This window comes from Cannabis sativa, chromosome X (assembly GCF_029168945.1).
Source record: "Cannabis sativa cultivar Pink pepper isolate KNU-18-1 chromosome X, ASM2916894v1, whole genome shotgun sequence".
NCBI classification, from domain to species: Eukaryota; Viridiplantae; Streptophyta; class Magnoliopsida; order Rosales; family Cannabaceae; genus Cannabis; species Cannabis sativa.
This window is the reverse complement of record NC_083610.1, coordinates 48,236,084-48,308,172: the sequence shown is the minus strand read 5'-3', so window position 1 is coordinate 48,308,172 and position 72,089 is coordinate 48,236,084. Positions and strand designations below refer to the sequence as shown.

General features: G+C 36.4%; 5 protein-coding genes and 2 long non-coding RNA genes across 16 annotated transcripts; 3 read left to right on the top strand and 4 right to left on the bottom strand.

Moving 5' to 3' along the window:
• Positions 1-26,336: 26,336 nt before the first annotated feature.
• Positions 26,337-26,588, top strand: LOC133032619 (uncharacterized). The gene is made up of 2 exons (XR_009685208.1): positions 26,337-26,419; positions 26,493-26,588. It is a non-coding gene; the product is annotated as an uncharacterized LOC133032619 (long non-coding RNA).
• A 1,874-nt stretch (positions 26,589-28,462) lies between these two features.
• Positions 28,463-29,322, bottom strand: LOC133031808 (uncharacterized). Its single transcript, XM_061105501.1, has 2 exons — positions 29,056-29,322; positions 28,463-28,958 (listed from the first exon to the last, which is right to left on the bottom strand). The coding sequence occupies exons 1-2, from the start codon at positions 29,221-29,223 to the stop codon at positions 28,755-28,757; spliced, it is 372 nt and encodes a 123-aa protein (XP_060961484.1). The 5' UTR covers positions 29,224-29,322; the 3' UTR covers positions 28,463-28,754.
• Positions 29,323-34,189: 4,867 nt separating this feature from the next.
• LOC133031894 (uncharacterized) lies at positions 34,190-35,250 on the top strand. The gene is made up of 2 exons (XR_009684941.1): positions 34,190-34,722; positions 34,818-35,250. It is a non-coding gene; the product is annotated as an uncharacterized LOC133031894 (long non-coding RNA).
• Positions 35,251-40,501: 5,251 nt separating this feature from the next.
• On the top strand, positions 40,502-42,820 carry LOC115718019 (protein FAR1-RELATED SEQUENCE 5-like). Its single transcript, XM_030646986.2, has one exon. The coding sequence runs from the start codon at positions 40,502-40,504 to the stop codon at positions 42,818-42,820; it is 2,319 nt and encodes a 772-aa protein (XP_030502846.2).
• A 2,840-nt stretch (positions 42,821-45,660) lies between these two features.
• On the bottom strand, positions 45,661-48,061 carry LOC115719141 (uncharacterized protein At1g76660). Its single transcript, XM_030648074.2, has 3 exons — positions 47,555-48,061; positions 46,330-47,329; positions 45,661-46,207 (listed from the first exon to the last, which is right to left on the bottom strand). The coding sequence occupies exons 1-3, from the start codon at positions 47,600-47,602 to the stop codon at positions 45,999-46,001; spliced, it is 1,257 nt and encodes a 418-aa protein (XP_030503934.1). The 5' UTR covers positions 47,603-48,061; the 3' UTR covers positions 45,661-45,998.
• Positions 48,062-50,383: 2,322 nt separating this feature from the next.
• Positions 50,384-60,975, bottom strand: LOC115719082 (histone-lysine N-methyltransferase ATXR7). Of its 10 annotated transcripts, XM_061105497.1 has the most exons (23): positions 60,288-60,974; positions 60,087-60,194; positions 59,694-59,990; positions 59,260-59,604; positions 58,869-59,186; positions 58,311-58,784; positions 57,799-58,204; positions 57,615-57,707; positions 57,432-57,524; positions 57,249-57,341; positions 57,079-57,171; positions 56,857-56,991; positions 56,265-56,680; positions 56,053-56,175; positions 55,836-55,916; positions 54,763-54,816; positions 54,528-54,679; positions 54,261-54,303; positions 54,118-54,169; positions 53,107-53,166; positions 52,302-52,344; positions 51,713-51,779; positions 50,384-51,601 (listed from the first exon to the last, which is right to left on the bottom strand). In XM_061105497.1, exons 1-18 carry the CDS (start codon positions 60,774-60,776, stop codon positions 54,282-54,284), a joined length of 3,792 nt encoding a protein of 1,263 aa, XP_060961480.1. In that variant the 5' UTR covers positions 60,777-60,974; the 3' UTR covers positions 50,384-51,601; positions 51,713-51,779; positions 52,302-52,344; positions 53,107-53,166; positions 54,118-54,169; positions 54,261-54,281. The 10 variants fall into 10 exon arrangements, with proteins under 10 accessions (XP_060961480.1, XP_030503869.1, XP_030503874.1 ...); XM_030648009.2 differs by having other exon boundaries at positions 51,713-52,344; XM_030648014.2 differs by having other exon boundaries at positions 50,384-51,779.
• Positions 60,976-64,339: 3,364 nt separating this feature from the next.
• LOC115725063 (beta-carotene hydroxylase 2, chloroplastic-like) lies at positions 64,340-66,039 on the bottom strand (the record flags this gene model as incomplete). Its single annotated transcript, XM_061106128.1, has 1 exon — positions 64,340-66,039. A coding segment is annotated over one exon (708 nt), but the record flags the coding sequence as incomplete, so codon positions are not given.
• Between the last annotated feature and the right edge of the window lie 6,050 nt (positions 66,040-72,089).

The window sequence follows — 72,089 nt, the reverse complement described above, 5'->3', positions numbered from 1 at the left end:
CTTTCCTATCTTAGGAAAGAATCATTTTTCAGTTGGACTTTTTCTTGTATGGAAACTTCTCTTATGGAAAGTTTGTTTTTAAAGGAAACTTTGACTATTATTATTTTCCTTAATGAGTTTGATTGTGTCTTGATAAGATCAGATCAAACACACTGTTTATGGGAGGTGTTATCCCAATTTTTGCACCCTGACGTGGCATCACACGATGGTGACACATGGAATCAACTTTATATACATGCTCGCAAGAGATATGCCGAACAGAGCACCATGTATATTCGCACGGACGAAGCCTTCTTAATCGGGCAGTGAGCAGTCTGAACAACACGCCAACACTTAGCAGTTTCAAAACTCGCATCATGAATCACTAAAGAAATCCCTATAACTTTGGGATCATATCACCGAGATATGGCAAGTTGTCCAAATCCCTTGATCAATGTATTCTGTATTTAATGTGTAATCTTGCCAATTATATCTATTGTAATCAGAAGGGAAACTTCTTCTCCACAGTTTATAGCTCTATAAATAGTTACCCATTCTCACTGGGCAGGGGGTCGAAAGATTTATCTAAGAATTCATATTCAGAGATATTATTGTAAGATCTCTAAGAAGAGGAATCATTGTATTCTTTGTTCTTAAGTTAATACAAACTAAAGGGAGTAGGCTATTACCGAACTGCTCAGGGCCGAACCTCTGTAAAAACTCTTGTGTCTCTATTTATTTCATTATATCGTATCTATAGTATACTACTTGTCGCTTACAATTTAGACTCACTGTCGTTGGCTAAAAGCGAGGTCAACATTTTGCTGCTTTCATTGAGAGCACAATCACAATATCGCTCTTTATTTCAAATCCAATCATAAGCATGATGGTGGTACAAACTCGTAGAGGCGTGGTTGATCCAGCGAATCCACAGGCAGTGGATCCTGCACTGCAGAATCCAGGGAATGCAAGGGTTCCACAAGCCACGAATCCTGAATAACCATCAACTGTAGGTCAAGGTGTGACAACTCCTTTGAGTGGAATTGCGCCTGGTGTGCAAGAGACTGGAAATACCAATTCGGCAGTCAATCAGGGCATTCCCAACATTGAAGTTCCGCCCCCAACAAATGCTCCAACAACCATTGGAGATGACACCGAGATCCAAAATCTCTGTGCTGCTCTTGGAATCATGCAAGGTCATACCAACACCCTGCATCATGATCAGGAGGAACTCCGTGCCGTGGTGAATCTCGCGTTCGAAGAGCAAAGGCATATGTTCGCTGAATGGATGGATAAAGAAATGGAAACGTTGAGGGCTCAGCAGGCAGCCATTGACGACCGAACAAGGTAGGCCACTGTGCTGATACGAAAATCCTATCAGGCTACCAATCAGCAACCTGCAACTGTCATTCCCCTGGGCAAGACAGACGAAGATCCAGCCGTGAACACTTCTCAAACCCTGAATGGTCAGCCGTCCAATCCCCGATCACAGGTTCCGCTTGTGGGCCAAGCGGTAGGCGGACAGACCTTTTCTAGTAATTCGTCAGGAGAAGTCATACCCAACAACTCCGCCCAAGTTAATGGTTCCGACCAGCTGATCGGCCAAACCAACCAGTCATTGAGACAGCCCGGTGTATCTATATTTGATAGATTGGGAACGACTCATGATCTCAGAAATGATGTGAACAGAAGGAGAGGGCTAGACGAGCAACATGTCACGCTAGTCGCTCAGCCCGGAGCCCGTGCTCAAAATCTTGCTCAAAGAGATGTTGATGTGACTCTGGTTAGCCAAGAGGCTGAACAAGTTAATCCAGCCGTGCAGGCACAGTTGGATGAACTAAAAAACATGTTCCAAGGCTTGGCCGGTCAGAAGAACAATGACCTCGTGTTGGACCGAGCACGTGGATCCCTTTTCTCCCCAGAGATCAATATCCTAGAGCTGCCTCATAAGTTTAAGATGTCAATTTGGAAGATGTATACTGGAAAGGAAGATCCCCTATCCCATCTCAAATACTTTGAAATGCAAATAGACTTGCTAGGAGTACAAGGAGATGTATGTTGTAGAGTTTTTCCTGCCACCCTCTCAGAAGCCGCCCAGCAGTGGTACTTTAAGTTAACACCCGGAAGGTTCAACTCATGGAAAGCTTTCTCCTCAGAATTTCATGCACAATTCTCTTCTTCACGCCAACTCCCCTTGCACTTGGAAGATCTGGTCGAAGTGAAGCAAAGACCAGGAGAACCTCTCCGAGCTTACATCAGCAGATTCATGACGGAGGCAACAAAAGTTGCACGGTTGACTGAAGATGGGAAATTGTCCGCGATACTGGGGGCATCGAAGTTCTTGGAGAACTTTGGAAGGATATCAGAAAAAACGGACCAATAGATTCTATGAGCGACTTCCTTGACCGTGCAGATGGCTTCATTAAGCTTGAAGAAGGCATCCAGCGAGCAAAAGTCGAGCATAAACCTGGCCAGCCAAAGGCTCCCTCCGTTGGAACATCTGTCCAGCTCCCTTAGTACCCAAGCAGTTCAAGCTCGAGTGGTAAATAGTCCAACAATAACAATAGGCAAGGCAATGGGAAAAAGGGAAAGTTCGCTGGCAAAACCGAACAGGCTCCTAGGGAAAATCCTACCAAGCTTACTGCTTTTTCTGTCCTGACGGAAGATAAAGAAACTATCTACATGGCTACTCAGTCATTAGCTCCATACAAGAAGCCCGCACCCATAAAAAAAGATGCAAGCAAGAGAGACATGACAAAGTTTTGCCGTTTTTATGGGGATTACGGCCATGACACCAATGAATGCAACAATCTGAAGCGTGAAATTGAATTTCTGATAAGAAAGAATAATCCGCACGTACAAAAATATGTCAAGGCCGACCAAATTCAAAGGGCTGATAACAATCAAGATTTACTACCACCACCAGTAGATGGACATTTGCAAGTCATCATTGGAGGTCTGCACATAGCTAGAGATTCAGGCAAAGCCCAGGAAAGGTATTCCCGAACATTACAGCACGAGCAAGAAGAAGTGATTTTGGCCGTTGAGGAGAGGAAGCCAAAGATACCATAGGTAGGAGAGCCCACCATAACATTTAGTGATGAAGATGCTGTCAAGATTAATTTCCCTCACAACGACCCTTTGGTTGTGGAAGTCCAGATAGCCAACAAGATGGTGGCGCGAACCATGATAGATAATGGAGCCTCTACAAATATTTTATTCAAGACACCGTATGAAAATATGGGGCTCCAACTCAAAGACTCGACTCCATACCTCCAGCCCGTGTATGGTTTCTCCGGCCAGAGTGTTGCACCTTTAGGGCAAATTTGCCTACCCCTCACTGTTGGGCAAGCTCCGAAGAGCATAACTATAATGGCACAATTTTTAATATTGGACGTTCTATCATCATTTAATGTCATGTTAGGCCAACTAGCTTTAAATGACTTAAAGGCTGTTACGTCAATATTCCACTCATGCCTTAAGTTTCCAACAAAGAATGGGGTAGGGTGCCTGAGAGGAAATTAGCAAGTTGCTCAGGAATGTTACAACCTTGCTCTAACCAAGGCTAAAAAGGAAGTATCCTCTAGCCAGAGTTTGGACAAGGGAAAAAACATTGCCAAATAGGAAACCGCCCAAGAGGGGGATGAAGATGTGGATCCCCGACTTGGGGAGCCAAACACCAATGTTGGTCCAGTGGAAGAACTAGAAGAAATCGACATCGATCCAAATATTCCGACTAGAAAGCTTAAGATTGGAAAAGGTTTGTTGCTCGAAATAAAATCATCACTGATAAAATTTCTAAGAGCAGACCTAGACATTTTTGCATGGTCCCATGAGGATATGGTCGGAATTGATCCTTCTATAATTTCACATGTTCTGAATATTGATCCAAATTTCTGACCTGTTCAACAAAAACGAAGAGTGTTGGACAAGGAGCGGGCCCTAGCGCTGAAAGAAGAGGTAGAGAAGCTACGCAACAATAATTGCATAATTGAAGCTTTCTACCCAGCTTGGGTTGCTAATCCCGTACTAGTACCCGAGCCGAACAAGAAATGGCGAGTATGTATCGATTTCACCGACCTCAACAAGGCGTGCCCAAAAGACTCTTTTCCACTTTCAAGAATAGATCAGCTTGTGGATGCAACAACAGGGCACGAAATATTAAGCTTCATGGATGCCTATTCGGGGTACAATCAAATCAAAATGCATCCACCAGACCAAGAACATACAAGTTTCCGAGCAGATATGGGTCTGTACTGCTATAAGGTCATGCTATTTGGTTTCAAGAACGGAGGAGCTACATACCAAAGATTGGTAAACAAGATGATCAAAGACCAAATCGGATGAAACATGGAAGTATACGTGGATGACATGCTCGTCAAATCCAGGAAGGTTGGAGGGCATATAGATGACCTGGACGAATGCTTCAAAGTCCTCAGGAAGTACAACATGAAACTCAATCCCTTAAAGTGCTCCTTCGGAGTCAGCTTGGGTAAGTTTCTAGGCTTAATCGTCAATGCCCGAGGAATTGAAGCCAATTTGGAGAAGATTCAAGCCCTCTTGGATATGAAATCGCCAACAAGAACCAAGGAAGTTCAAAGTTTGACTGGACGAATTTCCGCACTCAACAGATTTGTTTCAAAATCAACAGACAAGTGTGTTCCGTTCTTCAACATTCTGCGAGGAAATAAGCAATTTGAGTGGACAAAGGAATGTGAAAAAGCTTTTCAGGAGCTAAAATTGCAACTCGCAAAACCTCCTATGCTCTCAAAACCTCTGGACGGAGAAGACATTGGGATATACCTGGCTGTCACGGAACATGTTGTAAGTGTCGTACTGATCAGAGAGGAAAATAATATCCAACACCCGGTCTATTACATCAGTAGAAGACTCATTGAGGCTGAAAGCCGATATCCATTGATAGAAAAGCTCACTTACTGCTTGATCCTAGCAACAAGAAAGTTAAGGCCCTACTTTCAAGCTCATCCTATTCGGGTATACACTAACCAAATGTTATGCCAAATACTGCAAAAACCAGATGCCTATGGATGGTTGCTCAAGTGGGCGGTGGAGTTGGGTCAGTATGAGATTATTTTTCGACCCCGAACAGCGATTAAAGGTCAAGCCTTAGCGGATTTTTTATTTGAATGCATAGGTAAAGAAGAGAGTTTATCAGAAAACAACCCCGAGCCAGTATAAATACCTCAACCTAGTAAAAGTGAAGACAAGCCGACTAAGAAGCTACACGTGGACGTGTCGGCTATAGATCAACTATCCAGAGCAGGGATCGCCCTTGTCACACCTGGGGGCAACACCTGCACGCTGCAGTCAAATTTGGATTTAAGGCATCCAATAATGAGGTCGAATATGAAGCCCTGATCACCGGTCTAAAACTAGCCTGGGAAATGAAGGTCGAGCACATTGAGATCTGCAGTGATTCACATCTGGTGGTAAATAATGTATCCGGAGAATATGAGGCTCGAGGGGAAAAGATGATAGCGTATTTGAGTAAAATACACGATTTGCTCGCACAGTTTAAAAGCTATGCTCTCAGGCAAATTCCAAGGGAAGAAAACACGACTGATGATGCATTAGCTCCACTTGCGAGCAGCAATGTAAATGATAGAGCAAATCTGATTCCTATTCAGTTTCTTGAAGAACCTAGTATCATTGGCACGGAAGAGATTGAAATGATTGATACATTCTCGAACTGGATGACACCAATAACAGCCTACCTCAACACTAGGGAACTCCAAGATAATAGAAATGAAGCTTGAAAATGAGGAGGAAGGTTGCGCGGTACATCATAGTAGAGGGAGTTATGTACAGACGAGGATTTTCCATGCCATTGCTTAGGTGTGTCACACAAGAAGAAGCTGCACGACTTTTGTCTGAAGTACATGATAGATTTTGTGGCAACCATGCTTCCGGGCAGAGTTTATCTAAGAAAATTCTAAGGCAAGGTTACTTCTGGCCGACAATGATTGAAGATTTCAAGGCCTGTGTTAAAAAATGTGATAACTGCCATAGATTTTCAAAGATACCTTGAGCACCGCCCAATGAACTAACTCAAATGCAAAGTCCTTGGCCTTTCACCATTTGGGGAATCGACCTGATCGGACAGTTACCCAAAGGCAAAGGTGGAGTGCAATACGCAGTGGTTGCAGTTGATTACTTTACCAAGTGGACGGAGGCCGAGCCATTAGCAACCATCACGTCCAAAAAAGTGCAAGACTTCATTGTGAAGAATATAATTTTCGAGTTCGGATTGCCGTACAAGATAGTTTCGAATAATGGCAAACAATTTGACAGTCAATCTTTCACTGATTTCTGTGCGAATCATGGGATCATCAAAAGTTTCTCCCCAATGGCGCATCCCCAAGCAAATGGTCAAGTTGAGGCAAATGGTCAAGAAGACATTGAAAGACACCCTAAAGAAGAGACTTGAGGATGCTAAAGGAAATCGGCCGGAGGAACTTCCTGAAGTTCTATGGTCGTACCGCACAACTGAGAAGACAGCAAACGGACAGACTCCATTTGCCATGGCATATGGATATGAATATGCTGCCCGTAGAACTGAACCACCATCCCACAGAAGATTAATATATAGCCAAGAGGCCAATCATGTACTCCTTGCAGAATCACTTGATGAAATTGAAGAAAAACGCACCATAGCAAACTTAAAATTGATAGCCCATCAACAAAAAGTAGCTCGATATTTCAACAAACAAGTTAAAGCTCAAAAATTCTTTGTGGGAGATATGGTCCTAAGAAGGGTATTTTTAAACACCAAAGACAGTACGACAGGTGGGCTCAGACCTAACTGGGAAGGACCATATCAAGTGGTCGAAGTTCTAGAATCAGGAGTATACAAGTTGGGTAAGTATGATGAAAAAATGCAACTCGTTCTGGTACCAAGGTATTGGAATGGGGAACATTTGAGAAAATACTACCAATAAAAGTACCAGGTCGAATGACCATATCAAGTACAAAATAAAAGAACATTTGCTCTTAAGTGAATGGCCTTCTAGGCGGACCACGCCCAAAGGTTCGAATAAAATTTTCAAGTACTCAGGTCGGATGACCACCATTGAAAGTACGATTTTTAATTTTTGCAATTTGTTTTATTTCATGTTAAGCTAAGGATCAGGTCAGATCAGCATAATAACTTTGATGTAAGTTACTACGGTATTAGACACATTTCTGACCAATAAATGAATAAATATGTTTATTTTAAATTCAAATTGAGTTGAGTTCATTAGCATGTTATTAATTTACCATCCAATGCGTACAAAAGGTTTGGTCGAACCCAAAACCTTGATCAGACAAAAAGTATACTTGTAAAAATAAACAAAAAAGTGACCAAGAGTCATAAGTCTGCTCCATCACTTGGGGGGGCACTTATACCTTTACAAAGCATTTGGTAAAAAAATAAAAAAAACACAATTGCACGATAATTATAAACAAAGAATGAAATTCATTAGGGATAGCAAAAGCATTCAAACTCGGGATTAAAGGCTGCCCGGTCAGCTAGCTGTTCAAAAAATAAAAAATATATTCCAAGTTTAAAGATCGCTTGTCCGGTCATCTTGTCTTAAAAAAAAGGCCTTATGGTCGAGCATATAGAAAAAGGAAGCATTCAAACGGCTGGAGTTCCAGGCTCCTTGTATGGGACAGCTAGGTCAGAAGGAGCTAGAGGATCATTAATCTGAGCAGGAGGCACTTCAACACTTTGATCAATGGGAGAGGTGGAAGTGGTCGCCTCGGATTCCCCGTAAGCGGCCGGAGCAGCACAATAGTCGAGAAACATGTCTTTGGAATCGCCTAGGTAATCAAAATTTGCCTTGGGGTTGGCCATCCAAAAGTCATAAAAAATCTCGAGACTAGTTGTCTCTAGGGCATTCACCTTCCCTCCGAGCCTCGCCACTTCGAACCTCTGTTGCTCAGCCTCCAACTTATGCTTCTCAACTTCGGCGCCAAGCTCCTCCTCCCTGGCTCTCTTCTCTTCCTCCAACCTGCGAAAAAGGGTTCGGAGACCCTCTCTTTCCTCTTGAGGGCTGGTCACTTCCTTAGATAAAGAGGCAATATCGGCTTCGAGCTGCTCGGTAGATGGCGTGTCCTGTAGCTCCTTCGTCAGTTCAGCCAGGAGGTTCTTATTAACCTCTCCCTGCTCTATCCGGATAGCCCCAAGTTGAACCCGGGCCTCCTCGACGTCCTTCTTGGCCAAGTCCACTTCCGTCCACATTGTGTTGGAAATGGCAAGGTTCTTAACAGCAGCCGACTTAGCTCAGGATTAAGCATAAGCCATCTTCAGGCCAGTCTATACAGAGAGAGGACATTAAAATTTGAACTAATTAAAGAAGGACAAAAGGAAATTGTCAAAAAAGACTTACCCTCGAAAGCTCCTTCAGGACTCCTCCCATAACTAACTCCAAAGACAGGTCGTCGTCCGCTCCAGCTAGTTGCTCATTCACCTCAGGGACCGACCGATTCATATAATGGGTGAGCATTTCTCTACCTCTTTTGGTCTCCGGGTTCAGCAATGGAGGTGGAGCAGGGGCCTTAACCTGTTTAGACCCGCTTCTGATTAGCTCGGTTCCGCCCTTCACCTGTTCAGGCCTGTTCGAGCTACCTCCTCTGGAATCTTTGGACTTAGTCATTTTAGTAGGGAAAGCAGCTGAGATAGAGAGAGTTGTTCTCCCTCAAAGTCCTTTATGGATTTCGAGTCGGGAATAGAGCTGGCATGTTCATCCGTGTAGCTCGGCACACCATAAAGAGGTGACAGCTCCATCATCATGGTGGTTGGAGGTCGAAAGAGTATGGATTTGTCATTAGCAGCTCCGGTAACAACGACGATTCTTTTCTTTCTCCTTCGTAATCGGGAGGAAGCGGTTGAAAAGCCGAAAACATTCAATAATGAACTACAGGCCAGACCAGATTTGAGAAGATTATAAACAATACTAGCTACTACTGAAAATGAGTCGGCACAAACTCTTATCGAACATCAGCCATTGAAAAAGGCCCGCATGGAGCTAGCATGGGCCTCCCATTCAGTATCAAGACTAAGAGGCCATGGGGAGAATGATTGGGACTAATAAGACTGAATAGACCGACCCTTTTCTTTTTCCCTGTTCGCTTAGGCAGGAGGAGAGAACTAGGTCTATCGAGCCTGTTCATCCCGCGCCTGGAAATCTCCATTATTCTGATTTACCTTTAGTTGTGAATCACTGAAAACAAAAATCTCGTATAGTTTCAATTCCCGTGCCGCCCGACGGCCGCCAGGAGGAATCTTTGATTCATGGCCAGAGATCAAGGCACAGATCGGCCTTTAGAGATAGGGGCGAGCAGAAAGCAGCACCTTGTATAGGTTGGGGAAAAGGAGGTTAATTAAAGTCCTACTTTTCGCCTCGGATGGAAAGTTGCGCTCGGTTTTTTTAAAAAAAATAAGCGTGCCAATAAGTGAAGGACTGGGCTTCCGCACTCGCTGCAGCCGAGTGCCTCAAAGTTCAGGCATCAGGTTGGACAAAGAAAAGAGAAGTCGAGTGGGCGTATATAACTCCAACGAAAAATAAAATTGGAATGGATACGGGACTGTGATGCGGCACTCGAACGAGACCGTAGTCTCGGGAGGTCATCGAAGGGAGCTTGGATTTCCAGTCAGGCAGATAGGTGCTCCTTTAAGACCATTGATTGTCGCTCTTTGAACAGGCAGAGACGAACACGGCGAGCCCTCTTACGCATGTAGGGTTAGGATCCATGGCCGTATCACTTCTGGCTAGGTTTGAAACCGATTGAAATAGCTTCGGTAGGCAGGAATGCGTCTTAGTTTGGGTAATCTGATAGAGGCTCTGTGAATCTGTGCCTTTGAACAGGATAAGGGGAAACAGAAAAGAGCTTTGCCAAAAGGCTACGTACGCGAGAGGAGCGAGCGAATGAATTCGATTCTCTTCCACCAGATTACTTTACTTACTTTCATTCATGAAAAAACAGTACAGGAAATGATTTAACAAAAGGGGCCGGGAACTACATAGATCTGAGACTTTCTTCCCTGGTCTGGGGGGTAGTTCGAGGCAGGAGGGTCCACGACAGTTCGCTCCTCAGAGAGGTCAATGACCACTTCAGCTGGTGCCTTCTCTCTAGACGGGGTCATCTCACCGCCCTTGGACTTCTTGGCCTGAGGAGATAAGCCCGAGCTTCCTCCCACTCTCTTCTTCAAGGCCTCAAGCATTTTCTGAGACATGTCTGCACGGAATAAAAGTAACATAGTCAAAAAAAAAAAAGCATAAGAGATATGAAGGCATGATAATCAAGAAAGTTAAATACAAGAAGGAGTACCCTACACTTTGGCAGGGGCATATCCCTGAACAAGTACTAATGCTCCTACAGGACGGCCTTCCCCTTTCCTTCTACAGGGGTGGATGGCCGAGCAGGTAAACCAGGCTCCCTGATCTGGATTGTATGTTCGATGGGTCTTTGCCCAGTCGGGAGGGTCTTCTTCCTCTTGAGCGGCCTTTCCTGCTCAAAATATTCTTAAGCATATTGTTCGGCTCTGGCCCCTCCCTTTAACTTAGCCTCACGCTTAAGTTGAATAAGCTCCTTCTCCTGCTCAGAATACTCCTGAGCATGCTGCTTGGCTCCTGCACCTCCCTTCAGCTTAGCCTCACGCTTCAGTTGAATGAGCTCCTTCTCTTGCTCAACTCCCTCAGCCCAGCCAGCACTGGACTTTTTCTTCCTCCCCTTCATATGCGGAGGTATAAAGTTTGTTGGATAAAGCCCGTACTCCAGAAAGTTGGCCTCCAAGGTCAACAAAGTGATATTTCGAGCAGCATCCGACAGGTTGACAATCCTCTGAGCTCTGTCCCTAAGAGCCAGTGTAAGGGGTGGATGGAAATATATCGAGATCTGCTGAAACTGAGTATAAGTGGTTCCCATGCCTTCCATAAAATAATACTCGTCAAAAAAACCCCCGAGTTTGCGCACAACCTTATCCACAGTGCCTGTCAACCACTTGAAATCTGGCTGAGAGATGTAGAAGTACCCCGACCTACTTTGCTTGGGGGTAGACTTCAGGTCAAAAAACCAACTGACCTCGTGCGGAGAAGGCACACCCCACTTCTGGATGGTGTAGAGGATGAACAGGGTAGACAGATACTTAATGCCCTTGGGAGTGAACTGGGTCAGAAAAAGGCAGAAATAATATGCCACCTTCTTGAAGTACGGGTGCAAAGGCAACATGCCCCTTGTTTAGTGTGGGCACCCGACCAAGCACACATCCCTTTTCGCATGTTAGTGGCTCGGTGATTTGGAGAAGGGACGTAACACTCAAGTGCACTCAGATAGCCATCCTTGTCCAAGGCTCTCATACGTGCCTCAGTGATCTTGGACGGAGGACTCACCCATCTGGCACCTAAGGCACCTTGCCTCCTGTGAGGACCTGCTTCAGTGAGCTCCTCGGTGACGTAGTCTACTCCTTAAACCAAGACTTCGCCTTCCACAGACACCGGCTCCCCGACCTCGTTATACCCTCCAAATTTTAGAGGTTCAACCTCCTCTTCTTCCTCGACCTCAGAAGGGCTGCCAGGACAGACGTCGTCCTGCTCCTCAATCTCCTGGACCTCAACGTCCCCCTCGCGATCTCCCTCCTCCTGGACGGACAGATCTTGTTCGGCACTCGGTAATGTGGCAAGCTAGGACACATGAGGATCAGATGTGTTGACCTTTCGCATCATTTGCTTTGTTCAAGCCACCATCCTACTACTAGACAGACACTGGTGCGAATGCCGGGCAACCGTAACAACAGGAACAACAATTGGAATGCCAAAGTTCCCCGAACTTAGACAGCCAACAGGAAGAGTGTCAGCAACACCTCGTCAGACAATGTATGTCTAGTTGGATGGCAAATAACGCCTCCAACCTTTCTTCAATTCCCAAATGAAGCGGCCGTATCCCTCTCCAGCGATCTGCTTGGAGTAATGATGGTGTTGCACTATGGGTTCTGGAGTAGGAGAACATTCACTACTCACCTCCCAATCTTCAAAGCTTGAATTAGAAAGCCCGTCACTTGAAGAGGATGGACTGGCACGAAGACGAGGGTGATCCTTGTACAAAAGTTGAAGCAAGTCCTGGTCGATTCGGTGTTCGCTTCCCCAAAACTCACCATGGTTCATCTACAAAAGACAACACATAAGATGAGTGTTAGGTCGGTATATCGAACAGTAAACAGGAAAATATGCCGACCAGGTGTACTCAAAAGATTAAAAGAATGGAAAATGTTCAAAAATAAGTCAAAACCCAAAAGTTTGAAATTTTTGGATTTAGGGTTAAAGTTCACGAAGCTTCGAATGAGCAAGGTGAAAGACAAACAATGTGCGATCAAAGGCAAACTTCATAAACCGAGAAGCTATACAGACTATTACAGAGAAGATCACAAAGTTTATGCCTAGATTTTCTATTTATCTTCTACAACAAGTCGAGAATGCACATATGAAACCCATAAATTAAACATGCAAAGTAAAAGAGAAGAAGATTGGAAACTTACTCACTGTTTGACGTCTAAGCTGAGTACAGATGAAGCTGTTCGGATGCTTTTGGTAGAAATCTTTTTTTTTTGCTCTAAGTTTTGTTTAGTGAAGAAATTGGTAAAAGTAAAGTTATGAGGAAAACTCAGCCCTAGGCAGAGAGGTGAAATGCCTTTAGATGCATCAGTTCCCCTCCCAAAAGTAAATATTGGGAAATCAAATGTAATCAAGTGTAACCGTCAAACGTGATGAGAAAAAACCGGGTTTCGAGGCACTAATTAAGTTAGAGCATTAATTAGCTAAAAATTGAAGAGACGCCTGGTCAGCCTCATGTCGAACCGTGAACAGACGCGCCTAACACGTGTCACCCACTCAGATGCAAGGGCGACTCGAATGAAGTCTACACGCAACTTCGAAAGTCCCGTACAGACTTGGGGGCAAATATTATCCAATTTTTTCACTCTGAGGTGGCATCACACGATAGTGACACGTGGAATCAACTTTATATACCTGCTTGCAAGAGATATGGTGAACAGAGCACCACATGTATTTGCACGGACGAAGCCTTCTTAACCAGGCAGTGAGCAGTCCGAACAGCATACCAACACTTAGCAGTTTCAACACTCGAATCATGAATCACTGAAGAAATCCCTATAATTTTGGGATCATATCACCGAGATATGGCAAGCTGTCCAAATCCCTTGATCAGTGTATTCTGTATCTAATGTGTAATCTTGCCAATTATATCTATTGTAATCAGAAGGGAAACTTCTTCCCCACAGTTTATAGCTCTATAAATAGTGACCCATTCTCACTGGGCAGGGGGTCGAAAGATTTATCTAAGAAATCATATTCAGAGATATTATTGTAAGAGCTCTAAGAAGAGGAATCATTGTATTCTTTGTTCTTAAGTCAATACGAACCAAGCAGAGTAGGCTATTACAGAACTGCTCGGGGCCGAACCTCTATAAAAACTCTTGTGTCTCTATTTATTTCATTATATCGTATCTATATTATACTACTTTTCGCTTACAATTTAGACTCACTGTCGTTGGCTTAAAGCGAGGTCAACAGCAGGTATCAAAACCCAATAAATGATCGGACACGTTTTTGGCAAGTTTCCTTTTCTGGTCTGATTTGCTGCGACAAAATCTGTTTCTGATGCTGCAAATTAGGGTTTTATTTAGGAAAGTTTTGTATAGCTGTGGATTCGACTTTGTGGCTGTCTCTAGGGTTCTATGCTCTATAAATAAAACTTAGAGAACAGCCATTCGAATCAACTCTTCTAGCTTTCATTTTTTACATTTTCTCATTTTTGAAGAGAGAGTTCTTTTTATGAGAACCTAGTTGTTCATCTAGGTTCTAGTATTTTCATATTTGTTCTTACTCTGTCTTAGGGTTGGTTAGAACACTTGATTAAACAAGAGAGAGGTCTTCAGGAGAAGACTTGGTCAAGCCTTACTTCAGGAGGAAGTAAGCACACACACTTCAAAGACGAAGGGAGTTCGCTGTTTGAAGGTGTTTCTGAAATCAGGTTCATGAAGTGCATTACAAAGGATTGTGGCAATAATTTAGAGGGAGTCTAAACTTGTTTAAGTCAATTGTCTTTGTAATTGTTGATACTTTATTAATTGATTTCTTTCTCTGGGCGTGACCCCGTGGACTAGGAGTGTTTGAAAGAACACTGATACCACGTACAAATCTCTTATGTCAAGTGATTTAATTTTTTGTAATTATTTTTATATTCTGCCTGTTCTGGTTTGTCTCTGCAAAACTTGTTTCTGCAGTAACATAAATATATTCTGCTGCTGCAGACGTATGCAATTTTGTATTCAGTACATTTTTGAAATAATTATTGGCATTTGCAAAAACTCGATTTTTCAAACATAATTTTAATCTTTGAGATCAACTTTCTCCACTGTTTTCTTGAAAATTCTGAGTGAAAAAAATAGAAACCTATGTCAAAAATCATACCTTCAAACTTTGATAATAGATTAAAATACAATCTTTTAGAGAAAATCACATCTAGGTCTGATTAAAATTAGAGAAAAATAAGATTATTTTGTTCTTCATATTTGAGTGATGAAGGGTAGAGGAGACGACGAGAGAGAAGACGTGAAGAAGAGCTTCGGCTAGGTGAGAAGGTAGGCATTTGAGAGCAGTGACGCACCCAGAATTTTTACTTTGTGGGGGCTTATTTATCATTCAAAAATATTTATACCTATATTATAATCATTCTTACTAGATTTATTTAATTTTATGGGGGCTTTTTCTACGATTTTGATCTATAATTATCAAATTTAAAAAATTACATTTAATTTTTTAAAAGGCAATATTTTTGTTAGTGGGGGCTATAGCCCCCACATTAATATACTTGGGTCCGTCCCTGTTTGAGAGTTCGTTTTTGCTTCTACCATTGATCCACGCAGTGTTTGCTCTCATAAGATGTAGCTATGGAAAGTTTGACTAGTTAGGTCTCTTCTTCCATTGCCATTTCTTTGCTTTTCTTGCTTATCAAGATCTGTACGAAGAGAATTGATGCCCTTTGCCGTCGAGTATGAAGAGAGAGAGAGAGAGAGAGAGAGAGAGAGAGAGAGAGAGAGAGAGAGAGAGAGGTGTGGACGGTGGTGGAGCTTTGGCCGGGGCTGCTGTTGGAGGGTGGCGGATAGGGTTGAGCTAAACAGAGAAGGAGACCCTCCTTTTATTTTAGTTTTCTTTTAATAGATATGGTTGTTGAAAGTAAATATATCAAAAATATGGCACAATATAAACCATATAAAAGTTTAAAAATAAAAAAAAGGCAACTAATGTGGTTAAAGTTAAAATTGCCATATTTAAGTAAAATATTTTCAAAAACCCATATTTGATGTAATTTTCACTTTTGAGATTGACATCCAATAATTGATCCAATCTATTTAGAATCCAACTTTTAGCATCCAATACAATCCAATTGTAATTGGATATCTAAATTTTTGTAATTGGATTGGATTGGATTGGATCGGTTCGGTTCGGTTCAATTGGATTAGATTGGATTGGATGATGCCCACCCATAGATCTAACCCATACGAAAGGATGGACCCAAAACCATCTGAACCCCAAAGGATGCAACTCCAAGACAGGGCTGATTTGGATCCAGGAAGGCCTCCTGCATCCCAAATGCAAAGTGATTAAAACCTTTTGAATGAATTTTGGGATACATCCAGAGAGGGCACCCGAAGAGGCACCTCGGAAGCTTGCTACAGGAAGATGTGGCAGCCCTCTGACACCTGATCCCATAGAATCAAGGGCTTGTCCCCTGTGTCAGAGCATAAGAGTGCGTGCACCACCAAACTGGGCCTCAGCCATCGGACATCACTACATAAGAACAGTGCACATATATAGGACATCTGTCATGGACCGTGTGGTCTCCAGATGTACGGATCGCCTCCGCCACACAAACTAGGCCTCAGTTAGTGGGCCCATAGTCACATATTTCATGTATTTACTCTATTAGCGGGTCAAGTTTACATGAAACCCTAGCAGGTAACGGATGTACTAGGACCCGATTCCTAGCCTATAAATACTACTTTATGCCTTCATTCAAATGGTGAAGAAAAATCATGGTGAAAATACTATAGCAAGAAGCTAGGATTCTTAAGCTTGTAAAATCCTCATTGTAATACATCAAGGTCATTCAACCAAATACAAGTGACTCATGGACTAGGGTTGATTAATACCTAAACCACATAAAAAATCTCCATCTTTATTCTTTATTAATTTAGTTAATCTCTCAACTCTCATTTTAATTAGTTTCTAAAAATTTCGGTAAAAATTACGACGCCAGGACAAGTGGCTACACCCTAACTCCATCTGACACCATGGAAGACTATGAGAAAGATCAAGGCCAGGATTACTTAAGGCTTGTTAAGATGTGCAAGGGACATTACAGACGACCCCATGAACATACCCCCCCCCCATGAATAGACCCCAAGCGAGGTCCCCATGGCCTCCCCCTCGCCCAAGTGTGGTCACTTAGGCTTCGCATACAGATCCCAAGCAAGGTCCTCATGGCCTCTGCACAAACAAGAATGGAATAACTTTATTTGATGAAAGTCGCCTACACCTAAATTCTCAAGTCATACGCCCCGACCATTGGAAGCTCCCACACATTATGTTATGACAATACTCAGAGCTTGAAATGCCAAGCACCCAAGGAAATTTACCATGCCATTGGTAACCAAGAAAGAGGTAACCTTGATGACCTTCAAACCCTGTGTTGAAGGGTCATTGCAATAAAGAACACCTTAAGTGTCTAGCACAATAAATACCGCTACACACTTAGGGGGCATGTAACGCCCTAATGCTAAGGCGCTACAGTACTTTTTCAATTACAATGCTATCTTTGCTAATCAAAGAATTTTCTCAAAAAATGTGTCAAATTAAAACTTTTATATTAAATATTAAAATTTATGATTTCCAAAACTTTATGATTTTTTTTAATTTTTATTTTGATTTTTATTATTTTACAAGTCTGTGGTGGTGATAGTAGTATGATTGAAAATGTACATAAAAAATATTTCAAATCAGTGCATGTTTTTTTTTTTTTTGGTGTTTTTGTATTTGGTAGTTTTTTTTTATTTTTGTTGTTTAAAATTTTCAAGAAAGTGTTGGAGTCGATGTTGACTACAATATAGTTCAAGTGCTACAATTTTTTGTTATTATTGTAAAGTCCTTTTTTGGCAAGTTAGTTGACAAAATATTTTTTCCTTTTATGGTAAGATTGTTGTGCATTCATATTTGATTTCTTGCCTTATAAATTCGGATTGTAGTTGCTCTTTTCCTTGTTTGGAAAGTTGCACTTTCAGCTGAACTTTCCTTTGTTGAAAACTTCTTCAAAGAGAATGAATTCTCTTTTGGAAAGTTGTCTTTTTTAGGGAAACTTTGATTATTGCCTTTTCCTTATTGATTTCGATTGTATCTTGATACAATCAGAATATCTAATCTGTTTTTGGCAGGAATCAAGCATTGATAGAAGATCGGACCCGATTTTAGCAAGTTTCCCGTTTCTGGTCAGATCTGCTGCGTCAGCATCCGAATCTGATGTAGCAGATCGTGTTTTCTTAGGAAAGTTTTTGTACAGCTGTAGATTCGAACTTGTGGTTGCCTCTTTGGTTTCTATGTTCTATAAATAGAGCCTAGAGAGCAACCATTCGAATTAGCTCTTCCATTAATCATTTTTTGCACTTAACTTTTTGAGAGAAGAGTGGTGATCTTTGTTTTGTGAGAGCCTAGTTGTTCATCTAGGTTCTAGTTGATCTATTTCTGTTCTTACTCTATCCTAGAGGTTGTGAAGAACTACTTGACTGAACAAGAGATTGGTCTTCGGGAGAAGACTTGATAAAGCCTTACTTCGGGAGGAAGTAAGCACTTGGTCTTCGGGAGAAGACTTGTTGAAGCCTTACTTCGGGAGGAAGTAAGCACTCACACTTCAAAGACGAAGGGAGTTCGGGCTTGAAGGTGTTTCAAGAAGTCAGATTCATAAAGTGGATTACAAAGGATTGCGGCAATACTTTAGAGGGAGTCTAAACTTGTTTAAGTCAATTGTCTTTGTAATTTTGATACTTTATTAATTGATTTCATTCTCTGGGCGTGGCCCCGTGGACTAGGAGTGTTCGTGAGAACACTGATACCACGTATAAATCTCTTGTGTCAAGTTATTTATTTTTCCGCAAATATTTTATATTCTGCCTGTTCTGTTTTGCTGTAGCAGAATTACTTTCTGCTTCTGCAGACACATACTGTTTTATATTTTCTTATATATAATTGACATTTGCAAAAACACGGTTTTTCAATTATTATTCTAAAGTATTTCTATAACTGTTTATTGATTAGTGTGTTGGCTCATTTTAGTATTTTTAGAACTGTTTGTTTATTTTTTTAGCTGTTTGGTTGTCTTTTTTTTTTTATTAGTGTCATATTTTTATAGGACTGTTAGTGATTTTTTGTTGTTTCATTTTGGTGTGATATTGTTCTTTTTTTGTTTTATATTTATATAATTTATGGTTGGATTATTTTTTTATTGCAATTTAATTGTTTATTTGTTATTTTTATAATATTTTGGTTTGTTTGGTTGTATAAATTTTTTAGGATGTTGTTCGACTTAATGCTGAACACGATATGGTTCAAATGGTATATCTATATTTTTAGGAGCCCCTGTATTCGGCACCTGAACCGAAGGCTTTGGCCTAGGAGCCCACCTCTCAATCGGGCTCCCAATGCGAAGGGACTTCCTGGCAATCGTTTGGCTTCTCCTCTCGACCGAGCTCCCCACGCGAAGGGGCCTCCCAAAAGCCGCCTGGGCCTTGGTGTAAGCCTTCTCTTGGGCCTTCCGGTAGAGGTACTCCTGGTACTTCTTCTCCGCGATGGCAATAAGCTCATCCCAGAAGGTCTTCTCCGCGGCAGGAACCCTCACATTCGGACAGATAACCTTAGAAAGGTTAGAGTCCTCCACTGATTGGTGCGGCAGGATCAGCTTGGCCTTCCGACAGTTCTTCATCGTGACTAAGCCCCCGACGTCGAGATCCGCCCGGTCATAAGTCTCAAAGACCTGGGCCCGCCTAAGAAAGATCTCAGTAGGCGCGGACCGCTCGTATGGAGGAATCCTGACCCACTCCGTGAGAAGCTCCGGGTGCTCCACAGCTCGGAACCCGGAGGAGAAGAAGAAGCGATGGCGATACTCCTTGACATGAGTTTGTCGATTGTAAGGGACCACCCCATCATTTGAAGGGTGGTCCCGGAAACCATAAAAATCGTCTTTAAGTTTGTCCCCCTTCTTGGGGACGGAAACAAGTTCATAAAAGTACAAAATCTCCGCCGGACTAGGAGAGCCCCATCCCCGGGCGGAGTAAAAAATAAATAAGCCTGAAAGCAGGCGGTAAGCTTGGGGAATCAGTTGGTATGGCGCAAGGCCGACAAATACAAGAAAGTTAATAAAATAATCTTGAAGGGGAAGCATGGCCCCGGACATCAGATGCGTCTGGCTCCAGGCCCCGAAGCCTCCGTAGTTATGGTTGGGCGTCTCCGCATCTCGGGGCGGCCGGTGGTATATCCCGGATGTCGAGGGCTTGATTCCAACCACCTCCACGATGTTCTCCAACTGGTGAGGGCAAATTAGAGTGGAGTGAAGCTCGGCCGCTTCCCATCCCGTAGCCCGAGGTTTGTACCCCTCTTGGGCAACGGGACCCAGCATGATGTCCTCCAGGGTAGCCAAATGCTTACCCCCCTTCTTGGAAGATTTTGAGCCAGATGCAGACATTTTTTATTCTGAAAATGAGTTAAAATTCCAGCAATTAGGCCCCATACCAAACCCTAAGTCAAAAAGAGGAATGGGGGTCCCCTAACCGCTGGAAAGAGGCCCCCTCCGGACATCTGTCAACAAGAAAGCCTTAGAAGGATTTCCTGGACAAAAGTCGGGTGCAAAGATCTCACAGATGGTGACATCGCGCATGAAAGGAAAAGAAAGAAGGGCAGAAAATCGAGAAAAACGAAGTCTTCTCTATGCCCTTGAAGACCACTACACGAAGAGTGCATGGTCCTTCACAAAATATAACAACAGTGCGTGACAAGAGTAACCCTAGCCCAGAGAAGTGTAATCTAGACCTATTACATGAAAAACTCAAAGAAATACATTCCAGAAACTTCAAACACAAACCCAGAAAAACAAACAGATAAGTAAAGCATGCCATAAACACAAACAGCAAAGTGAGGCATGCGAGAAACTTACAATGAAGTGTTAGAACTGGGGGTTTTGTTGTTGATCAAACAAGGGAATGTAGACTGACAGTAGTGAGTGAGGGTTAGCAAAGAAATTTGCAAAGTGTTCGAAGTTTTTTCTTGGTCTGAGGATTTTTTCTCTCTGGAAAACTCGAACAAAGTTGGCAAGAAATGGAAAGTAACCAAATGAAGGAAAGGTGGTGGCTTTTATAGGCAAAAGTGCATGAGGAACAGGCACTATCACCTACCAATCGAACGGCTGGGGAGGCGCACGATTCGAATTCCCAAGAATCAACGGTTGGATTGGTTCGTAATTAAGGCGGTGGAAACGTTTGAGTATCCGTCTGACCCCATTAATGCGCCGTATCAATCAATGGGCATGAAACGAATCGACGCCTGCAAAAAGTGAATCGCTGCATTTATGGTGATCATTAAATGCACCTTCACGCGCCCAAAGCTCGTGCAAGGAAACCGAGGAGTCAACCGGAGGCACTTAAACAAGCCTTGTTTTATTTTTCAAATAAACAAGGCTTGGGGGGTAAATGTTGCCCCTGATTTTGCCCAATATACGTGGACCAACCGGACAGGGACACGTGGATCAAAACATCTTAACGCTTGAATTATTTGCTAAGTCTTTATGTAATAAGGCTGCATCCGAGAGACCTCTCCCGGAGAAGGCATACGGAGCCCCATACGCTCCCGGAAGCCCAAGTAACATTAAAGCATCTCCGCGAGGTGTCAGGCTTCCCCTGAGCAGTCATTTCGCATTTAATGCCGCATGGGAGGAAACGTGTTGGGACTGCTACACGCAATAAAGTCTGACGGCACAACCCCCAATCTGCACCTGCGAAGTAATGATCATTTAAGTCTATTGACGGCTACACTGTGAAGAGTCACGTCAGTCAAAAGACAATAAGGACATTCCCCATAAAAGCCCTACAGCACCTAGGGATTTGACCATGCATTACTCATGGTATATTCATTAGGAATGCCCATCTTTATGGATATTTACAGAGACACATGTACAATAATTCTGGGAATCACCCCACCAAAAACACTATAAATACCCCCTCAAAGCTCGTTAAATGGGGTCGAGAATTTTGGGTTGCACAAGTGCAAGAAGAGTAAATACTCACCAAGAACATTCTCTGTATTTAACACATTCATAAATACAATAGACTCGTGGACTAAGGCTCATTAACGCCCCAACCACGTAAAAATCCTTCTCTAATTTTCTTATAGTTCTCTAATCTTATATTATTTTATTGGTTGCCGAAAACTTCGGTCAACAATTATATGTAGATAGATTTTTAAATTGTAGCTTGTGATATTTTTTTTATATAAGTTAGTTACTAAATTATAGATTTTTTAATTCATTACTAATTTAAAGATGAAATAATTTAAAAATTATAGAAATCCACGTAGCAACTTAAATTACAACCAAAATTCACATAAAAATTACCAGAACAACCACCGGAGCAACTCAAATCATAAATTTGAAAAAAAAAATTAAAAATAGTAGATAGAGTAATTCTTTATTATTTTCTAAAACCAATTTATAATTTATTTTTTCATTTTTCTCATAGTTATTTTATTTGTCCACTTATTTTAAATTTTTTATTTATTTTTAATAATCAATATTAATCATTTTAGTTTTATCAATTCATGTTTAACCCTAAACATTTCGCTTTAAACGTTTATTGAAATTGATAATATATTTTAGTATTATATATTATGGGACATGATTTGGTCCCGTTATGCCAAAATAGGGAATACAATCCCTGATTGTACTGTAGCCGTTGGATTGAATTGGGGGTTGATCTAAGGGCTGGGGTTAAAGTAGGGGTAGTTAGGGGGGGAAAAATGGTAACCGGTTGGTTTTTTGTATTTTAAATTAATTAATTTTTAAAAAAACTGACACCGATTGACGTTTGATGTACGTGACAGTTACCAATTTTTGAAAATACATTAGTCTTTCCTTCTTCTTCTTCGTGGGTATAAAGAGTTAGGTTTATTTTAGGGCAGTTGTTATTTTCTTTTTCTTCTTCAAATTTTCTTCTTCTTCTTCTCATTTTCTTCTTGTTCTTCGAATTTTCTTCTTCTTCTTCCCATTTTTTTTTTGTTCTTCACATTTTCTTTGGGAGAGGAAACTGTAGTACTTTCAGAGTTGGTGCACTTGGTTTTGTTTGTCTCTGGCTCCTTCTCCGAACGAGGTGGGTTTGTACAAGTAATTTTCTCATTCTTTTGCATATTGTTTGATATTTACTTTAGATAATGTTAGATACTAGTTAGGAAGGAGGTCCTGACTGCCATTCCTCGTGATTTTTTATTTTTCAATCAATAAAGTACTAAAAAATTATATAGAAATTTGTTGGTGTTAATCTGTTTTCAGAAAAAAAAAAGTTGTTGTTACAGTAAAACGTTGTATGTGTTCTCCTTCGTTATATTTTACATATTATTGTTATTTTTTTTATTAAAATGGAATTTTTGTTGTAAAATATATAGTCAAAAAAGTGGAAATTTCAAAGTTATGCAGATAGAACAAGAAAACTTAATTTGTTTCTCAGTTTGGGTTAAGTTGGATAGTAATGCATTTGTCATTCATGGAAAAAGAAAACTTAATTTGTTTCTCAGTTTGGGTTAAGTTGGATAGTAAAGTATTTGTCAAAATTGTGATGTGGTGTTCAATCCGTGTATTTGCATTGCGTATTTTTTTTTCTGTTCCATTTTTGGTTTATTGAGTAGTTTTAATCCGTTTTACAGGCCTTAAATCGCTTATTCAAGAAGTTTTGATTCACGGGTTGCGTAAAATTGAAGGTACATTTTATGTTCCCCAATTTTACACGTACTAGGAAGTAGTTTTGATTCGATTCATGTGTTTACCCTTTTTGTTTGTTGATTTATTGTGAAAGTGTGTTGGATTAATTTATACCCTTGCAGTGAAACAATTTTAATGAAAGAATGTAATGAAAGAAAGAAAAACAATGTAAACATTGGTATGTACAGTGTTGCTGAAAAATAATTGTTTTCGAAATCAATTTTATTGACCAAAAAAAAAAATTGAAAGAAAGGAAAACAATGAAATGGTGATGGCTGTCATGTGTTGGGTAGTGAGTGATTTTTGTACTTTAATTAGAAGTTGTAGTTTGTATTTTCCTATTGTTATGAATTTATTTTGAAAAATTGGATGGTTTAGACAGAAGATTCATGAGTTAATGAGATACACTATTGATAAAAACTATGGCAGTTTTGTTTTTTTGTGTATATCAATTATTGGAAAAGTTATTGAAATGGTTATGACAGTTAGTAGTGAAGCATTGTTTTGTTAATTCTGATATTAAATGTTTTCCAAAATGGCTTTGTACTCGTTCATCATGAATTAAGAGGTACAAGGTACCTAGATTGGTTAAGTTTGGGGGAATTTTGTCTATTCATGTGTGTGCTTTATGTTGTTGGTTCTCACGAATTGTACCAACTCGTTTGTACCACTTTTTGGTTATGAGAGTTAGTAGTTAAGTTGTTGTTTTGTTCATTGTTTTGGTTGTGGAAGTTGTTGTCGTATAAATTTTGAGTATTGGAAATCATTTAGTTGAAAAGAGTTTCACATCATTTTAATGTACTTTAATGTGTAACATGCAAGAAGCATGAAATGTGTGTTTGAAATCTGAATTTTTCCAATGCCGAATGGTTAAGTTGATTTGCTGTGATTTTGGGTGATTACAATGCACGATTTTCATTGTGTTTTGGTCAATTTTTTTTTTTATATAGTGTATTTGTTGAAATATGTAGTCCTTATTGTTTAAATTTGTTTATCTTTAATTTGGTTAGGTTCATCATACATGGCTGGGAAACGCAAAAGGAAAGGGGGAAATGAACCCGTAAAGAAGGATGTCACCCCCGAGCCGAACGATAATGCGGTTGGTTGGAGAAATTTCTTGTAAGTTTTGAATGATGGATAGTTGTTTACTCGTGTGATTGATGGTTGACATTTATTTTATTATATATTTGATTGAAATTATGTCCATATGTAGCAATGCGAACTACAAAGCCCTTCGAGCAGCTGAGAAGGGATTAACTGAGAAAGAGGTTTGATGTCGATCGTTACTTAATTTTTTTATATCAATTGTCCGTAATTGACGTAGGGTTGTTTGACGTACTTTACGATTCTTTCCATGTACTCGTAGTTGATGTAAGTTTGCCTCATATTACGTGCTACCGACAAATTAAAAGTGCAATATAAAGGTTTCACCGACGAGGAGAAGTCTGAGTGGAGAAGCTATGACCCTAACCCTAATCCCGCTAAGAAGGCTGTGCAAACAAGGGGGAGGAAACCAAAGGCAGCTGATGCCAAGGGGAAGAAAGTGGAGGTGGATGAGGAAGAGGGTGCTCCTGATAGTGAAGAAGCATCCGTGTACCTGGCCGATGCTCCTTCAACCGTTTAATGAGGATTTGCAAGAACCCGAACTCCGGAGCAGAAAGATGTGATCCAAAATGCTGGATTTGGATCATTCATCAGAGAGGATGCACCATACGTTGACACCCGACTAGTGAGTTGGTTAATCAAACATGTTGACCCAACCACTAGCATACTGGATTTGTATGGGAGGAAAATTCACTTATCTCGCCGCGATGTTCGGAGATGTTATGGGGGTGGACGACGGAGGGGATCCCGTAGTCACCGAGGGTGATAGTGACACTCGATATCCGGAGGAGATATTGAACGTTGTCGAGTACACAGTGTCCTTGACAATGTTGGAGAAATCTTTGTTGGAGTGCGTTGAGTGCGGACATGACCTATTTCTCATTAAATTTTCTTTGGTGGTCATAGGGACAGTCCTTGCGCCGAAAACGGGGGTCGATATCACTTCGGGGTACTTGCACTCCCTGAGGGTTACCAGGGACATTCGCCACAAGAACCGGGCGACCGGCGGGGTTCGTGTATTCGATGAACTCAATTTTCGCATTCCGAAATAAGGCGACGAAGAATGTATCCGGCCGCACCTTATTCCTCCAGGTACATTGATTTTGTTATCTTTCAATTATGTAAATGTGTTTATTCAGCTTTATAATATAATATTGTCATTTATTAGTCGAATGTATTACCAATACATTGTTTGTTTGTGACGCTTGGTGTACTTGACTCACGTGGAGTGGAACTTTGGATATGTCGACCGAACGGTGCTCCCGTTGATTTTGGGGTAGTAAACAATGTAAGTCCGCTTACAAATTTGTGAAAGACAATGGGGGTCCCAACAGCGACAAGGTACATCGAATTTTGGTTACAATGTGGTAAAGTGATTTCAGTTGATATTAATTATTTTGGGTTTGAAAAATTAAATTTGTTATGTTTACCGTATAACGCTCACTTCGAATCCCGTAATACCGCCCAACTACTACTCGGACTCGGAAGGAAGAAAGAGCAAAGGTGACCACTTTGTCGCCTCTATCAACGAGTTGAAGGAGTACATCTCGAATGAGTTAAAGTCTCAGTTGAGATCATTTTCTTTGAAATTTATGGACAAAGGAGAAGGTGTAGGTGGTATTGACCGAGAGTTGGAGGAGGATGCTGCTGCGGAAACGGGGAAGAAGGCGGAGTGCAGCCAGGCCGTGGAGGAGTCCCCGTTGAAGTCCCCTGTCCGTTCGAAGACTAATGTTGTTGGTCTATCCGACGAAAATGTGGTGGATTCTGTAAGTACGCCTTCACTATCTGTTACAAAATCTCGTTGAAGATGAAGGTGCTGCACATAAGACCTTCGACGATGAGGACTTTGATATACTCGAAGTGGCATCTTTCTGGAATAAAGGCAAAGCCCCCGTCAAATCAAAGAAGTCACAGTCGGAGAATGTGCCTTTAATTGAGGATGACTTCAACGATAAGGCGTACGAGCAATTCATTGAGTCGGGCAGAACTGTTGTCGGCCATTCAAGACGAAGGAAGCGATCCCCCGTAACCAATATGGGTTTTACAAGTTTATTTTTAGCAACACGTTAGATCCGGGGTAAGTAAATGTTATTTTCGTATTTCTCATTATGATATACTTGTAGAAATTTTTAATAACAGTTACATTGATTACAATTGAATCGTATATGTGCTTGCGAAATTTCGAAAGTTTGAAGTGGATAGGAGGTGCATGGCATCGTTGCGACCGTTGCGAGAAGTTGAGGGATCCGTAAGTGTCAAAGTATTAACTAAATATGTATCATTTATTGTACATGTGTAAATCATATTTCATTTTGTTGCAGATCATTGACTGTTTTTCTATACTAATGAACAAGTACGAACGTGATAGTCGATTACCTGACCAACCTCGTGTTTGGTACATGCCCACTCGCATCTCGGTAATTGCTTTGCTTTGTCTGACTTATTTTAAATTTTGTAATTCGGTTTGGTTGTAATTTCGTTACTTGAGAAGATGAACAATGCTTTTGCGAAAAAAACTCTCGGTTCGTTTAATGTGAAGAGGATTGCGAAAGACCGGAGTGGTCAAACCGTTTTACGAAGACAACTTCGAAAAATGCGTCAAGGTACTTCATCATATACACATGGTCGTTCTTAATTGTAATTTTGAAAAGTGAGATATGTTAGCGATGCATATTGGTCATTGTAGTGTCGAATATCTATATGGTCTGTAATTTCAATTTATTTTTGACTTTATTGTTCCTCTATTCAATTGTAGATGTTTGTGCCGGTGTTGACTCTAGAAGGTGCACCACATTGGTTTGGTGCCGAAGTAAATATGAAGTCGAAGGTTGTCTCATTTATGGACTCCCTACACACCGCAATGAATGAGAAGTATCGTGTGGAGGCTACGAAAGAAATGGTCAACTTGCAAAGTTTCATTGTTTGATGTGAATAACTCATTGTGTACTTGACTCTAACTAATTGTATACCTTTGCGCTTGTCGACGTTGGACCTTTTGTTTGAGGAGAATAGGTCGAAGAATGTGACTTTCGTGGATTTCGTAATTGACAGGAAAGATCGCGGGCTTCCTCAACAAGACAATGACCGAGATTGCGGAGTATACGTCATGAAGTACATGGACGCTGTGGCCAATGAGGAAGAAGTAGTTGATGAGGTATACCACTTTTTAAATATTTCAGAATGTACTACGCAAGTTTGATTGAGATTAACGTTGTGTAATTTAAATTTTATTCGGTGTTTTACTGTGAAGTTGATTAGAGTTAATTACATTTTCTAAGTTTTTGTTTTTGTTTCTGTATTGTGGCACGTTTCACCGGTTGAGGCACGTTTGGAAATCGCCGCGAGGATCATAACCGATGAACAAAATGAAATTCGTACCAAAGTGGTTGAAGATCGTAGGCCTGCACAAGGCAGCTCATTTGCATCGTCCTCGCCCCTTTGCGTAGTCCGTCAAAGTCTCCACGCGATCCTCGGTTCCGCACGGCGAAGTCTCGCAATGCAAACATGTTTCCCCCGTCAAGAGCCTCCCCTAGGCTTCAGTCTACCAAGACTAAGATTTCATATGGTGAATAGTGTGTGAAAAACACTTGTGTTATTAATAGGTTGTGTTATTAATAGGTCGTGTGATTAGTGTGTTGTGTAGTTTGGATTTGGGAGCATAGGTTGTGTTATTTGTGTGTTGTTTAGTTTGGATTTCGGAGCATTTGGATTTAGACATCCGTTTTTATTAGTTCACGTTTGGAATCGGTTATTATGTTGACGGACTTGTGTTTATTTTAGTTTTGACAATATATTAAACCATACTTAGCAAATCTTTGTACTCATACCATAACAACTCTTACAATGTACCCATACTTGAAAGTAGTCAATCGTACTTCACGTAAATTATTTAACCGTAAAACAAAGGTGACTTCTTAATTTTCTTTATTTGTTTTTTTGGTGAAGAGGTGACTTCTTCTTAATTATTTGAAGGAAATCATGTTACTTGCCTAATCTTACCAAATCTTTGTAGTCATTAAACTTTAAACCGATTTTTCCTTAAACCGTATTTTCAAAACACATGTACTATGACATTACAAATAACGACAAAGGTCACTTGTTAATTGTTTGATGTTAGTTACCAAATCTTTGTAGTCATTCAACTTTAAACTGAGTTTTGAGAACATTTAAAAAAAAAAAGATTGAAACCATACCATATCAACTCCCATTACTCTAACCAAATGTACCATTACTCTAACCAAATGTAAATAAACAATAGCCCCCTTAAATATGGTTTTTCATAACATAGTAATGAGGAAAAATATGGAATATAGAACATTCTCATTGCGCTACTTCACATAACAAATACGAAGATGTGAATAATATACAATTTTGCAACTTCACATTGAACCCATTGACGAAATTTGCTACAGAAATTAGAAATGTAGAAAACATAAAATTTTGAGAACGTTGTGGGTACTTCATACCAAATGAAATTTTCGTCATCATCCACACGGTTCTATTAAGATCTACACAATTAAGTTAAACAAGTTTTGAGAACATAAGACATACAAAACATTTGCATTTTGGGACAACCCATATCTTCAACGCAATATAAGTTGGACAATGATGAGAAGGCAAATAAAAATGATAAAAATTAATTTTCTAATAACATTCTCATTGCGTTTCTTATCTTCTTCGAAAATCTTGATTTGGTTTCGCAATCCAGGTGTAGCATCTGTACTTCTCTTACCATGTGATTTATCGATCCAACAAAAGTAATCACATCCTCGACTTTCATCGTTCTCCTGAGTTGAAAATAACCCTATTAGTTTATCATGGCTGCCTAAGTACAGAAAACATAAATGAGAAGTACTTTTGAATCTAAAAAGACAAAACTCTTACATAGTGTGGACATCCGAAGAATCGACGACCAGGATTTGCTCTACTACTAGAAGTCCAAACATAAGCTAGATCACCACAGTAGCAATGGGGGTGTCCCTGAAGTGAATTTCTCCAAGGCGGACCACCCCCATCGAACCCGCATGAGTCTTCTCCACCACCAGCCACCATGTGCGATGTACTATAATTTCTGAGTGAGGTGTACAAATTTTTTTTTTTTTTCTAACTATGGTGGAGATAATGTGTGTCACTCACAAGTAAAGGGGGCACCTGTTTATATATAGGCTGTTCCAAATGAGTTAGTGGTGGGAAAATGAATTTTTTTAAAAAGTTTTCTAACATTATCAATCTTGGTGCCAAAATAAACCCCAATTTCAAAACCTAATTCGTACAACATAATAGGGCATGGCTGATTGTTTCGTTGGGAAGCGTATCATGTCATGTCTCAACTCCTTTCTTTTAAAATAATATTTTAGTGTTGTGTGAATTGACAAGGTCCATCAATTGAACAGTGTACGTCCCATATTACATTACTAAATATTTGTTAAATCCATTAAATAATATTAGTAGGGATGCCAATATTAGTAAACATTAAATATTTTAATTTACGTTGATTGAAATTTAATTTTTCACAATTGTTACTCAAGTTTTGTTGTATTTGTGATAGTTTAATTATTGGTAATAGTCCAAATGGAAAAAACGATCGCATCGCACCATTTTCCGCAGTGCGAGTTCTGCGATTTTTAGTTTCGCGGTGCGACTGCGGTTTGAGAAATTGGAAAAACCGCATGTATGGATTGGTTAAAAAAAAAAGGGTCAAAAACTACACTACCGACACTGCAAACACCCGAATATATTATTACCACACTTAATGATATAAAAATACAAACAAATACATTTATAAAAGTCTTGATTAATATTTCTTTATAATTATGTAGTTTTTTTTAATATTATATATAAAAAAAAATAATGTTGTCTACAGTGAACATCCTGTTACTATCGCATCTCCGTCATGAAGCCGAAAATTACATGTTGGAATATTTTTGACAAATTTACAATTCTTCACGGGGGGTTCGTTATGGTAACAATGAACATCCCGTTACTATCGCATCTCGACACACGGAGTTAATGCGAGTCACGGTAAGTACTCGTGTTAGCATTGGTGTAGCGAGTCACTATCCTCGGGATCAACTCACCGAACGTCCTCTCGGGCTAGGGTTCTAATGAGCGGCAGTCAACCTTTCGTAGCACTCACACTGTTACAGGCGGTGTTTTCTGGTTAATGCGAGTCACAGTAAGTACTCAGGTTAGCATTGGGGTAGCAGAGTCACTATCCTCAGGATCAACTCACTGAACGTCCTCTCGGGCTAGGGTTCTAAGGAGCGGCAGTCAACCTTTCGTAGCACTCACACTGTTACAGGCGGTGTTTTCTGGTTAATGCGAGTCACAGTAAGTACTCAGGTTAGCATTGGTGTAGCAGAGTCACTATCCTCAGGATCAACTCACTGAACGTCCTCTCGGGCTAGGGTTCTAATGAGCGGCAGTCAACCTTTCACAGCACTCACACTTTGCTTACGGCGGTGTTTTTGGTTAATGCGAGTCACAGTAAGTACTCAGGTTAGCATTGGTGTAGCAGAGTCACTATCCTCAGGATCAACTCACTGAACGTCCTCTCGGGCTAGGGTTCTAACGAGCGGCGGTCAACCTTTCGTAGCACTCACATTCGTCGGGGTGTTTTCGGTTAATGCGAGTCACGGTAAGTACTCGTGTTAGCATTGGTGTAGCAGAGTCACTATCCTCATGATCAACTCACTGAACGTCCTCTCGGGCTAGGGTTCTAACGAGCGCAACCTTTCGTAGCACTCACACCGTTACGGGGTGTTTTCTCGGTTAATGCGAGTCACGGTAAGTACTGTGTTAGCATTTGCGTAGCAGAGTCACTATCCTCAGGATCAACTCACTGAACGTCCTCTCGGGCTAGGGTTCTAATGAGCGGCAGTCAACCTTTCGTAGCACTCACACTGTTACAGGCGGTGTTTTCTGGTTAATGCGAGTCACAGTAAGTACTGTGTTAGCATTGGTGTAGCGAGTCACTATCCTCGTGATCAACTCACCGAACGTCCTCTCGGGCTAGGGTTCTAATGAGCGGCGATCAACCTTTCACAAAGGCACTCACCTTCATTACAGGCGGTGTTTTTTGGTTAATGCGAGTCACAGTAAGTACTCAGGTTAGCATTGGTGTAGCGAGTCACTATCCTCAGGATCAACTCACTGAACGTCCTCTCGGGCTAGGGTTCTAACGAGCGGCAGTCAACCTTTCGTAGCACTCACACTGTTACTGGGGTGTTTTCTGGTTAATGCGAGTCACAGTAAGTACTCAGGTTAGCATTGGTGTAGCAGAGTCACTATCCTCAGGATCAACTCACTGAACGTCCTCTCGGGCTAGGGTTCTAACGAGCGGCAGTCAACCTTTCGTAGCACTCACACTGTTACTGGGGTGTTTTCTGGTTAATGCGAGTCACAGTAAGTACTCAGGTTAGCATTGGTGTAGCAGAGTCACTATCCTCAGGATCAACTCACTGAACGTCCTCTCGGGCTAGGGTTCTAACGAGCGGCAGTCAACCTTTCACATCACTCACACTGTTACAGGCGGTGTTTTCTGGTTAATGCGAGTCACAGTAAGTACTCAGGTTAGCATTTGCGTAGCAGAGTCACTATCCTCAGGATCAACTCACTGAACGTCCTCTCGGGCTAGGGTTCTAATGAGCGGCAGTCAACCTTTCGTAGCACTCACACTGTTACTGGGGTGTTTTCTGGTTAATGCGAGTCACAGTAAGTACTCAGGTTAGCATTGGTGTAGCAGAGTCACTATCCTCAGGATCAACTCACTGAACGTCCTCTCGGGCTAGGGTTCTAATGAGCGGCAGTCAACCTTTCACAGCACTCACACTGTTACTGGGGTGTTTTCTGGTTAATGCGAGTCACAGTAAGTACTCAGGTTAGCATTGGTGTAGCAGAGTCACTATCCTCAGGATCAACTCACTGAACGTCCTCTCGGGCTAGGGTTCTAACGAGCGGCAGTCAACCTTTCGTAGCACTCACATTGTTACTGGGGTGTTTTCTGGTTAATGCGAGTCACAGTAAGTACTCGAGTTAGCATTGGTGTAGCGAGTCACTATCCTCGGGATCAACTCACCGAACGTCCTCTCGGGCTAGGGTTCTAACGAGCGGCGGTCAACCTTTCACATCACTCACACGTTACGGGCGGTGTTTTCTGGTTAATGCGAGTCACAGTAAGTACTCAGGTTAGCATTTGCGTAGCAGAGTCACTATCCTCAGGATCAACTCACTGAACGTCCTCTCGGGCTAGGGTTCTAATGAGCGGCAGTCAACCTTTCGTAGCACTCACACTGTTACTGGGGTGTGTACTCAGTTCATCATGAAGCGTACCGGATTCACTATTCTACAGTAATGATCATTTAAGTCTAGCGACGGCTACTCTGCGAAGAGTCACGTCAATCATAAGAAAAAAAGGACATTCTCCATAAAAACCCTACAGCACCTAGGGATTTCACCATGCATCACCCATGGTATATTCATCGGAAATGCCCAACTTTATGGATACTTACAGACACATGTGTAAGTACAACTCTAGGGATTGCCCCACTCAAACACTATAAATACCCCCTCAAAGCTCATTTAATGGGGTCGGAGAATCTTGGCTGCTTAAGAGCAAACAGAGAAAAAACTCACCAAGAACATTCTTTGTATTAAAGAGACAAACATTCTCCCAAGTGTAAGAGCTGTATTAAAACATCCATAAATATCAGTGGCTCGTGGACTAAGGCTCATTAACGCCCCAACCACGTAAAAAGTCTTCATCTCGCTTTCTTATAGCTCATTATTATATTCATATTTTATTAGTTGCCGAAAACCTCGGTCAACAACTAGAGTCACTTCTTGTCTTAAAGTACTATTGTATTCATAACATTATACAGTTTTGTTATTAAATATCTATATTTATATAGTATTCAAAAAATTATTGTAATCAATGGCGGTACTATGTTGCTGGGACCATGGCCCCTCCTCACATTTTGATTTTTAAATGTATATCTATATTAATTGCTTTTTTTTTAAATATATATTTCTTGATAGAAAATTGACTATTTCAAAACTCAAAAGCTCATAAATGGGCCAATGATTGGGCCAATGATTATTTATGCTTTTATACTAAAACAATTTTGTTTAGAATTGTATCAATATCGTTCTGGTAGACGTGCTATCTATTTCGGCATCTAAAAAAGTTTTGGAAAATTTTACAATACACCACTCCTTTTTAAATGAATATATTGATGCACCATATTTGTTTTAGAATCTAAATAATTTTCTAGTCAAATTTTTTCTTATGGTCGTGTACGTTATTTCTATTTAAGATATCCTGTAAAATTTTAAGAAATTTGAAAAATTTTAACACGCCGAAAAATAGGATTCAAAAAGTGTGTTGCACACGTGACTATTTTATTTTATAAGCGTGTGAAATAGATTGTTTGAACACTACTTTCTATATTGTAAATTATTCCGAATTTGTCACAATTTTATAGAATATCTTAATTAACTATAACGTAAACGAATATGAATATGAAAAAAAATTACACTTCAAATTTATTCTCAATGTCGAAATAGGTAAGGGTGCATTACTGCACCCCTTTTAAGGGGGTGCATTGTAGAATCACCCAAAAATTTTTGGTCTTTTTTTTTTTTCATAATCGCATACGATGTACTTATTTAGGACCATATATAAAATTTTCAAAAAATTTTTAATAGTTTACAGTACCGAAAATAAAGCTCAAATAGTTATTTACCACACGTATAAGAAAAAACAGTCGTATATTCAACTAAATATTTAAACCTTATTTTTTACACTATATACTATTCCAAAATTTCTAAAAATTTTCAATAATTGTAATGTACGCAATTATGGAAAAATAGTTCACTAAAAGTTGTCCTGAATGCTAAAACAAATACAACCCCTTAAGGGGTATACTATAAATTTACCCTATGCTCTCAATGTACTAAATTCTTCATATTTGTCCTACAAAAGAACAAAAAATCTTTGTAATGTACGCAATTAGGATATTTGTTGCTACATGTGATAACAATGGGAGCAACATTTACCTTATTTAAATACATAATTTTTGTTTAGCACAGTGAACCAATTCAATGTTGTCACCGAGCATGCATATTGGTTCCAATTACGTCTTCCAAGGAAAAGTTAGTAGGGGGTTGGGTTTGTTGATACTACGTTTTTCAAGGGATTGAAAAAGTCAAATAAATAGCTTTAGGTTATTTGTAGCCGTACCTAGGGTTATATTATTAATTATTATTTTTAAATTTTTGTCAAGACTACACTCAACAATCACATCCACAAGTACTATATATACCCCTCTCCCTCTCCTTACTCCTTCACAATTTCGTAGTGTTTTCTACCCTACAGAACTCACTCCCTATATGTAGACGTGTGTATAATATATTAAAAAAATAAATTATGTATTGTTGTTGCACCAAAGTGAAGATGTGCAAACAGAAGGATTGGTATGCACTGCAACCGTGTGTTGTAGGTGCATCAAGGGAATTTCAGCAATTCAATAAATCATCTCATAACAAATTTTGGTAATAACTCAACTCTTTATGTCTATTTATTTCAATATTATATTATTACAAATTGTTTCTTAAAAATTTTATGTATGTGGTACATGTGTATTCAGGAAATGTTGACGAAGGTTTGGGATGGGTGGACTAGGGTGGCGGGAACTACTTCCAAAACGGCCACCCAAATATGTCATCCTACCGAACCTTAACCTCCCGAGTGCACAAGGCGACCGAGGAATGAGTGTTATTATATTTGACACAACGGTGCGCCAGACTCTTGAAGAAAAGATATGCGGGAGGCGAATGTCAGCGTTTTTTACAGTCTTAGGTCAAATTGCTTCCTCATGTACAACCTACTGATTTGACCGTATATGGATTGATGGGAAAATATTATTAAAATGTTTATTATTTTAAAATACAAAAAGGTCTTCCTCATTTATTTAAAATTGTTTTTTAGGGTTTTGAAGGATTTGTTGTTTACTTTAAGTGTTGAAATTATTATTTTATTGTAAAAACGTACTTAGCTGAGTTTTACATAGTTATATGTCACATCGTATGTACTGTTTGAGATTCTATTAACATTAAGTTTCTTTGATATTAACCCAGTGAAAATTCAAAATGTATATTTAAATGACACACATTATTTTCATTCATATTGACTTCAAAGGTTTGTATATTTAAATAACTATTTTTTATTTTATTAAAGAAGGTAATACATCCTACACATGTCAACTGATTATTGGACATTAGAATTCAAATACAAACTAATAACAACTTTTTCTCTCACAAATTGTACTAATTTCTTACACGTACAAACTGAACCAAACCATAACAAAACCGGTCAATAGGTTGGTTCAAATTACGTCTTCTAAGGAAAATTTATTAGTTGGTTGGGTATGTTGAAGTAACGGTTTTCAATGCATTGACAAAATCAGGTTTGTATTGGTGTCATATCACCCCATCTTTAGCCGTACTAGTTTCTATTAATTATTATTTTTTAATTTTTGAAAAGACTACACAACACAATCACATCCACAAGTACTATATATACCCCTCTACCTGTCCTTACTCCTTCACACCTCAATTTAGTATTGTTCTCTTTCCTAGAGAACTCACTCCCTTCCTGTACACATATGTGTAGGGATAATATATGAAAAAAATAAATTATGTATTGTTGTTGCACCGAAGTGAAGATGTGTAAACAGAAGGATTGGTATGCAATACAACCGTGTGTTGTAGATGCATTAAGGAAATTTCAGCAATTCAATCAATCATCTCATAATAAATCTGGGTAATAACTCAACTATTTTTGTCTACTTTTTTTCAATATTATATTATTACAAATTGATTCTTAGAAATTTTATGTACGCGCTACATGTATATTCAGGTAATGTTGACGAAGTGTTCGGACTGGTGGATTAGGCTGGAGGGAACTACTTGAGACGCCGCCAAATCTCCCACCCAACCGAACCTACCCAACCTCCCGTAGTCCACAAGGCCATCGGCGGATGAGTGTAATCATATTTGACACAGCCGTCGGTGCGCCAAACTTTCTTGGACGAAAATCGACACGCGGGGTGGAAAACTAAAGTCTTGAGTCAGATAAAGCATCATGTGATAATAGTACTGATATTATAGTATATCTCAATACAACCTACATTTTTCAGTGTAAAAAACATCCTAATTAATTTATTTTGGGATACAACTAAGTTATGTACAAATTCTGTTCTATTGTGTATGTCTTTGTAACTGTAAACTTAAATTTTATTTGGAATGGAAATATGTTCACTCAATATGTGCCATTGAGTTTCACTATTTCCAATAAGTTACGAACAACACTTGCAATGTCAGATTTTAAAAAATAATTCCAAAATAAAATAAGTGGATGAGCTAGGGTTTTCAAAGTAGATGGTACACCCTAATGTTGTGACCTTATACGGATTAATGGTACAAAATTAGTGAAATAATGACATATAATTACTATCAAGTAATTAGTAATACCTTTGAAATTATTAATTATTATTTTTAAATATTATTTAATTTGAAATTTGAACTCACTTCACAATTTGGGTTGGATTTTCCAAATGTCTTTTTCCAATGCATTGACAAAGTCATCTTGATTGATAGGGTGTACAGTCTAGTCAAATCAGGTTTTAAATGAAAATATTTAATATTAATTTTACCAACACGGATTCATAACATCTTAATGGTAATGGTAGTTGGGTGTTCACTTTTAATATTGGAAATTTGTAATGTTTAAATAAATATGTGAAAAATTGTAATGTGGTTCCCAAAAATTAATTAGCAAATATATTTGTGACGTATTTCAATGTACGGCAGAAGATGGATCTCCCATATCTCAATAAGTTCAAGTTTGAAAATAAAGTACATCAATATACGTGCACAGTACGTCACACCGTAAATACAGTATGGTGCAATTATGTTTACTCAATATTTGAATTTAATGAGATAATTAGAAGTTGTTGTCAAATGTAAACTATAATTTCGTACATATTTATTCGTAAAATACTTATTTTAATACAGTTTCAACCATTTCCTATTTACGAGTTGTACTAAATTTGGACTACTACCCATTCTTAATAGTCCACATTCTTATATTGTTGGGAATTATTTCAAAATTGTCCAAATATTGTAATCTTCTTACCCAAGTATGGACTATTAATTTCCTCTAATTTTAATTTCTGCATACTCACTAAAAAAACCAATTCGTCTTATCAATATTTAATTTTCTGTCTACGTCCTACAGTGTACTCACTGACGTTAAATGGAATATTTCATATGCTTTAAATAACGTACGTCAGAGATGTCACAGTGTAACGTCAAATCAAATTCAGTACATGCAGATCTCATGGGATTCCCTGATTTGAGTTAATTAAGATACTATATGCAAACACGAAACCTAGGTATATTACTTAAGGAGATTTAATATTTGTTGGGCTGTAATATACTAATATCACATTTTTGTTATTAAAATTTGGACAAGTGAAATGTTAATAAATTATTGACTACTGAAATGAGTGGATGTCATATCACATTTTTTATTTCACCATTTAAACCATGTACTTATTATTTCAAGATGGTGATGTGACATTTTTTTTTTACTTCAAATCTGGAAATTATTATTTAAATCAAAAAACCGTACGTACTATTCTTTTTAATAGAAAAATGTCACATCACATAGTACTTTTTTTATATTACTTAGATTTTGTTTGGATTTGATTCACTCTATTAACATTGGTTATCTAAATGGGTAAATTGGGATTTTTTAGATTGTCGTAAGTGGATATTACCATTGTCAAAATTTATTAACTATTAAATGGTTTAATTGGGAAAAAAAAAATCCATTATTAAATTACATGAACCGAATTACGTGTACATCAACCCACCAAACCACTATATAAGTAAAGGTTAGGTTTTACAAACTAAGCATTTATTTTGAAACCCCGTTTTACTATTTCCTAAATCAAATGGACCCTTACCAAAACTTCAACCCTTTTGAAACAAGTCCTCCAAAATCCCCACCGCATCCTTTCTCTTCCACAAGACCCGTAGGTACACCGTCACGGAGTCCAAGACTCCGTTCAGCCTCCATGTCAGGATGTCCAAACTGTGCAAGGCTGGAGTCTGTTCTCCACGAACACGAAAAGCTGACAAGGAAGGCTCATTCACGAGCCACGGAGGCCAAGCAGGAGTCGTACAAACTGGCGGAACACCTGTACCATACAGCCCACTTCATGCAAGAAGCCAACACTTCAAGACAAAAATTAGAGGGTATCATGGATGACATTCTCGACTACACCGAGGTGTCCATACCCCACTACCCACTTCATGTAAAACAAGAATCACCAATCACTACTCCAAGAGAAACTCCTTCACGACCAAAGTCCCCGTTCAGAGACAATAGCCCTCCGTCTCAACGGAAGTTCCCTCAAGTTATAGAACTTGATTGAACATCCGTTCGGTTTCAATCGTGGTATTTTATATATATGTAGTGTACTTTTGTTACAACTCATCTCATATGGCCGTTCTATCAACTTTTTGTTATGCCATTTAATGAGATTGAAGAACTTACCTCCATTATATATATAGTTGTGTGTAACTCTACTATATTATTTTAAGTCTATTTTCTTTCTGTTTGCAGTTGTGATTTCACAATGATTCACTTCACTTTTAATTCCACAATTAATTAATGAGGAAAGTGACATTAATACTGCAAAATAAACCGAAGTACAGATTTCATAACAAATACTGATAGTACATTATAGCATCAAAATATAAAATAACATAACTTGGACACTAACACAAAGCATCATTTACTGTTTTTTGGAGAAGTATCCACTCCTTCTTTGTCCCCAACTTCTACATCATCTCCATTTCGGTCCTCACCTTTGTCAGTCGAATCATTCATGTTGTCCTGTTCGGGTGATTTATTTGCACCAGAGCATTCACCCTCATCAAACAGTGAGGAAACAGAATTCAGGATAGCCTCTTCATCATTATCATCATCAGAATCCCACATGCAGGGAAACTCATTAACACAGCAAAGTTGTCTAACTTGCTGCCCATTGAAGCATTGTCCCGTCTCTCCATGTAGACATAAAGCAGAGAAAGCTTCTATGAAAGATTCATAACGAATTATTTTTATGGACGCATCAGAATTAGTGTTTTTGCTTACAGCGTCTTCGTACCTACTATAGATACCTTCATTTGGTCCATTGAAAATAACCCAGTGTGGACTCGAACTCATACTTGATATATGTAATGCTAATAACTAAATTACAAGTTAATTTCTCTATAAACTTGAAAAATTTGGATTGGAAAACGTCTCAAGTGTGTTATATAAGTCGTGGAGAATAACCCTACAGTACGTTTTTTAGTTAGCTGTACTCAACTGGGATGTACTCCATTGGGCACATCTGATGTGTCAAAAGAGGGGTGGTTAAATTTCTGAATTACACAGTTAAATACACGTGTAGGCGTACGTAGTATGGTCAAATGTCAACATTATTCATCAATCCCGTTTTCCCGAGAAAACCTAATGTACTACTTCGCATCGTTCTAACGTACAACGACGGTTTAATTCATAAGAAGATGTAGGTGAATGGCCCATTAATATCAGCCCAACATATATAAATGGGAGAAACTACCCATTCTACTAAAAAATGTCATCAATTCATACAAAAAAAAAACATCCTTACTTTTCAATCTTTATTGTCCAGAAATACAAAAATGTACTATTACTTTTATCCTGACGTACGAAGTGGTTTAATTCATTAAAAAAGGTTGGTAAAGGCCCATTCATATAAGCCCAACAATTTTAAATGTTACCACCAACCCATACAACTCAACAAAATATCTAAACCCAAAAATCATACAATAACATTATTTTCCAATTAATTTATTCAAAAGTAAATGTAATTGTACTATTTTACTGTTCAAACGTACGAAGAGAGTGGAATAGAGTTTCCAATATTTGAGAGGCCCATTAATATCAGCCCAACACACTTAAATGTGATCACCAACCCATATTACTCTACAATCTGAGGCATTCAATCTCATAAAATCTAATTTAAATCGACTCACCACTATCTTTCCCTTAGTCTTCATCTCTAATTCTTCGATATCAATAACAATCGAACACTGTAACTCCACTCCAGTACATTAACGTCGAAGGAACAATTGGTTACTTATCAGTAAGTCCTTTTTTTTTATCTTTCTCGAAAACCATTCCTTACCTATTAACTTTATCATTTAATTTGTTAATTCAAACAGATACAATATGGAGGCCGAGTCTCAGGCAGAGAACATGAATGAGGAACAAACCTACGAATGGGAAAGCATAACAACAGAGCTAAACATCACAAAACCAGTGAATGAGATTCAAATATGTGACGTCCTAGGCAAGAGTCTCGACAAACTGGGAAAATGGGAAGCATTCTACGAAATGTATGCGAAACGGATGGGTTTCGGCACAAGAAAAGATGATGTACGACGTTCTCACGGAGTCATCGTAATGCGCAGGTGGGTTTGTTGTTCCGAGGGTTACAAAAGAATCACAATAACGGAAACACAAAGAAAAAAGAGACCTCATGATGTCACTAGAACCGGATGTCAGGCAGCATTACGTATTTTACTCACACAACCATCTAACACTTGGAAATGCAAAGAGTTCAGCACAATACACAATCACGACCTCGCTTCATCAAGTGAGGTACAATTTTTGAGATCATACCGAGTAGTGTCCGATGGCTTGCTTGCCCAAGTTAGGTCGATGAACTCAGTTGGAATTAAAACTGCCAACATAATGTCTCATGTTGCTTTGCAAAGTGGAGGTTACGAGAGAATGCCATGTCAACTTCGAGATGTCTACAACAGGGTTGCTGGTGCCAAGCGAGAAGAAAAGATAGAGACGGACTCGGAAGGAGCGTTGGGATTTCTTGATTGTCTCGCAGAGAGGGATCCAAATTTCTTCGTTGTATATCAGGTGGACGAGGAGAATCGATTGGCTAACTTATTTTGGGCAGATGGAAACTCACGTGTCGACTATGTGGCTTTTGGGGATGTACTAGGGTTTGATACCACCTACATGACAAATGAGTACAATAAGCCTCTCACTGTTCTCATTGGCGTAAACCACCATTTCAACACATGCATCTTCGGGTTCGCTCTACTCCTCCACGAGAAGCTTCCATCCTATCGTTGGCTACTTCAAAAATTTCTCGAATGCCATGGAGATAAGAAGCCAAATGTTGTAGTTACTGACCAAGATGTGGCCATGAAACAGGCCATCATGGAACACATGCCTGATGTGACACACCGTCTATGTGCTTGGCATCTCAATACAAATGCTTCCAAAAAGGTTAAAGATCCGATCTTCTTGAAAATGTTTAAAGATCTAATGTACAACTACTACGAGGAGGAGGATTTCGAAGCAAGATGGTTAGACGTCGTCGAAACCCAACAACTAACAGATAATGAATGGTGCCAAACAACATTCGACACAAGAAAACAGTGGGCAGAAACTTATTTAAGGGGTTCATTCGTTGCAGGAATGAGAACCACACAACGTTGCGAATCGATCAACTCAGCCCTAAAAAAATTTTTAGAGAAGAATTATTGCTTGCGCGAGTTCGTAACAACCATAGATATGACAGTCTCAAAGCTCAGACACAACGAGACTGCAAATGACTTCAAAAGCAGATGCACTCGACCTCACCCACCTAATCCTACATGCTTGACCACGTACTACAACCAATGTGCTGAATTCTACACAAGAACTATGTACCACAAGGTTGCTGAGCAGCTTGATTTAGAGAATAATTATTTTGTCATAAGTGAGGAGCAAGAAGGAGAGTGGCAGATATACACCATTGGAAAGTTTCAGCATCCGGAAGTCCGATACCGAGTTCATTACTGTGAAGGCCAACGAGCACTACACTGTAGCTGCATGCTATATGAAAGTCAGGGGTACCCTTGTAGACATTTATGGGCTACAATGAAAAGATTAAACATCAGAAGAATACCTAATACTCTTCTCATGAAGCGATGGAGCAAATCCGCGAAGACAAATCTCCACCTACATTTTAACCCCCCGGCCCAAGAACAACAACACATTTATGAGATGGCTAGGTTTGGATCTCTCAGCTCATTAACTTATAACTTGACTTTCTATGCAGCAAAAACAGAGGATTCGTACACGCGTGCAAAGGAAGAGATTGAACGGCTAACTCTAATGTTCAAGGAAGAATTTGAGATGAGTTCCAATCCAGAAGGACAGACGCCACAACCTGGAAGATATCGTAACAACCCCAACATTATTAAAGACCCTGAAGTTGTGAGAACAAAGGGTACGGGAAATCCAAGGGAAGGACCGAACGGGGAGCAGATCCCAAGAAACTCAAGACATTGTCGCATTTGTCGCTCATCAGGCCATGATTATCGGCGGTGCCCAAACCGTCAACAGAATACTGGATCTCAGGGGCAACAGTCAGCACACAATCAACCAACAACTGACTCATTCAATGAACACTCCAACGCGTATTTCCCTGAACCGCCTTCCACCACACAAGAATCATACTATGGTCATTCATATATATAACTAGCTATTTTTAACCGTTGATGTTTTAAGGTTTATGACTCTAGTTATTGCTTCAAAAACTCTACATTTATATACTTCATGTTATGTTTGCCGTGTTTAAGGTATTTATCTCAACAAATCTCAAATTTATAATTAATGAACAAATAAATTATTTTACCCAAGAAAATTCAATCTTATAAGGTCAAAAATTTCCATAGTAATTGTATTTTTTTATACACAATAATAAAAATAAAAATAATACACCAACTTAAAACTCAATATATACCAACACATAATTTCATAATTTATAACAAATTATTCTTAACAATGTACTACGAAACAAATATGAATGTACTCTGTACGTGATATTTTGTACTCGGTACGTGATATTTTGTACACTAATTTTACTAAACAGCATGCATAAACAATTAATGTACTCGGTACGTGATATTATGTACTCAACTACAATTCCAAAATTACATACATGATGTAAAATACCAAAATAACCCCACTCCGACAACATGGACCCACTGCCTACAGTATATTTGTACAATTAACTGCCACGAACAGTAAAGCTGTTGTACTTTTTTTTACTTTAACTGACGTGAACAGTAATTAAATTGTACCTTTTTTTTTTTTAATTAAAAATACAAATTTACAACCGGTTACCTAACCTAGAATAACCGGTTGCCAACTTAAATAAATAATTAAAAATTATAACTATTCTAACGTGGGACCTACCTGCCGTACACGGATTCCAATCCGTGTTTTGCACATTTGGGCACAAAATCGGCTGCCTATATATTATTCCACACTATAAATGAAATTGATTTATGCAACTACCAAAATAAAAATATCGGATTCTTACAATTTATTATATAATTTAAAAATGCACAAGCAACTTCATACTTAATTATCATTTTAATTATCTATTTTACTTAATCAACAAACAAATAAAAAATTTATTATGGAACAAGTTAGATTGATCATACATCATTATAACATTGTAAAGTAAAAAATTAACATTCCTATAATTAAATTGTTAAAATTAATGTCATAACCTAAATCTTTTATATAATAAAATTTCATCACCAAACTCGGAACATAAAAAAGGGAGTGATGAATGCACTTCTAGCTATAGTAATTTACAACATATGAGTTTACAAAAATATTTGTATTATTTAGAAGAAATATTTGTCCATTGAGATAGTTGACAGGTGCATTAAAAAAATGTCAAAAACTAGATTGTCTCTTGTAATTAGAGGGAAGGGTATCAAAGAAGAATAAAAACTAGAAAAATGCACTTTTATCAATTGTAATTATTGGGTAGCCGTGAGTGGAGCTGGTATTAGTTTGTAATTTTTCCTGTAAATTGTTTAGTGATTAATGATAATTCTTCTTTGATTAAAAAATAAAAAATTATCACTAATACTTTTATAATTTTTAATTTATTTTTTTGGGCTCATGTGCACAAATTGTTGTAACCTATCACGCGAAGTTGGTTACACAAAATTATTACTATAAAACAATACATTAAGGGCTCGTTTGGAACGCCGTATTAGGTCGTATTGTATCGTATTGTATTATATTGAATTGGATTATATATCATATTTTTATATAATACTATGTTAAACTTTAATTTATACTAAAATATTATATATTTAGGTGTCCATAAAAGTTAATACCACATATAGTTTTACATAAAAATATTGTATAAAATACAATGGAAATTTTGATTTTATATGCTTAAATAATTAAAAAAATTTATTATTATACCAAAAACTTAAACCATAAAAAAACTATACTTTTTTTTTCAAAACCCCAAAAATACCCCCCTCACAATTCTCTCTCTCTCTGCATCATCTCTCTCTATCTCTCTCAGCCAACTCTCTCTCTCTCAACTCACAGTCGGACCCAAACGCCACCCACGAACCCAAACCCCATCGGACCCAAACGCCACCCACTCTCGGACCCAAACGCCACCCACGAAACCTTCGGCTGTGGGACTTTTCTTTTTTTCTTTTTTTTTTCCTTCAGATTTCAGAGAGAGGAAGAAAGAGGTCCGATGGTCGGACCTTGGGGTCCGATGGGTCCGAGGCTGTGGGACTTTTTTTTTTTTTCTTCAGATTTCAGAGAGAGGAAGAGAGAGGTCCGATGGTCGGACCTTGGGGTCCGATGGGTCCGATTGGTCGGACCCCATCGGACCCCAAGGTCCGACCATCGGCTGTGAAACTTTTTTTTTTCCTGCGATTTGAGAGAGAGAGGAAGAGAGAGTGGGTTTCGGTCCGAGAGTGGGTGGCGTTTGGGTCCGAGAGTGGGTGGCGTTTGGGTCCGATGGGGTTTGGGTTCGTGGGTGGCGTTGGGGTCGACTGTGAGTTGAGAGAGAGAGAGTTGGCTGAGAGAGATAGAGAGAGAGAGAGAGAGAGAGAGAGAGAGAGAGAGAGAGAGAGAGAGAGATGATGCAGAGAGAGAGAGAATTGTGAGGGGGGTATTTTTGGGGTTTTGAAAAAAAAAAGTATAGTTTTTTTATGGTTTAAATTTTTGGTATAATAATAAAATTTTTTAATTATTTAAGCATATAAAATCAAAATTCCCGATACAATTCAATATAATACAATACAATACGACCTAATACGGCGTTCCAAACGTCCTAACATTACTATTACATTACATTACATCAAAAGTAAACATATCTTATAATTACGCGGATAAGTTGCCTAGTTATAAAATAAAATAGAAGTGATTAATTCATTTGTTGGCCTAACCATTAGTATCTAATAATCAAAGTAGACTAAAGCCATTTTGTTTGTTAATAGAAAAAACTTGTAAGAATGAAAATGCTGTATCTTTCGATATGAGGCTTTTGACAAAATATATAACATATATGTATTTATAGCAGGACATGTTGCATTCAGAATACATTCTCAAAGTCACACAACTGAGAGAGAGAGAGAGAGAGAGAGAGAGAGAGAGAGAGAGAGAGAGAGAGAGAGAGAGAGAGAGATCATCATAGGTTAGATCATTCAACCAATGACAGAAGAGAAAAAGAGAGCAAATTACTACAAATTGGGAAATTCCACAAAAAGTGAAATATATGATCTTAAGCTAGCTTGCTAGCTTGATTGCTTTAGCTAAAGTCCTAATTAATAATAAGGTCGCAAAAAGTCCAAAGTCCAACCCCCCCAAGTCATAAGTCTGGTCATGCCATTTGAAATCTTTTTTCTCTCAAGCTTCTGCCTCTTCTGTAATCAATTTCTGCATCTGAGCTTGACATTCCCATTGGATATCTCCTCATTTTTGATGATGAGAATATGTCTTCCTCTTCTTCTTCATCTGATATCATCATGGCCTCTCCTCCACTTGCTGCTTTATTACTATCACCACCACCACCTTGTACCCTTTTGTGATCTGAGTGAGAAAAGCACAACAAACAAAACTAAGTCCATTTCCCAATTCTTATCTATTATCAATATAATATAGAGCATAAACATTTCAATCAAAATTCAAAACAAAGATTTGAGTGGCTTTACCTGGCCTCACTTCCACTGGGGGTTTCATGGTAAAGGAGTCTTCCATGACATCAGAAATCTCAACATACTGAGGGGTTGTGATGATCTCATCCGCACTAAATCCAAACGATGCTCTATAAGCTTCAATCTCCTCGGCATCTTGCTTCGGGCTTTTCATCTGCCTACTGTTCTGATTCTGATTTCCATTCACAGCAGCGGACGAGGAGGAGTTGTGAACATCTGAATCTTTTGAAACACTCAACCTCCCACCAGAATTCGGGAAGGGCGGGTTATCCAGATAGAACTGAGCAAACGTAGCAGGGCAGAAAAAGTTTGAATCCTGAGTGGATGCCACCGCTGAGGCTGCACCCGCACCCGCACCTGCATTCTCATGGTCCAGTTCACATTTACCATTTTGTGGTGATATGAGACTACTAGGAGTTGGAGGACTTCCAGGGTAAAGCGAATAAGTAGCTTGGAGATCGTTTGCCCCAATGTAGCTAGTCTTGTTGCCGCTACCAGTAGAGGAGAGGAAATGGGCAAAAGGGACATCAGGGGAAGATGGAGTGGTGAGGTGAGCAAGCTCAGGTGGGGGTGTGAGAGGAGCAGTGGATGGCTCAGTAGTGAAGGTTGAGAAAACAGGAGGGGAGACTAGTTGAGTCTCATGGGCATAAGGACCGGTGGCGTACATGCTGGAAGAAGGGCCACCAGGAGAGTTAGCAGAGAGCGACAAGAACCCATTGGTTGGGGATTGAGCGGTAGAAGGAAGAGCAGAGTTGGTGAAAGAGGCTGGGGAAGAAGGTGGAGCTAAGAGTGCAGTGGGTTGGGAAGGTAGGCCATTGGGTTGGGGACCATGTGGGTGACCATGACCATGACCATGACCATGACCATGAGGGTGACCATTGGGTTGGGTTGCTGACCCATTACCCTCCGGAATTCGAGAAGCCGGTACAATTCGTTTTCCACCTTTTTGGGTTCCAAAACAAGATAAGGCACTCAAACATCCTCCCCATCTCTTTCGCTGTCAAATAATAAAATCTCAATTCAATTTTCTTTTCTTCCCTTTTCTCTTTTCTCTCTTCTATTATATGAAAAAGAAAATTCAACAAGAAAATACAGAAATAACCAGATCTAGACTAATAAAACCTCAGATCTGAGAAGAATCCCAGATCCAAGCCATTTTACTTTCCGACAGAGATAATATATAATAAATATATATATATATATATATAAATAAAATGCTTACCCGTTCAGCTTCTTGGTGCTGAGGAAATCTATTTTGCTCGGAGCCCATTAACAGCAAAGAAAAGCAGCGATGGATTTGGGTGTCGAAACTCAAAATACAGTCACTCACTCACTCACTCACTCACGCCAAAGCTCGAGCTCTTCTTTTTCATTTCATTGTATTCTCCACACACACAGAGACCCCAAGCTCAAGCTCAAGCTCAGCTCACACCATTTGGGTTTTGTGCTTTTCGCTTTCTCAAATTCTCGCCTACTCAACTCACTCTCGCTTCTTCTTCTCTTCTTTTTCTTTTACTAATGAATCTAAATAAATATGTATTAACGATAATATATATATAAGATTATTTCCTTATTAGTAATATATTTAAGTAGGTATAATTTATTTATTACATAATAGTAAAGAGTAATATTAGTAGTAGTTGTCACACAAAGAAAAAAGAAAATACAAACTAAAAAATTATAAAAAAGGAAGTGTAATAGTAATAGTAGTAGTAGTAGCACTTTTTCTTTAATCCATCTTTATATAAAGAGTAAAGAGAAAAAGAGGCAAGACTAAAGAGTAAAGAGTAAAGAGTAAAGAAATCCTTTTTTATATATATAAAGAAAAAAAATGAAATGGGAATTGAGAAAATAGTGAGAGGGAATGAATAGCACATCAACAAACAAATTGCAAGAAAAGGATATATATTAGATGAGACAGACAAAAGACAAAAGTGAATAAAACTTTCATTTCTATTTTTCTTTTTCAATTCAGTCATTGCTTTCCTTTGTTCTCTCTCTCATTTAATACAAATTATTAATTAGTTTTATGCTTTTATTAACTCATTTAATATGCTCCATTATTCACATCAAATCACATGTTTCCTATTGTATTTTTACTTAAAATGTTCATTGATGATATCATGTATGAGTTCATAAAATAATCGAATTTTTATAATTTAATCCAATTCAATGTGGATTTGATTAGATTGAAAAATCTAAAATTTATATTTGTGCGAATATTAATTTAATGTAAAAATAATCGATTTAATTCAATACACATATTTATACTAATTTAAAGATAATAGATCAAATGTATAATTTATTGTTATTTATAAAAATATATATATAATCTAAAACAAAGTTAAATAATTTTTTATATACACAATTTTTTTTTCATATTTTAAATATGTTATTTTTGTTTTATTTATTTTAATTTATTTTTATTGGCATAAAACAATAATAATTTATTTTATTTTGTTGTTAGTTATGTGAAGAAATATATTTTTTTTTAATAAATACTAAATATTTCAATATTAAAAAGTAATTAATTCTATCCGTACTTTTACGAATTGAATTTAAGTTACTATGCAGAAGCCCAGCCCTGGGCTAAGGTGGGCTAGGCTTGTGCCTAAGGCCTACTCAAACTTAGGGTTGTTCATCTGATTCAATCCGCACTTTTTTGGTCAAACAACATCCAATCCGCACTTAGTGCGGATTTATTTTTTGGATCCAATCCAATCCGCACAATAGTTCAAATCCAATCCAATCCGCAAAAGTGCGGATTGAATCGGTTACTATTTAATATTAAATTATTTAATATTTATGAAAAAATATATTTTTTTTCACATAACTAGCAACAAAATAAAACAAATTATAGTTATTTTATGTCTCCAACAACACATTAAATAAATAAAATAACAAATAACAAATTCAAATTCAAATTCAAATGAAGAAAAAAAAATTGTATATGTAAAAAAAATATTTAATTTTATGTTAAATTGTATGTAGAAAAAAATATATAAGAATAGAATATATATTTTATCTATTACGTTTTGCAATATAATTGTATTATATGTATTAGACTTTTAAATTACTATTTTCTTTGCATTAAAATGTTATTTGTATATATAATTTTTTAATTTTGTTATAAATATGTGTGTATTGGATTGGATCGGTTACTTTTACATGTCAATCAACATCCAATCCGCACAAGTACGGATTTTGAATTTTCCAATCTAATCCAATCCGCACAAGTGCAGATATCCGCACTTTGCGGATTGGATTGGATCGGCTATTTTATGAACACCCCTACTCAAAAAACCCAGAACCCAAAATTTTTATATAATATATTTTTTATATTAAAAAAATGGTATTTTTAAAATTTTTTGTAAAAGGAAATCTAATAATACTCATATTTTACTTTAAATAAAACACACTCAAGAAATTTTTTGTACTCAAAGCTAACCTTGCAAAATGGATTTAACTCAAAATATAAAATTCACAGTGCAAATTGAAGCACTATCAACAAAATAGTAAAGATCCCATGAACATACCATAATATTATAATAATATTATGAAATGAAGCAAAGAAGTGAAAGAGGCTCCAATCAAAGTTTAAGCAATTGTTTTCACATAGAAGGAAGAGAAATGAGAGTGGGAATGAAAATGGGTCCCAATAGAACTCATCTATCTATTAAATATCGAAACCAATTTGTGATGTGATTGATTACTAGTTATTTCTGTCTTGATTTCAAACATATCCTACACATCATATGTCATGTATATTAGTAGTTTAATTTGATTTTTCTTTTGTCATTTGACTGGGACAGTTCCTTCAATACATTCTTTATGGCAGAATCTTTTCTAGTTAATATGGTCACCGAGTTCACAATTGTAATCAATATGTTACTTATTCCAAAAGGTTATAAGCCTCTTCATTTCTTTTGTACATACCCATCACAAAAATAAGTTATTTTTTGTTTTCGGAAAGTACCATGTACTCAACAGAAAACACACACACAAACATTGGCATTTTTATAGGAAAATAAAAGAGAAAATTATTCAAAAAGAACAAGTACCAACAAACACATGTCTATAATAATAACAATGAATGATGAAGATCATGTTTCAAACACCGTTATCTCTTCACTACAATCACTTCTTCAATATCTTGTAGTTGAATATGTCAACCATAACAATCAATGATTCATGGTTGCCATTAGCATAATCAAAGACGTTTACAAGTACAAAGTGAAAGATACGAGCAAGGATAGCTTACTAAACACAGGTTATATATGTATTTGTACATATAATCATACTAGTACTTACTAGGTTGGCCAGTATTGAAGTAATGCTACAAGTACAAGACCAACTTGTTCATAGCTTTGTCCACAAAAGAACGTGGTCTCAAATTCAATTTATGGATGCCTCCATTCCACTTGTAGTTCACTAGAAAGTTGACAACAGGATTCTTCTTGTTTTTCATACATTAAATTGACTTCGAACTTACTATTTTTAGCAGAAGCAGTCCAATACTGGATTTTGGCTCAAATGTTATTCCTCAACGTAGCACTCGAACTGAACATCACGCATGGCTTAGCCTCCATGATTGATAGTACTAGTAACTTGAACGAAGTCTTTGCTTGGTGATGATAAATTGGCAGTGTCCATGTAACATCAAAGTACATTTGCTGTTTCATGCTCAATTTTGTATTGGAGCTGTTTGTTCTTATGTTCTACAATTGAAATTCAGCTGAGATACTCTGTATCTGTTCTCGTGTGTGCATTACACAATTCGATCCTATACCCTCTGTCTCGATCTTTTTTTTTTTTTTAAGGAGAACATTTAAGTTAAATTAAGTTATGTTTCTTTCAAATTTGATTAGTCTTATTTAATTTTGGAACATTTTGAAATCTACTTATTTTAATATTTAAAATAGACTCCATAAGTCCTTGAGTGTAATAAATTCAATTAGATCTTTTGACACAATTAATAAATTGGAGTTAATTGCCATTTTTGCTCTTTTTAAATGAGATCAACTCCATTGCCAAAAAAAAGGTCCAATAAATCAAAGTGCAATAATAAATTAGGGTGCAGATAACATTTTTATGCTATCACATTAAAACCTCATCTAGGAGATGAAAGTAGCCACAAACAAAGATATTGGGGTCAATATCCCACGTTGTTAACCAAATGATATCATCTTGCAATGAACCCATTTATTTTTCTTCATATTGGAGAATTATGCTTTGAATGGGGCATGAATAATTACTATATTATGAACGGCTTTGTCAAGCAACAACAAAAAATAAAAATAAAAAATCATTTAATTTTAATTTTATTGTATATATAAAAATAGTAAAAGAAAATAAAAATGATAGAAAAAGAGATGCATACCTAAAAAGACCTCCATCTCACCCCTCAGCCAAAGACGTGGTTTAATTTATTTTAGTTGATCATGCTCCTGCAAACAATCAAATATTGAGAATAATAGAAACAAAAGGTACAACACTATTATAGCTCATATAATTTTACACTACACAAATTTGAGTATTAAATTCATTAAAACCTAAAATTGAATAATTGGATGTTGGAAATTTCATTCATTTCACAGCTACCATATAAAGAACATGCCCGAATTTATGTACATACCAAATAGAACATTAAAACATTGACCTTCCCAAACTCCCAATTTATTGTTGACTATTCAACTTTTTCTTTTATTTGAATAAATAATTTACCAACCTATTATTCTTAGCTACCTCCTATATATGTGTATAAACAATGTATGTTATTCTGTTTGTCTTTGTTTTGTCACAATAACCAATTCATCAGAAGAAGTATATTATGGGCCATTAATTAGCAAAAAATTGAATGATAATTTCTTTCATGAAGAACTGTAAATGTAGTATCGAGTTTCCGTAATAACGAAACCCAAAAACTCAAATAAACCATCATAGATTCCATTATTAAGTCCAAACTTAACTTTGGGTTTCTAAGTGCTTGCGGAGAAGCTTGATGCCAGTTTCCTACAGTTCAAAAACAAACATGATAATAATGTAATAATAAGAAGCATAATAAAAGAGAAAACCCAGTAATAAGGATACTTTCACAAAATTGACTTCCTTTTATCATTATGCACAATGATTTTCTTTTAGTAATTCTTTGCAAAATAACCTTCCTACTGACACACTCGACAACCTTTGAATGCATATTCGAAGTGCATTCAAAGTTGACTTTAGCCAACACCCTATTGGAAGACCACTTAGCAAAAAATTATAAGAAAAATAACCATCCTGCAAAGTGACATTAAAAAAGAATACTATTCCACCAATTACTCATAATAATAATAATAATAATAATAATAATAACAATGATAATAATAGTGCATCCAATGGATCATGGCTGGGCCTAACAGAGCAAACAAATTGGTCTTTACACATTTACAATATATTTGAATTTTATTCCCCTCTAGTTTTATCTTTATTCCCTCTACAAAACATATTTCTAAATCAGAAGAGGATCATAAAATAAACAAACTTTCGACAAAAAAAATACCAAGTATATTAAGCATATAATGTACAGCTCCTAGTGAAATTTCATTAATATATATTGAAATATTATAATGCAAGTCTGTACAAAAACCAAAAATCATATATTCAAAGTTTTATGCAAGGAAACACTCTAGAGACTGATTTACAGATTCTAAGAGAAGAAACTCATCTGCAACAGAGAAATCTATAAGAATGCACATTTCAGTAATTTCATCTTTGAAAAGGCAAAACTCCCACCGTAAAACCATCACTGAGATCAGATCGTCCGGCCCTTGTTTCCAATTGTAATTGAAAAACCTGGGAACAGCATACAACATCAAATCAATGCACTGCGTTCAGGTTTTAGATATCCTATCAATTTAAGTATGATGAAAAGCCCAAAACACAGCTCAATGGTATAAACATTGCACAGTTGCTGTCTTCACTCCTTAATATCATATTTTTATTTACTGACAAGGGATATTCTTTCTTTGTTATTATTTTTTTTCATGAAAAAAGGAGAAAAAGATATAGATTAGGTTCACAAGCACAAAAGCATTAGATCGAATCCTAATTCTCATAAGAGACATTCAGCTTCCAGCAACCCACATCTTATTGAAACACTAGAGAACCGAAATTGTAATCACATACACACGCATAGCATAGCACAAACAAATAAACGGCTTTCAATAATTCAATTAGTATTTCCCCTAGTACTTGAATCCTAGCTGCACATATCCAACATAAAAGATCTATCTATGAACCTTTCATTTGTTTGAAAGTGCGATAAAAGATTAATTTTAATGGTAGTTCTGTGAGTTGGAACATGAAATTGGGGATAAACCTGACGAATCTTACTCCAAAGCCTCTAACTTGTCAGCCTTAAACAGTATATTGTCAATCCAAAAAAAGAAAACTGCAAGCGATCATTCTAAAGACAACTAAAGGACTAAGAAGATGCAAACTGATCATAAAAATTTGAAAGCACAAACATTAGCTAGAACTTAAAAATATTTTACAAAAGTATATTGCACGATCAAGAATTAGTATATTTTCAAGCAAAACAGCTAAAATGCTACAAATTAAAAATACAATTAGGCTCCATCTCTACATACATTTTGATTTTCAAAAGTTAAAATTCTTATTTTTCCCCACTTAGCCCTTGGTACTTGCCAGCTTAAAAGTTAAAAAATCTACAACAATCACTGTCATTCAATACTAGAAAATGAAATGAACTACAGCTCAGCATTATGAAAGCTGCTTTCGTACCTCTTACAAGTGGACACACAGTGTCATGAGAGATGGTGATTGGGAAAATAACCTGCAAGAAGAATGGAAAGAGAGCATGGATTGGAACGACCGAGAAACAAATATAACAGTACCTTTCAGCAAAATTTATCTAAACCACCCACCAGAGAAACAAATGCCATCATTTAATTCAATGATCCACGGCACCTGAACAGAAGAAAAAAATTGAAAAATTATTAATCAATGCTTCTAGTTGTAGCCAGAATTGTACCCTTTCTAGTCTCACAAAACCTATATGTGAATCATCATTCATGCAACCTTGTATAAATTCACCATCCAAACAAACAGAGCATATAGTAAAGTCTCTACTAACAACCAAACATAAGTACACTATATTAAGAGAACCACAATTAGAAACAGCAGAATCCTACCTTCTAGAACCACAGTTGCAAGGAATCTTTTTCTCTTCCAAAGGAAACTTGTAATTATATGTGATTTCATCACCAGCTGCTATATGGCGTTTAGCATATATAAAAATTTTCTTTTCACCCTCAACACTTATAACTTTGGTGTAGCAGTTGGGCTGGCACAAAAAAAAAATCCCACTTAAGGACAAAAATAATATAAACCTCAGGCACATTTGATAAGATTAGTTATTCTGTCTACCTCACAAGAATGGTTTATAAACCTAGCAATACCCCCGCGTTTTGTTGCATCAACCTACACATAATTCAGAAAGTGAATATTTGACATAATCAATATCATAATCAGGGACAAAGTCATAAATAATTGTCAGTAGGGACCATTTCTAAATATTTTTAAAGGTACATCTAGGGCAATTGCATATGTATTTTGATACATGAAAAAGACATTTTGAATATACACAAGGGACAATATTTTTTAAGGAATCAAAACCAAAACAATGCTAATTTTTTTACTCATAAACATGATATAATGAAAACCATAGGTTTAATATTATACTAAAAATCCTTATAAAAGGTAAAGTTTGACTCTTCAGAAGAATATACATTTAGACTGCACAATAGTTTTTAAGGAATCAAAACCAAAACAATGCTAATTTATTTACTCATGAATATATAATGAAAATCATAGGTTTGAAATTACACGAAATACTTATAAAAGACAAAGTTTGACTCTTCAGAAGAATATACATTTAGACTGCATTGCATACGGCAGCTTGCTTAGTCTAAAATTAAAGTTTGCCTCTTTCTGTAGTATTCCATGTAGTTAAACAGCAAAAAAGAGAGTGTGCGGTTTTGTGCATGACAACATAAACAGAATCAACATAGTGGATTTGCTACATGCCACACTAAACAGAAACTCCATTTATCATTTCACTTGAATTTGTATTAAGCCTGTAGGAAACAAAATCAGAATCTATTGGTGTATTACTAATCATGATCGCATACAGCTGCTGGATTGGTCTAAAAATTGAAGTTTACCTCTTTCTATAGTATCCCATGAATTTAAACAGCCTACACATCATCAGTCAAAATCTATAATGCAAAAATAACAAAGCACAGCTTTAATATACAGCTATAAATCAGCCTAGATTTCTCCACTTCAAATAATAAGATAATACACCAGCAAAAAACTAAGGTAATAAATGTCTGATAAATATCACATATTAGTGCTTTTTAAAATATGATAATATTTTAAGAAAAGGAAAAAAATGTTAAAAAAAATAGCCAAGATAACTTTGAGGGCTGTTTACTAACCACATAACCATCATCAAGCCTAAACAGATAACTGCTGCCAATTCCCATCTTCTCATAATGTCGTTCCCGTATGTCAGATATCTGTGAAATCATAAACATAATAAATAATGGTTGAAAATAGACAATGATAGCCCTTCAAATAGGAAGTGGGAGAAGGAGACAACTACAATTGTAAAGCAGACAGAACAAACAATAGAGCAAATTAACTAAAATTTACCCGGGGACGTATGAGCTCCCCCACATATTCAATAACGAAATCCTCAGCCTCAATCGATTCTAAGGCAACAAGACCCCAATCATGTATCTTGCTCCTTTGGAAACGTAGCTGCTTTTTTCTTGCCTATGAAGTAACATAAAGATTTCTTATAAATTAAATCTGGGACACTATAAAAGAACAATCCATTACAACGTCATCCTTATGTCTATTACCTTCAATTGAGTGGCTTTTAAAAGGTCAGCACCCTCTGCAGCAGCAACAAGATTGCGCAGTTTTGCCCTATTTGTTCTAGCAGAAAGACCCTTGCTATTGGACCACTGTGATGTAGTAATATCAGACCCTAAATGATCTACGTGAACATGTTTACTTCCCCTAACGCGGACTCTTTCAGAAGGACTAGCACATATTGACCACTTCCGCCATTCCCATCCATCAATCGAAGCCCGAGCACAACCATCTGATCTAGGGCATAGGTTTATTGTTTTCCTTGACTTGGCTTTTTTTACTGTGGCCTGCCTAGATGACACCTGCTTTGCAGCCCTGTTGGCTACTTTAAATATCTTTTTTGAATTTAATGATGGTGCACTGTCAATTACACGCTTCCTCTTTAGCTTAGATGCCTTCATTACTGCATAGAAACAAAGTTGTGAATCATGCAAATGTATGCCAAAATGAAATAAGGAAAAATATGTAAAAAGGTATGTAAGGAGAAGGAAAAAAAACAATTGAATCATGTGAAACAGAAAAAGAAAATACATAAGAAACTAACATTAAAGGAAAGAAAAAAAAAATATAGATACACACACTTACAGCATTCTTCTTGTACTTTAACATCATGGTCATTACCACTTCCCACTTTCTCAACACCATCATGATTCTCTAAAGAAGCTGAAACCTGTGTTTTGGCTGGTTTAATAGAACCTTTGAAAAACTTGTTTCCTGAATTATATAGAAAACACTGTTACTATCATAACATTTATTAACACAAAATAAGTATATGTATACATACGAGCACACGGTCATTACCACTTCCCACTTTCTCAACACCATCATGATTCTTCAAAGAAGCTAAAACCTGTGTTTTGGCAGGTTTAATAGAACCTTTGAAAAACTTGTTTCCTGAATTATATAGAAAACAACACTGTTACATTAACACAAAATAAGTATATGTATAGATACAAGCACACGGTCATTACCACTTCCCACTTTCTCAACACCATAATGATTCTCTAAAGAAGCTGAAACCTGTGTTTTGGCAGGTTTAATAGAACCTTTGGAAAACTTGTTTCCTGAATTATATAGAAAACAACACTGTTACTATCATAACATTTATTAACACAAAATAAGTATATGTATATATACGAGCACACGGTCATTACCACTTCCCACTTTCTCAACACCATCATGATTCTCTAAAGAAGCTGAAACCTGTGTTTTGGCAGGTTTTATAGAACCTTTGAAAAACTTGTTTCCTGAATTATATAGAAAACAACACTGTTACTATCATAACATTTATTAACACAAAATAAGTGTATGCATATATATGAGCACACGGTCATTACCACTTCCCACTTTCTCAACACCATCATGCTTCTCTAAAGAAGCTGAAACCTGTGTTTTGGCAGGTTTAATAGAACCTTTGAAAAACTTGTTTCCTGAATTATATAGAAAACAACACTGTTACTATCATAACATTTATTAACACAAAATAAGTATATGTAAATATACAAGCACACAGTGACATACTCTGTATTTTATGAGAAGCCTTAGGTCCTCCTTCACTACTTGGATTCTTGGCTGCTGGTTGACTGTTGGACAAACTGCCTTTTAATTTCACAATGGTCTGCAAAGATGTACCCTTGACAGATGGCTCAGAATGATGTTTGTTCTGTCCAGTCTTTTTAGAAATTATAGCAGGCCTTTCAATTTTTTTAACTGCAGCAACGTCTTTGGAAGCATGTTCTTTCCTTGAATTTTCTGGAAGCTTATTCTTTCTTTGAATTTTCTGTAACCCATTGTTGATTGGAGTAACCAACGGAGAAGAACCCAACTTATTCTGGCACGACTTTTTACAAATAGATGTATATTTACCCATTGTTGGAGTTGCTGCTGAACTTCCTGGAAGCTTGTTATCCGCATGGTGTGCTCCTTCCTACAGATGAGTATAATTAAAAACTGAAATCACAATCATATAAACACTTAATGTGAGGGGGAAAGAGGAGGAGGAAGATGGAGATAAAGGCAAAAGAGCTCACTACCTCATTACACTCAAGCTTGCGCAGCTTTTTAGATGTATGCCATGATGACATAAACTGATGCAGGGTATATTTGACAAATGACAATTTCAATTCTTTAAGAACATCCTCGTGCAACCTTTGTCGGCACATTGCTGTGGTAACATACTCCCCAATCTTAGGAATACGTTGATTGGACCTCGAAGGTCTAAATTTGTTTACATTTGAAGGTGCAAAAGTTCTAGAATCATCTTCAAAACCAGGAGGTGGTGGCTCACTGCTTTCTTGGTCAGCCACCAGATCATCACCATGTACACAGAGTTCCTTAAACACTGCCGAGAATAACTCAGGCATATGGTTTTCAAATACAATCCCATGAGAAGGTTTAGTCATCATTGGCAAAGATGGGCAAACGTTAGATGAAGTTGTCTGTGCAGAAGTTTCATTCGAACAAATCTTCAATTTGTCACACTCCTCCAACTTAGGGGTAAGATTAACCTGCGGGAACAGGAGTAACTCATTAAAATTACAGTAAACGTGAGAGTACGACCAGTACATAGCTTTAAAACCTCTTTTGGTTACCTTATTTAATCTGTCATGTTCATAAGACCCAATTAATTTCCTCACTTCACCCTCAACGAAAAAATTGACAAAATCAGTCAATGATACCATTGCAGATGAATGAAGTTCATGTTCTACGCTTTTTACAATGCAATCAACATCCTCGTATATACAAGTTGTGCATGAAGAGTTCATATGTGTTGATGACTTTGATCTCAAAAGTGCTGGAGAAGGAGAAGACATATAAGAACCATCTGCATGATCATTTGATTCCTTTCTGAACGGCCCAAAGCCAGGAGGGCAGTCCACATCACAAGCAAGGTCGTTCCTTTCTGAACACTGCAACAACCAAAGAAATATTACGACCCATAAACAGCACAAGAACAATTCCTGAACTATGCTAATAACTTACATCTACATCAGGTGGTTTCTTAAACATTGTAACACAATTGCTCAACTGAGCAGGCTTTCTGACAAATGGATAACCTGACCAAAGTTTTGTCTTTCTCCAAGCAGATGAATACTCTGAAATAATATCATAAAAGACAGCATTCCAAGTAACTTGCATGCAATAGTCAAGAAGAAATCGGCGGACAACTGCATATGACCCCCAAAAATTTTCAATGCTTCCAGCAGATTTAGTGATTATAAAAGGTTCTATGGAGCCTTTATTAGTGTTCTGGTCAGCAAAATGGTTAGATATGGTCGTGTCACGAGAAGAGCGACTGTTAATATCCTTGACTTCAAAAATTTCTGGCTGCCAAAACAACGCATAAATCATAAGATGCGAACATTAAGAAAGGAAGAAAAACATCAGTAATGTGTTGGTACTTAGACACCTCATACCTTTCTTTGGTGAGTGGAACAAGTGGTGGCAGCCTCGTTAGACGCTTTCTTCGTAGAAACAAAATCAGCTATAACACAACTAATAATTTCATCCAACACAACTCTACGAGCAGCTTTTGTAATTCCAAGGTGCAATTGATTTGAAACTTGGTCACAAATCTCATCTAGGAAGCTTGGAGAAGAGCTTGAGTGATTGGTTAGGGAGGTAACAGGTCGTGTGAAAATTTCAGGTTTATAAGTTTTACAAGCGTTTATAACAGAGATCAATCTAAAGGGCGTTTTGTCAGCATGGTATACCTGCAATGCAAACATACGAAACTATATTCAGAAGACAAAAGAACATGCATGCATGGCCTAGAAGTCTAAACGTGAGATTTTGACATGAAAACTTACCATGGTTGAATCCCGGAGATACCCACATTGATGCCAAGAACACAACTCTTGAAGAGAATGGGGACCCATTTTCATCCCTTCATGGTCCAGATAGAACCAGTTGCTTAACTAATTTGAGGATAATACACAACAAAATTATTAGACAGTAGAGAGCAAAGACAAAATAATCAATACTGATTGTTGAAATGCGAATATCAATACCTGCAGAGGATATGAGTTGGGATCAAATTGCGGCAAATGGGTGGAGGGGAAGGCAGGAGAAAGAGTGGGTTGCGTGGGTGTGCCCAAACGGAGAAATGCAAAGCCAGTGGAAACATGGTCAGGGAAGTGTTTGAAATATGTGAGAGGAACAGAATTGAGTAAGGCACCATTGAGAATAGGATATACAGGAAGATCTTCCGGTAAAAAACCAGTGGAGAGACCCTCGTATAGCTGCCGCTCGATGTATGGACCGCACATTTGGCCACACTCGTTGATATACATCCATCCGGTGGCCAGAGGAAGAGCACCGCCACCTCCGCCGCCACCAGACGGGTCTTGCAAACCACTGCTATTTCCATTAGACTGGCAGCTCATCTCGAATTCAATGGAAGACGATTCTTGTGAGGATGATGTATCATCGCAAAGCTTTAGTCTCTTCTTAGGGAATGAAGAGTGTGAATCGTGGAGAAATTCCGTCGACGAAACCATTGATCGATCGATTATATCTCTCCTGATTGAATTTCAAAATCAAAAGAAGATTAGGGTTTTTACTATCGTACCATATCAGCTCCAGTCTCCAGATTCCTAATCCTAAACCACGCAAATCTATTTTCTATTCTCTTTAATTTTATTTATTTTAAGTTTTTAACAAACACACACACCCTTTTTATGTATTACACTGTTACCTACCGTATTTTAGTTTTAAGATTCGACGTAAATATATGCAACAACGCACTGAAAAATAAATAAATAAATAAAATAATTTACAATATAAATACTTAATTCAATTTTCAGGGAATCTTTAATAAATACTAGTTGGGTCTAACGTGCGAAGCATGAGCTCATAGTTCAAATATTTTTTCAATAAATTTACAATATGTTACTTTTTTGGACGTTGTAAAAGTTGATTTATATTTAGTACAAATAATGATTGTGTGATATTTTTGTATCAATTTTTACTATTATGCTCCAATTTATTATTATAAATTTTAATGCAAAATTTAATATATGATTAAATATTCATCTAACAATTTATTAAAACTATAAAATAATAATACAAATAAACATGCTAATTAAACTTTTATAATAAAATATTAAAAATAGCATAATAGTAATTATAAAATCATAGCATTGATTGTAATACAAATTTTGCATTATAGTATATTGTGATCTAAATTTAGATTACTTTTTGTTATGTGAGATACTTGCATCATAATTTGACATATCATTAAAGTAGACTTTTGACAAAGTATGCTATATTTTATATTTGCATTACTTATATTTTGCATCTCCATTCGAGATGTGTTCTTAGTCTTCATTGTTTTTTGTAAATTAACAAGGGCCAAAATTATTTATTAATTATGTAGCTCTTAAAAATATTTAGGATCTTTTACACACATTCTATTTTTGTAAAATCGAATACTTTAGATTTTTTTTAAGAGAAAAATAATCAATACATAAAATACCTAATTAATTTTATAAAATAAATAATACATAAGGTTTTTATTAAGTTTGATTTTTTTTTAATAATGAAGTGTACATGTGTAAATAGAACTTCAAAATTATTAACAATTTTATTACAATTATACATTATAGATAAATATTGTCCCAATTTAATTATACATACTAATAAATTCATTTATTATATGGTATGATTATTAGTATATATATTGGTTATATAATTATCAAATGCAAAATATTCACTTCAAAGAATAAAGAAACCTTATTAATTTAAAATTATATTTATAATTGAGAGACTTTGATAAAATAATCACCTCTACAAATATTTCACATAAGACAAAATGTCAATTAGATGACAAACTTATTTAGCATTAACCTTAAGAAGTAGTATAGTGTAATGTGGTACTTGTTTTATCAATTTTTTTTTTTTTTTTGTAATTTAATATGTGTTGAAGGCTAATTATGTAATTCAATTAGAAGATGTCCAAAAATATTTTCACTTTTTATGTATGACATAAATATATAGTTTTCTTTTTAAAAAAAAAAAAATTAACATCTTATATACACTAATTATACATGTATAAGCAAACTTCTATTTTTCTTTAATAAAATAATAAATAAACCATTTCCTAATTTTATTATTTTTTTTTTTTACAAAGTGATTAAAATCACTCATGAATTTACGACGCCCACGTCCGCCACCGGCGCTGGAACCTCCTCGAACCAGGATAGCTCATCGTCTAACCGCAGAGCATGCTTTGCCAACCATGGGCCGCTAAAATCTTAGAGCGAGCCCCATGGGACAAAACTGCCCCCCGGAAATTTAGACAATAAAGCTATAACATCTTCAAACAACGCTCCTAACTCAATAAAATACTGAAGTTCCACCTGAAAAAAACATCAAAAAACAACATAAAACTTTAATTAGAAAGCTATTTAAACTGAAGAGAATCAACCAACCACCAAGACTAAGCAACTAGATCTCCCTATAAAATACTAGAACTAGCCAAAGGGATTACCCTTTGGCTAGTAACAACTAAACAATAGCATTCTACTTCATAACCTTCATAGGATCTCTATTCCTTGCTTTTACCCTTTTAAAATCAAACATAAATAAAATTTTCATTTTAATACCCATTATTCCTTAAATATTCAAAATATTATATGCTAATTATTTCATTTTATCTCTTAAAAATATTACTTATTTATAGACTAAAACATGATAAAATCCTTAATAAGTGAAATTATTTATTATTTTATTTATAGCGTAAAACATAGTATCTATAATCTTTATTCAACCTAAATTAAACCAAAATTGTATTAATATCCTTAAAACTTAAGATTACACTTTTCACATTCAAAAGTATCATTTTCCTATTACCACTTCATCATACATTTAATTAATAATATTAAATTAATATTAATTAATCCAATTCGGTATTATGACATAATGCTTCCTTATTTATTATTTAAATAGATAACCTCCTAATTATTATACCATTCAAATTATTATAAAAACTATTCATATTAGTATCTTCCTATACAACTAATAAGGCAATAATCTCAATACTTCATTAGCATTTACTTCCCATTTATTTTAATATCTTCCCAAAAATAAAACATAAAATAAAATAAAGTATTCTCAATTCACAATTAATGTCCCTATCTCCAATTTATTACAAAATCCCACATTTATAATTTATATACCAAAATTAATATTATGTTATCTATAATAAACTCATATTTATAATTTATATACCCAAAATTAATATTGTGTTATCTATAATAAACTAATAAGGCAATAATCTCATAATTATATATCATAATTGTTAGATATTAAATTTTATAATATTTAAAATTCATGATATCTTGTAATTTTAACCAATTACCTTAAATAATTAGGGGCCAGCCATAAATCATGCTCGAAAACCTTAAAAGGCACCAAAGCCATAAACAATGGTGCAACTCATCCATCAAATTTGTACTTCCATTTCTTCCATCAAAAAACTAATACCACTCATCCAGAAATTCTTTAAAAATACAAATAATATAATAATTTTGGTACATTCCCATAATATTGAGAACAAACTAGATTTTCATAATAATTTGACTTCCCAAATATATCTAAACCAATATATTCTCATTAGACCATTAGTGTTTCCACCTCCCTTTATTACAAGATCCTCAAGATTCTTATTCTTCAATTTACTTAATTAATTATAATATTAAAATCTGAATACTAAAATTCAAAACATTTTCCTTTTATACTGAAAATTTCTAAAAAATATAAACCAAAACATAGCTAGTAGGAATTAACGTTTAAAGTAAACCCTCTTAAACTTTATTTCAGTTTAAGATATTCTTTAAATCATACCTTAACCAAAATAATACTTTTATTCTGACTAATAAATCTGTATAGTGCATAACTTATTAACTTTAAAATATTATTGTGTCAAAATTTTCTTATACACTCAATACCGAAAAACATGAAAATTTAAACAAACTACCCTAAATAATTAGGGGCCCAACCATATAATAGGTGCTAAAGCCTTGTAAGGCGCCAAAGCCATATATAATGGCGCAAAATAGAATAAAATCAATATAAATAAGGCTATATTTATAATCATGATTCCAAAAAGGTAAACGTACAAATATAATTATTACTCCCAAAATCTAAGAAAATGCAAATTAAATTAAATACTATAAATGTAGAAACCATAATTATAGGAAAAATTAATACTGATATCAATCAATAATTTTTTTGACTGAATATCAATCAATAATTAAGTATACACAAACTTACGAAAATTAAGTAACGTCCTTCAATTTCGTCTTCAGCTAAGTGGTCAAATCGAAAATCCACCACATCCTCACTCAACAAAAACCAGGGTTGGTCACATCCAATGTACAGTAATGGTACACAGCAATGACAAAAACTTAACGCCGACATTATAGAGAGAAAAAATATCAATGAAGATATGAATCCTTTCAGCACACAAAATCATAATCCTGAATAGACCTAAATATGGACGAAAATAACAACAGGACTACCAAAATCTCTACCACACTGTTAGCAAAACACATATATACATTGAAAAAGAAATCAAGAACTAAATTCTGATGAGCTTACTTTTTTGAATACCCAAATGAAGGGAAGAAAAATTCCAGAACTCAAAAAGAGATGATAAAAAAACTATATACAAATATAGATTAGAAAGTACATAATTGAAAAAAGAAAAAAATTTAGATCTCAAACGAAGCTATACAAAGAAAAGAACAAACTCATCAAGTTATTACATAACTCAATCTTAGCTAAAAGAAAGCTCATTTTTGAGCTATTTATCAAACTAACACTTTCCCAGAAATAAAACAACAAACACATAAAGCTTTCATTTTTATTCTTAAATCTGTACATTGATTATCAATCTCAAAAACTCATTTGCACAAAAAACTTCTTTTGCAAATTAGCCCCCACGGCCAAAAATAAACTCAAAAAATAAAATGGCGAACCTTGGTTGCAGAAGATCAGTAAACGTCAGATTGAGTAGAGGTAGCGCAAAGCAATTAATTATGATTAAAACCGTTAATAAGTTATAATCATCAGATTCAGAAGATATTGAGAGAGAAGATAAATTAGTAAAATATTTTTAAATAATAAAAAATAAAGAAATTGAGAAGAGAAGAGACTCACTGCACCGAAGCATAATCCTGGAACTAGACCTTTGTGGAAGAATCCATAGGAGAGGAGAGCTATGGCTGGGACTGCATTGACTATGTCGAACACATCGTTGAGCTCGAATGGACCTTCTCTAGGTCGGTGGTGAGACTCGTGCATGTTCCATAAGGAAGCGTGCCAAAGAGCCTTGTGAGCCCATCTTGCCCAAAACTCCATACCCACCGCAGCACCAACGGATAGAGCAAATGTACCGAACATTTCAGTCAAAGGAATCTCTCTACCTTCCATTTGCCAGTAAAATCTATAGTAAACAGCCAAAACAGCCATGGAAGTAATTCCAAAGGTAGACATAACAGCCGCAACGAGATACGTAAACCTCTCTGATTCCTTCCGTGCACGCTTCTCCACCAGGCGTGGCGAGATCTGTACTGAGTCGGCATTACTATCGGGGATTTCCTCATCCGAAATCTCCATATGCGTACTCTGTTTCTTGTCCCCCATAATCACGCAAACTGTGACACATAATCTGGGGCGGGCTCGGAGAATCGTTCTCTGGGGGCATAGATTGAGAGGGGAGAAGGCTAAGGAAGTGTGCTGGGGGAGGAGATTGAGTTGACATATTTAAAAATTGTAGACCCCTATTTTTGATAATGTGATAAACACAAGTTTCTTTTTTTACATTGATTTGGTACAACCATTTCCTAATTAGATGTAATTGAGTTAGATGATTATAATATAATATTTTATTTTTGAAAGCATAAAAAAATATTAATGGGTTTGTTGTTCATCAAAAAAAAAATTGTAATTTAATATTTAATGAAGGTTAATTATGTAATTTATATAGAGAAAGCTTAAAAATATTCTCACTTTTATAGTAGTTATAGATTATAGATTATAGATTATAGATATAGATTTAAGTTTAATTTTTAACATTAATAATACTTAAATTATAATTATACAATCAAAAATTAAACTTTATTATTTACCCAACAAATCTATAACCTCTATAAAAATGAAAATATTTTTAAGCTTTCACTATATAAATTACACAATTAACCTTTATTAAATATTAAATTATAAATTTTTTTTTGAATGAACAACAAACCCATAAATATTTTTTTATACTTTCAAAAATAAAAAATTATATTTAATCATCTAACTTACATTAATTAAGAAATAATTTATTTATTATTTTATTACATAAAAATAAATTAAAAATAGAAGTTTGCTTATACATGTATAAGTGTATATAAGATATTAATTTTTTTTTTTAGAAAAAAAAAAAAAAAAAAAGTAATTTGCGGCATAACCTCCTTAAGTGTTTAAGTTTTTGTAACTAACCCCAATTCTAAAATTTTGGTAGTAAAAGCCTCTAAATTCAAACTCTGTTAGTACTTAGCCCTTTCCATTCATTTTTAGTTATTAACTGTCATGGTGGAATGTCCACGTCTACACAGTGTACACGTGGCACAATTTTATTGGTCCGCGTAAATAAATATTTAAAAAATAAAAAAAAAATTAATTATTTTAATAATAAAAAATAAAAAATATATTTTTCTTTAAAAATTAAAAAAAAACAATTTTTTAAAAAAAAAACCTAATTCTTTTTCTTTTCTTTTCTTTCTTCTTCTTCGTCTATCTTGATGCACTCCTCCTCCTCCTTCTTCTTCTTCTTCTAACATCACCACCATCAACCTCAACAAAATCACAACTGCCCACCACCACCACCTCAACATTTTTTTTCAAATCCAAACACAATCAAAGAAACCTAAACATTAAATACTTGCCACAATCTAAGATCCAAATTTCACCAAAACAAACAAACCCAAATCAAATCCACAATAAAAAAATCTCAAATCCAAACACATTGATCTCTCCTGCGAACAGCCCAGGTGACCATGCTGGTGTAGGGACGAAGCAAGGTTTTGTTTCTCAAGACGATTCGATCGAGCTCCGTGACATAAAGCTGGTTCGCGGCGGACTGAGAGGGGACGTCGAAGGCGAAGCCGTTGCCGGAGAGGATAGAGTGGGCGATATTTAGGGTTAGGGATTTGATGGTAGATTGGACGGAGGATAGAGAGAGGTTGGCCACTTCGCGGCAAGACTCGGAGAGAGCTAGGTCGGCGAGGGTTAGGGCTTTGGATGAGGACGATGAGGCTTCTGTGGCTGCACGGACTAAATAGGTGAGTTTCTGAAGGATTTAGAGGATGACAGAGTCGGGTTTGATTTGGTTCTTGAAGGGTTGGTGGCTTTCATTGTCAGAACTCGGGTCAGGCTGTCGGTGCTTCTTCTTGTTCGCCATTTCAGTATTAGTAGAGAGGGAGTGTGTGTGTGTGTCCAGGGGAGGCGGGAAGGAAATGGAGCAAATTTGTTAGGGAATTAGGGTTTTTTTTAATTTTTATTTTTTAAAATTGTTTTTTTAATTTTTAAAGAAAGAAAATTTTTTATTTTTTAAAAATATTTATTTACGTGGATCAATAAAATTGTGCCACGTGTACACTGTGTACACGTAGACATTCCACCATGGTAGTTAACAACTAAAAATATATGGAAATGTTAAACTGCTACCAGAACACAAGTTTAGGGAGTTTTACCACTAAAATTTTAAAATTGGGGATTAGTTGCAAAAAGTTGACCACTTAAGGAGGTTATGCCACAAATTACTCCAAAAAAAAGTATATATTTATATCATACATAAAAAGTAAAAAAAAAAAAATAGGCATCCACTAATTGAATTACATAATTAGCCTTCAATACATATTAAATTACAAAAAAAAAAAAAAATACCACATTACACTACACTACTTCTTAAGATCAATGCTAAATAAGTTTGTCATTTCCTTTTAAAAAAAAAAAAAGTTTGTCATCCAATTGACATTTTGTCTTATGTGAAATATTTGTGGAGGTGATTATTTTATCAAAGTCTCTCAATTACAAATATAATTTTAAATTAATAAGGTTTTTCTTATTCTTTTAAGTGAATATTTTGCATTTGATAATTATATAACTAATATATATACTAATAATCATACCATATACTCAAAAAAAAAAAAATCATACCATATAATAAATGAATTTATTAGTATATATAATTAAATTGAGACAATATTTATCTATAATCTATAACTGTAATAAAATTGTTAATAATTTTGGAGTTCTATTTACACCCGTATACTTCATTATTAAAAAAAATTAAACTTGATAAAAACCTTATGTATTATTTATTTTATAAATTTATTAGGTATTTCATATATTGATTATTTTTCTCAAAAAAAATTTAAAGTATTCTATTTTACAAAAATAAAATATGTGTAAAATATGTTAGACAATTTATATGTATAAACTGAAATATATGTATGTGTATATAAAATGAGGAATAAATAAATATATACACTATATAACTTAAGGATCGAAATACCTCCAGCCATTGATTCTTGAGCTTCAAACCCACATAAGTTTTGATCTGCAAAGGAAACTGGTTGATGTGGGTAATCGGGCTTCCTCGCTCTCTCAACTCTCTTTAGATGGATTTTGCTGTTATGAACAGAATGAGTGAGGAGCTCGGGGACCGAGACCCTATATTTATAGGTGAGATACTCCATCGATTCGTGCCACATTAATTGTCAGAATATTTTGACAATTAATTCAGGAAATCAAATCAGGTAATGAATATAGAAATCTGACCATATATAGAATATTACGTAATTGATTCTGTCCAGATTCAATGAATATAAAATATTCATTTATCAGAAAATCAATCATTTATTTATTTCCTTAAATAGAAAATCATTTCCTTAATTAGAAAATAATTTTCATAAATAAAATATTCTAATATTCTCCCACTTGGTCAGCATTTAAACTAAAATATTCAAACCCAACGTTCCTCATTATATAATAAACATACGAATCATAGCGACATGTCCTCATTATGAATCGAGTATTATCTTCCATGTATTACAATATATTTATTATATAACAATGTACTTAATGTGGCAATGTACTTAAGTGAATAAACCCTAAACCTTATGTTTATTCAGGTCCTCTTATGATAATTTTCTCAGATGAAATTAGGGTGCACATAAATATGAGAAAATATCGAAATTAGAGTTTCATTAAATAATTTTTGGTTGTACAAATAAAAAAACTGCATATGGGTTAACTGAATCCCATATTTACTTTATGATCCTTGAATTTGTGTTGCGGCATGCCTTTAGTCAAGGATCTATGCGATCACCCAATCTCGGCCATGCGTGATTAATGACCACTTATCACGCCTTTTTTTTATGGCTAAATACTTAATGTCGATATGCTAGCTTCGACCAAGACTCTTAAGTTATTAGCCATAAATATTGTAGCCGAATTTATCGCAAAATTTTCTTAATGGCCTAATGAAAACCGTAATTTCGAACTCTGTGCCTACTATGAAACTCTATAATACATCATACGAGATGTATCCTCAAAACAATAAATGAATCTGACTTCTATAGTGGAAATAACAATCAAGATTCTCTACAATATAACTTACTGGTAATCTTAAGGACGTAATAAAATATTGATTTACGTGAATAAATACAACCAGTGAAGTATGTTAGAATCTAACTGGTTAACTATATTTCCAGATGGTCAATTCATCTTAAAATATGTATGAATATAATTTTTAGTATTTTAAAGATACCTCATCACTTTGTATGAAAAATAAAGTGGTCTTAACTTTAGTTATTCTGATACTACTTAACGATCCTGAAACAAATGTAATGCAAAGTCTTATTCAGACTCTTAGGCATACATTAGGCTTCTAAAATAGAAGCAAATGAATGTTCTTAATTTATTCTCACTCCACATCATTTTTCAGATGCTGGTTCGAGTTATATTTATCACACTTAAAGATAAAAGTTATATCAGATGAATAATACATAATTTTATTTAATCAGAGATGCTGTGGCTACTCTCTAATTAATTAAAATTATATATATTATTTATATTCCTTATCTCAAAATAATAATTTGAGATATGAATTATTTTAACTTATATAGAAAACTTTTATCATCATTTGCAAGTAACATATTGTCTACGTATAAAACAAATATTACTCCCACTAACCTTCTGGTATATAATTATTTCCATAATTCTCTTTTCAAACCTAAAGGAAAAGATGATATAATACCAATTTGTGAGATGTTTGTTTTAATCTATAGGTAGACACTTTAAGCTTGCATATGTTCACCACTATTAGAGGAAAATCTTTATGGCAGTCTATATACCTTCTCCTCTAGTTCACTATTTGGAATTGATTAATGAATTAAAACAAGCAACAAATGCCAAGGTCTATAATAGAAATATATGTATAAACTGAAATATATGTATACCTTCTCATCTTTCATATATTACTGTTAGACAATTTATATGTATAAACTGAAATATATGTATGTGTATATAAAATGCGGAATAAATAAATATATACACTATATAACTTAAGGATCGAAATACCTCCAGCCATTGATTCTTGAGCTTCAAACCCACATAAGTTTTGATCTGCAAAGGAAACTGGTTGATGTGGGTAATCGGGCTTCCTCGCTCTCTCAACTCTCTTTAGATGGATTTTGCTGTTATGAACAGAATGAGTGAGGAGCTCGGGGACCGAGACCCTATATTTATAGGTGAGATACTCCATCGCATTCGTGCCACATTAATTGTCAGAATATTTTGACAATTAATTCAGGAAATCAAATCAGGTAATGAATATAGAAATCTGACCATATATAGAATATTACGTAATTGATTCTGTCCAGATTCAATGAATATAAAATATTCATTTATCAGAAAATCAATCATTTATTTATTTCCTTAAATAGAAAATCATTTCCTTAATTAGAAAATAATTTTCATAAATAAAATATTCTAATAAAATATCCTAAATATTTTTAAGAGCCACAAAATTAATAAATAATTTGGGCCCTTGTTAATTTATAAAAAACAATGAAAACTAAGAACATCTCGAATGGAGATACAAATAAGTAATGCAAATATAAAATATAAGCTCACTTTGTCAAAAGTCTACTCCGATGATGTATCAAATTGTGATGCAAATATCTCACGTAACAAAAAGTGATCTAAATTTGGATCACAATATAGTATAATGCAAAATTTGCATTACAATGAATGCTATGATTTTGTAATTACTATTATGTTATTTTAAATATTTTATTATAAAAGTTTAGTTAGAATGCTTATTTGCATTAAATGACTTTCATAATTATTAATGTTTTATTATTAAATTTTATATTTATTATTGTATGATTATTATTATTTTATATTTTAATAAATTGTTAGATGGACATTTAATGATAAATTGAATTTACATTAAATTTATAATAATAATACACATAAGCGGACCTAGGAGTGTTGAGGGAGGGCTAAAGCCCATCTTGAAATTTGAAAATATATTTAATATACAATTTTTGTTTTCATATATACATAGGGCTAGTTTGGCATAACTGTGCTGTGGGAAAAAACAGCTGTAGTTGTGCTGTGAGAAAAAGCAGCTGTAGCAAAACTGTGGAAAAAAGCTGAGCTGAGTATTTGGTAAATTATAAAGTTTTAAGTACTATGAGTTGTTAAGATCTACTGTAATGATAATGATTATATTATAATCTAATTTATTATAT

Coding starts and splice junctions, on each gene's coding strand:
- LOC133031808 (XM_061105501.1), bottom strand. CDS start 29,223: ATGGTGGCTGGTGGTGGAGAAGACTCATGCGGGTTCGATGGGGGTGGT. Junction 28,959..29,055: donor TCTTCGGATGTCCACACTAT/GTAAGAGTTTTG, acceptor TTTTCAACTCAG/GAGAACGATGAAAGTCGAGG.
- LOC115718019 (XM_030646986.2), top strand. CDS start 40,502: ATGGAGGCCGAGTCTCAGGCAGAGAACATGAATGAGGAACAAACCTAC.
- LOC115719141 (XM_030648074.2), bottom strand. CDS start 47,602: ATGGGCTCCGAGCAAAATAGATTTCCTCAGCACCAAGAAGCTGAACGG. Junction 47,330..47,554: donor AGCACCAAGAAGCTGAACGG/GTAAGCATTTTA, acceptor ATTATTTGACAG/CGAAAGAGATGGGGAGGATG. Junction 46,208..46,329: donor CCCAGTGGAAGTGAGGCCAG/GTAAAGCCACTC, acceptor TTTCTCACTCAG/ATCACAAAAGGGTACAAGGT.
- LOC115719082 (XM_030648000.2), bottom strand. CDS start 60,776: ATGGTTTCGTCGACGGAATTTCTCCACGATTCACACTCTTCATTCCCT. Junction 57,525..57,614: donor TGTTGAGAAAGTGGGAAGTG/GTAATGACCGTG, acceptor TATATAATTCAG/GAAACAAGTTTTTCAAAGGT. Junction 55,917..56,052: donor GGGAGCTCATACGTCCCCGG/GTAAATTTTAGT, acceptor ATGATTTCACAG/ATATCTGACATACGGGAACG.